The 72,089-nt window shown below is 42.4% G+C and overlaps 3 long non-coding RNA genes across 3 annotated transcripts; 2 read left to right on the forward strand and 1 right to left on the reverse strand.

The window, feature by feature from the left end:
• Positions 1 to 369: 369 nt before the first annotated feature.
• Positions 370 to 17,408, reverse strand: LOC139084817 (uncharacterized). Its single transcript, XR_011542595.1, has 6 exons — positions 17,168 to 17,408; positions 15,709 to 15,829; positions 11,211 to 12,732; positions 9,215 to 9,276; positions 8,929 to 9,077; positions 370 to 1,333 (listed from the first exon to the last, which is right to left on the reverse strand). It is a non-coding gene; the product is annotated as an uncharacterized lncRNA (long non-coding RNA).
• On the forward strand, positions 11,848 to 19,124 carry LOC139084818 (uncharacterized). Its single transcript, XR_011542597.1, has 3 exons — positions 11,848 to 12,007; positions 13,172 to 13,215; positions 15,016 to 19,124. It is a non-coding gene; the product is annotated as an uncharacterized lncRNA (long non-coding RNA).
• A 28,960-nt stretch (positions 19,125 to 48,084) lies between these two features.
• On the forward strand, positions 48,085 to 58,178 carry LOC139084816 (uncharacterized). Its single transcript, XR_011542594.1, has 3 exons — positions 48,085 to 48,473; positions 55,944 to 56,002; positions 57,896 to 58,178. It is a non-coding gene; the product is annotated as an uncharacterized lncRNA (long non-coding RNA).
• Positions 58,179 to 72,089: the final 13,911 nt, after the last annotated feature.

Genomic DNA, 72,089 nt, shown 5'->3' on the forward strand with positions numbered 1-72,089 from the left:
TAGTTCCCAAGTGTTTGTAGATTTTCCCGTTATCTTTCCGTTATTGGTTAATAGTTTGATTCCATTGTGGTCAGAGAACATCATCTTTATGATTTCAACTTTTCAAAATTTGTTGAGTTTTGTTTTATGTCCAAGATATAGTCTATCTTGGTGTCTGTTACATAGAGACTTGGAAAGAATGTATATTCTGCTGCTGGGTGGTATTCTATAAACGTCAGATAGATTCTGTTGGTTGATGGTGTTGTTGAGTTCTTTTATATCCTTGCTGATTTTCTGTCTAGTTCTTCCATCAATTGTTGAGAGAGAAAGAGGTGTTGAAGTCTCCACCTATAATCATGGATTTGTCTATTTCTCTTTTCTGTTCTATTATTTTTTGCTTTACATGTTTTGCAGCTCTGTCGTTCGGTGCGTACACATTTAGGATTGCTATGTCTTCTTGGTGGATTGACCCTTTCATCGCTACATAATGTTCCACTCTTTCTCTGGTAATTTTCTTTGTTCTGACATATACTTTATCTGATATTAATATAGGCACATTTGGTTTCTTTTGATTAGCATTTGCATGATATATCTTATTCCATCCCTCTACTTTCAATCTGACTATATCATTATATTTGAAGTGAATTTCTTGTAGATAGCATAGAGTTCGGTCCCATTTTTTAATTTGTTACATAACAGTAGATACAAATGACATGATATTAATGTTTCCACCTTCTAAACCCAAAATAGAGCCATATGACTCTGCAGGACAAGTAGGTGACCTTGGAGCATCTGCTCAGTGCATGTACTTCATTACAGCACATCTGCCAAATCTCTCTGGATTCCTCTCTTAACAAAAGAGATACCTTCCCAGGGCTTCCTAAAGTCCTCACTAAAAATGTCTTAGGTATAACCTAGTTATCATGATGTGGGTGGTTGGTCCAAGGGGACACATACCCACAACTTGAAGGAAGTTCTCAGTGTTAGACTTCAGAGAGTTGTGGTGAGGGGTGGGAAGTCAGATGCAGTCTCTGCCTCATTGTTCTTCTTGCCCTATATGCAGGTGTGGAGCCCTACTGCTTCTAAGGGTATCCCCCTGTGAATGCTCCTTGAGTGATCAAAAGTGTACTATGTGGATCCCCTTCACTCTCTCTCAATATATACCCTCTTTTCTCTCTTCCGGGCAGCAGGCTCTCCTCTCTTCTCACTCCCAAAGTTTTGGCCTGTCTTTTCTTGCTGTGCTATGGGGCTTCCCACAGCCTCTTCTTGTCTTGGAATCTTCACATTTTCAGCATGGGATGAGTCACAGCTATGTTTCTTCCACCCCATCTTACGATAGAAAGACTCACCAGCCCTGAGGTTGGAAGAAAGGACACAAGTTATTCTCATGCCAGGTAAAAGGGTATTGTCAATTTTTTTTTGATTTCCTTTTAAATTTTCACTAAAAAACAAAAACAAAAACAGACATCCTGCATGAATCGCTGTTGGAACTTATTATATTTTTTCAAGTGTGTCTGTCTTCTTCCTGAATTTTCATTCCGCCATCCAGCAATGTTCTACAGATTTAGCCTTGGGAGACGCCATGCCCGTCCTAACCTTGACTTCCCAATTCCTGTTTTGTTTCATTTGTCGCAGAAGGTAGAGGCAACAGCAATTCTGCTTCACTCCGCTTCACTCTCTGTGTTTGTTGCCTTTTCTTACCCTGCGTACTTTGGTAGGTTTTGCTAAACCACGCTAGACTTGCTTTGTTGTGTCACAACAATCTACATAGTGGCCAAGTAACAAATCTCTTGTCTCCTGAAAAGGAGTTTTAATTGTCAAGAGAGGGATGAGACTGACAACAGGAAATGAATTCCTTTAATATAGCGCTGCTGCAAAAGAGAGGGTGAGTTTAAGAGACCCACTGTGAGCCCTGAAAGAGACCTCAGAAAGCCACAGTTCTTGAATTTGTAACCTAGAGCCTGAAGTCTTGCCCTGCCCTGAAAATGTCCCATTTTGCTCGTTCCACCCACAAAGTGTAAACTCCAAATGACTGGACAAATTCTTACAATTCCAACCCTATTGAAGCTGCTGCCAGAAATGGAATTGCCCAGAGGCCCCAGAAGCAGGAAATGCAAGGATAGAAGCAGAGCGAGGCAGGAAGAGCTTCAACGTTGGCCTACTGGCTTTGCAGCCCTCAGCCCTTAGCTCCCTGGGCCTCATTCTGCTTTCAGTCTCCTTCCCTGAATCTTGAGCCACAGGGACTTGGGCCTTTGTCTTCTCTAGACCTCTGACTCCCCTGGACTTCCCCAGACATGGGGCCCGCTCCTGGCCTGAACCCAACAAACTGTAATGAACCCCTTTCAGTTGCTGGCCCACCACCCACTTCTCACTCAGAGAAGGGGCTCTGGGCGCATAAATGACACACGCCCCAGGGATATTGTGAGGCTAAAATGAATTAAAAGAGTGTTCTTAGTGGTAGATGTAGAGGTGGAGATAGTTAGTGGCGGTAGAAATAGTGGTTGATAGGACTGAGTAAAGAGTAACTGGCCACCAACCTTCAGAGGGAAAACCCTCGGGCTCTTTAAATTCATTAGCTCAGAACCAGTGGCATAGAAACAAATTCGACCTCCATGCTTGTAATGCAGGAGACTAAAGGTCCCAGGAAAGCCAGCTCTAACACACGGTCACAGCTCTGTGTCTACAGCTCTCTAGCAGTCATTAAAAATGTTTCTGCTTATTCAGCGAGGCACATTTACTGGGGATTAGGAGAACCCATAAAATGCTGTACTCTATTCAAAGTCTTCAGATAAACCCTCTGAAGCTTTGAAGTATCCTCTTGCCAAGGATTTTTCATTACCCCTTATCCCCTTGGCAAAGTGCCTCTGTGTGTGTGTGTGTGTGTGTGTCTGCATGCACCTATTTTCTTTTTTAGGGTCTTGGTTGATTTAAAGATCAACCCACACCACAGAGGTGGATGGAGAATATTTTGTTTTTGGATCACCAGATACACCATTTGTAGTTCCATCATTTTCCAAGAGCATGGTGTGCTGGGAAGGGCACTGGGCTAGGATTTAGAGACCTGGCCTCTCACGACGGTTCTGCCACCAATTGGTTACATGATCTTCGGCAAGTCACTCACCTTCCCAGGCCTCAGATTCTTCATGTATAAATTTAAGGGATAGACAGATGAACTCTAAGCTTCCTTTCTAAAAGTTACAGCTCCACCTCCAACTGACTCAGTTTTCAGCTGAAGACTCAGTCAAATGCAGTGCTTCCCCACTCCCAGCAGCACCTGGAGACCACCTTTGGGGAACGGTAGAGCATGAAAAGAAAGTGACACCAGGGTTCTTTGTCAACACGATCCGTGGAACATTAACGAGTCTTGTTTTCACATTGTGGAGGGTGTGTGTGTAAGTGTGTATGTACCTGAGTTCACAAGTTTATGTGAGCATGAACTCAGAAGACATTTTTTTTAGAACTGTTCAAACTCTTTATCAGCAGCAGAATCCTTTCTTCAATGAAATTTTATGCAGACTCGACACATATAAGAAATAAGAATAGAGCTCTGGCTGTGGAAACCCAGGACCCGTCTGTTTCTCAGTTCCTCCTTTCTCATCCACGTCTACCTGGATCTCAAAGGCTCTCCATGGAACCCAGAGCTTCTGGGCACCTGGCTGAATAAGTCACAGGGGAGCAAACCGAAGCTCAGAGAGGCAGGCTGTGGTCATGCACCAGCTAGGGGAAAGGCTGGGGCTTTTGAATGCCTATCCAGGGATCTGTGAACACATCATGTTATAGTTCTTTTTATCACCATTATCATAGTGATTAGGTACATAATTGCAAGTGTGCCAACACCTCCAAGAAGAAATTTCCAAGGATGGTGGGAGTTTTAAAAGTCAACGACAGTCAAACAGCATCTGTGTTAAGATTCAGGAAGCTCTTGATTTATTATCCTGTGGCTCAGTGCACAGATTACTCTTTTTGTGAAGACAAATACGACCTTATTCCTAAAGTGCTTTTTAAACTGAGATATTAAAAAAAAGAAGTCTTGTTTAAAAGCGCATTTCATATTTAATTAAAGAAAAGAAATGGTTCAAGAAGAGGCAAAATGAAGTCTTTTCCCTTGCTCATTTGGGAAACTGTTCATGGAAACACATCACCACTAGCAGAGTGAGCTCCTGAGATGTCACGCAGAAATGTGAGGCTCCTTGCTAGGGCCCGGTGCAATGAATGTTTCTGGAAAAATCTGCATCAGTAATCATGACTGTATAGCTCCAGGATCCAACTCTAGATTGCAAAATACTTCCCCTTTTGGACTTCAAGTCGACAATAATTCAAAGGTGCAACAACTTCGTAGGAAGTGGACCTTGAACGAGAGTGACAGGTGTCTTAATTCAGCCGGAGCTGCCCAGGAAGCTCGGCGGTGGAGCAAGTAATCATATCCTTTGGCCTTCCTCTCTCACAAAAGAAACATTTGCCTCTTGCAACCCAAGCATATTTTGTACAAAATCTTATTCCCATTTTGCTTTTAAGCGGTATTTGGCAGTTTGTCTCAGTTCTTAATGGCTTGTTCTGGTCACAAATAAACCTCCTCTGGCCACTTTATAGGCAAGCTGAATCACAGACTGTTAGAGCTGGAATTGGCCCCAGAGGTCATTGAATCCAGTCCTGTCACTTCATAGCAAAGGAGTCAGAGATAGAGAGGGGAAGGGACTTGACCAAAGTCGCATAACGAGTTCAGGGTAGAGAGGGGGCAAGAGCAGAGCTGCTGTCCTGATGTTAAGGGCTTTTCCACTGCTCCGTGCCTCTTCTTTTAAATTAGCTACAACACAGCGAGATGAGGTATTTTCTACACGATTCACTGGTGCTGTATTTGCAGTCAGACATCAGAGATCTATCAGGCACCTTCAATGCACTAGGGAAACCCCTCAAGAGGCTTACAGTCTGGAGAGGAAAACAGGTATTAAACAAATAATAAGAAATGATTACGTACACAGTCGCCAGTGTGCAAACACCTCTGTGAAGAAGAGTCAGCTGCTGTGGGAGTGTTATCTCCAGGGCTGATCGGGGCTGTTTATGTCCAGGGTCAGCTCTGATTGGTTGGCCTTGTGACTTAGCAGTTGAACTTGTTGACTCTTACCTTTGGTCATCTCCCGAAGGTCGTTGACATAATGTGTGGGTTACTTACACCATTTGACTCTGCTCCTCTTTGTTTCTCCTACCTGGAGGCAGATTACCTATCTGCCTCCAGGAAGATAGGTACTGCGAAGGAACTACAGTTCACACAAGCAATCTTATTCCCTCACATAACTGCTTTGACGAGTGGAACCATGAAGTGGACTTTCGAACTATCCGTGCGTCCCGTGTCTTTGCGCTCTCCCTGGGACAGCATGATGGATGCTGGAACCCTGATATCCCAGTCAGATAGTTCTTAAATTCCTTACAATTGTATGGAGACTAAAGCAGTAACTCCAAACTGAACACCAACCTAATTTTGAATATTAGCCCCCCCTTGTCTTCAACCCCCACCAACATGTTAGCATGCCATTCCTGTGACGACTTCTCCTGCAAATGCAGCCTCTGCAGAGTTAGAAATCCTATCATGAATCTTTCTGGAAAATGAGCTATCATGCCCAAATTCCTTGTCATTCCGGAAGTATGTAAGAAGCAACAGTTAAAGGAAATTCCTACACACTGGGCTTCACATCGAAGAGTTAATCACAGGACATTTTTCTAAATCAGGGTTTGAACTTGGGGTCTGGGTTAGCACCTGGAGGAGCTCTGAGCTTGAGCCAAGCTCCAATGCACCTCTTTCCAGCTCACTTTCCATCCCGGATTCTTCCCTTCCTCCTTCTTTCCATCGTGTTCTTGAGGTTTCCTTGAACCCCTTCCTCATTTTTCCCTACGTCCCCAAGTTTGTTCAAATTGTTTTCTTCTTCTGCAATAACTCCCTCCCAGCTTTTCCTGGCTTTCTCTAAGCCCTGCATCTTCATGGGTGGGCCTGTTGCCTCTCCTTCCACTTGCCAGTCTTTTCCTCCTCTCTCCTCCCCTTCCCCTAATCGTGAGAGCTGTACAAAAGCTGGAACCAGGCAGTAGAAGGGGTAAAGAGCAAAGTTGCTTGTCCCGGCATTTCCTTCCTCTGGCTGGGTAAGTGCCCCAGGGAGAGGGCGCTGAACTTGCCTGGCAGAGGACAATGTGTCCAAAGCAAGTTGGCTTTGAGTCAGATTCAGCTTTCGTCGGTGCTTTCTCTCCTTTGAGAAATTGGGCCAAGTTTGGCCAAGGGCCCATTCAAAGTCCAGTTCTGGAATACGCGTCTATTCCTCCTCTCCATCTACTTTCCCCAGAGAGCCCAGGAGGCCAGACAGGCTGTTCCCACATCGGGCTCTCATCAGGGTAGCTTGACATCACTTTTCCTCTCCAGGAAAAGAACTAGGGTTGAACTTTCCTTTAAGCAGATCCAATATAGATTTAGACTTAGAGAATAACATCTCTTCTTACAAACAGTTTTATCATGGAAGTGTTTTCCATAAAACATGCCTATGTTACATTTAAAATATGATTCAGTTTACAAACGTTTCTAAGCTGCTTTCAGAAATACATTCATTGCGTAAAGCAAGACACTGTAATAGCAAGCCATTGTCCAGCCAGAAGACAGAACCAGCCTTGCGTGATGTCCTTGCGCTTGTCCTGACCTTCCACCTCATACCCTCTCCATCTCTTCCTGCTATCTTCTCCTGTTCTTCTCCCATGTCTGAGGTATGGCTACAAAATGTAACCAACCCACTGGAAAAATGCAGTGCAGGCATTCAATGCATATTATTAAAATATCCTGACTTGAATTATACATCCAAATGAATATTGTCCTCTAAAGTTGTCATACTTTAATTTATTGCAATGATGCTGCTCTTACTTAAAATTCCATTTTGGAATTTATCTCCTTGAATTGCTTTGGAATTACATCCAGATCCAGCTTAGGAGCTAAAATTAAAAAACTCATAAAGAGACCTTAAAAATCATCTGGTATACCCCATGATTGTATAAACGAAGAAACTGAACCCGTAGAATTTGTGCATTTGGTTTTTTTCTTCCTACATCAAGATGTTGTTACCCCATTCTTCTGTAGACTAAACCAGAAAACAACTGCACTGTTCATCCATTAGTCATTTGATTAGTAGACTCAAATGTCTCCATTAAGCCTACAGACATTCTGATATAAGAGGTACGATTTATTAAAGATGGACTGTACCAACACCTGTACAAACAACAAAACACAGAACACTTGTTATCACAACAAAAACACACACCAGCAATATTATAATGTGCAATTCTGGAGGAGGTAAATGAACTGTGTAAATCAGAAGTGACTTGCTCAGAACCACACAGTTAAGAGGTGGCACTGGTGGAGGACTCAGGTCTCTCAGCTTTTGAAGCCTACGTACTTTTCACAACTCTGTGGTGCACTAAAGAAAGCCGAGAAACTGTTTGTTTTCAGAATGTTAGGGACTGTCAGATATTGTCATTATGAAAACCAAGAGAGCTTACAATTTTAAACAAAGCCTTTCCTGCCAACCACACACATACCCACACACGCACACAGTTTACAAGAGGTTATAGAATGTTAGAGCTAGACAGGAAATTGAAGAGAAACTTCTCTTTTTTTTGAGGGAGATTAGCCCTGAGCTAACATCTGCTGCCAATCCTCCTCTTTTTGCTGAGGAAGACTGGCCCTGAGCTAACATCCGTGCCCATCTTCCTCTATTTATATGTGGGACACCTGCCACAGCATGGCTTGATAAGTGATGTGTAGGTCCGCACCTGAGATGCAAACCGGTGAACCCTGGGCCACTGAAGTGGAACAGTGTGCACTTAACCACTGCACCACCAGGCCGCCCCAAGAAACTCTTTTTTTTTTAAGTACAGAGATTGAGGTCTAGTGAGATCTCAAACTCTGTCCTGAGCCCCACAGTAGCAAGTGGTGAGCCAGGAGTGACATCTTCCATTTCAGGCCCGGGGCTTTCTCCATCATGCCCTGTTGGGGCCTCAGCTGTGCCCTTGCGCTCCAGGGCAACAACCTAGAGGTGTGGATGCTTCGGGACACCACCTCGACCCAGGCACATCGCTGGCCCTTCTAGATGAGCTGTTCTCATGCAGTGGAAAACTTTCTCCAAGACAACTCCTTTCAACAGCACACCCTAATATGGCCTAACGTCTAAAGCTGGTAGTTTCTACATCTAGATCTTCCCATCGACATGACTGGAGCACAAGAGAACTCACTCTGAGTAACTATCATTCTGAAAAACCCTAACTACAGACATTTTCCAGCACACACACACACAAAAACAGAAGGAAAAGAACACAAAGGCTCTGAAATAGCACCTTTCTCGCCCCCTTCTTTCGTGATTTGGGCACTGACGCAGGCAGCGGGTGCCCAGTCAAAGCAGTTAGTTAAGGGCAGATCCAGAGCCTGAAGACAGCTCTTTCCAGCTCCCAGCTCACTGCTTCCTGCACTGCTGCTAAGTCGTGCCTCATGTGTCTGAGCAGAGTCTTCACTGCCGTGAGGGGAATTCCTCATGGCTGTTACTAAAGTCAAGTCCACTCTGCAAAAGCAGAAAATTGCCACTACGTCAGAGCTTCAGAGAAGATTCTGCCTCTTTTGGGGTCTGAGCGCAGCAGGAGCAGGCCTTCCATAGCCAAGCAAGGGAAAGCCATGTTTTAGGGACTGGATTGCATTACCGGCTGTCACCACTCACATTGTCTAAGGGAATTTTGGTGGCCCAGAGAGACATCAGATTTCACCCACCAAGGTCTGCTGTGGAGTTTCTCTTCTGCAAATTGAATCAATAATCTGCCGGTTGATCTGCTGTGTGTGGAGGCTTGGCTCTGTGTGTAGCCTGAGCAAGCCGCCACGAGAAACAGTAAAGAGCAGAATGGACCTCATGTGCCTTCAAGAGACATAGAGGGACTTACTCGTGTGGTGTTGTCTCCTTTTCCAGTGGACAGCCAGCTCTCTGAGGGCCAGGACCAGGCCTGAGTCATCCGTGTACCTACTGCCCAGCACAGCGTATGTGGATGGTGCACACTGACTATTCTCTGAGTGATAGGTAGGTGAATTTCACCTGTGAGACACAACAAGTGGAGAAGCAACATGAGTTACTTCGAGTTTTTGCTCTAAATATAATACTGATAACAGGTGCTACTGGAGGGCAGAGGAAAGACATGGGTAAAGATGCTTCTTGGAAGGGTGGGGACTCACCTGGGCCCAGAAAGATGGCTCAAGTTTGGTCAGTAGTAGAACAGAGGTGGCTGTATTCCAGGCTGAGAAAAATAATGGGAGCAAATGAACACAAATGGAAATTAATGGAGTGGTGGAGAAAGCTTGAACATCTCCATCTGGCTGCTGTCTTAGACAGTTTCCTTCAAATCAATGTGTTAAAAAATGAATGCTTCATATTTCCTCCCAAACCACTCCCTGTCCCAACTGGTAACTCTAGAGTCTAGCCAGAAACCCAGAGGTCATTTCTCTTTCCATCCCAACTAATCAGTCATTGAGTTGAAATGTTTCTCTCTTACAAATAGTTCTCAGTTCTATTTCCTCGTCCCCACGTGAACATTCATGGCCCTCTCTCCAACTGGCATTGCCTGTCCCTCCACCGTACTCCTCTCACTGGTCTCCCTGCCCCCAGACTGGCCCTGTCCAACCATCTGTACAACAATTTGCTTATTGAGACCTTTCCTCATTCCAAAAATGTTGTAAAAATTACTGTACCATAAGAGATAGTGTATTGTAGAAATATATATATCAGAGGTCAGGGAAATAAGGACAGAATAAGACCAGGCCAGATAAAAATTTAGGACACAAATATATACTATAAAATTCTACACAGTGGATAGTATATGAAGCATTAGTATATGTTAGATGGGGTATTTTTCTATATTTGTGTGTTTCACTATAATAATGGAACTGAGGATAATGTGCATTGAGAATATTTTGAAAAATAATCAGTTGACTCAAATTTTATTTCTTAGTCTTTTGCTGTTTAAATGATGATTTTGAAAGATTAAACTTGTACTATTGGTATTACGTAGTGTATGGACCAATAATCCCTGTAGTAAAGATTTTATATTTTAAAAAAGGCAATAACGGTCCATACACTATACAATACCATACAGCATACACTTGAACGTCAGTTCTAATCTCCTAGTGGCCAATAAAAAGAAGAGAATACATTGAGTTACTTGGTTTGCATTGTCAATAAACTTTCTAAAAACTCATGCTCTCTGTTAAGGAGAAGCAAAACATTTTTTAACAAAAAGCTATGAGAATACTGGTGCTTTTGAGGCCTTTTAAAGGAGACATTGCCTGATATAGTGGACAAGACCTCAATAACATCCTTAAAGCAAGCATGATTAAAGCACGTTTCAGGGTAACAGTGCTCTCTCTTACACAAGCTGAGGGCATAACACCAAAATGCAATTTTACAGCAGGTGTAAGCCATTCAGACTGAATCCGCAGCTCCGTCTGCAACAGCCTCTCGTGACCCAGGACCGGGGTAGGGGCAATGCAGAGCATTAGGACGATCGAATGAGTGCAAATGCTTTAGGAAACACTTTATAAATACTGGTTTGTACAACTGACTCCCCATTAAACGTTGGGCTCATGCTAAAATAAAGTTTAAAAAAATTACTATATTTCATGTAACCTAAGCTATTTTAAAATACTCACAGAAAAAAACTAGGAAAAAAATACACCAGCAGTGGGACTCTGGGTGGCAAGTGTATATGTAACTTTTTTACTTACGGTTATTTATACTTTTCCTTACATTTAACAGAATTACTTTGGCTTCTGTGTTGAGAATAGGGTAGGGGTGGGAGGGGAGACAGGCAGAAGGAGGGAGGCCATTCAAGAAGCTTCTCATTGGCCCCATTTTCAGAGACATGGGAATTGGATATGAAATAAATTTAAAAACAAGGATAACAAAGTACCATATACTTGTAATCTCAACTATTTTAAAATACGGATAGAAAAAGACTACAAGACTGTTCCAAAATGTTAATGGTTGCCTCTGCAGGAAGAGTTCATGTGTAATTTTTTTCTTATGGTTGATTATGCTTTGGTGCACTTTCCAAAGTTTCTACAATACACATGTGTTAGTTTTATGGTTTAGAAGAGTGAGGAAATTATTCTCCTCAGGAGACAATTCTGGGACTGTTATAACATAATCGGAGAGAATTAGTTTTCCAAAACTTACCGTGTTACTCCTGAAAAAAAATCCATTCGGTGACTTCCATTGCCTGTGGAATACAAGATGGATTCCTAACATGAGTTATGAGGCTCTTTATGGCCCTTGTCTACTTCACCAACTCCTCTCCGCTCGCTTTATCCTTTGGCAACACCAAATTCCCCTAGCTCTTCAAATACACTGTGCTCTTCAATGCTCCAAGCTTTCCTCATGCTGTGCTCTTTTCCTAGAACACCTCCCCCTGCCATTCTTTCTTCTTCTCTGAAAGCACACCTCACTCAACTAATGCCTTCATGATTCAGCCTCCTAGAGAAAGCCCCATTCTCTAGGGAGCCTTCTTGGACCCCCTCCAGGTTAGTTTCTATGCATAACACCTTCGTAACTCCTATCGTGTTGACTTTGAATTCTGTCTACCTGTCTGTCTCCCCCCAAGTGAACCATCTGTGTCACTCATCTTTGAGTATCCTGGCATGAGCATTGCTGAATATCACAGAGGTTTCCATAGCCTTTCTCACACAGTAGATCGTGAGGATCAAGGTCACCATTCTCCCAGGTCTGACTGATGATCAAAATCTTTTGTGATGAGAATGTGGTGGTCACGAGAGGGTCCCTTCCTGGTCCGACTGCTGTCCTCTCGTGTCCTTAGACGCTGTATGTGAACTCGCAGACTCCTGAAGCTGCTCCAGCTCCTCTATTTGGCTGAGGAGGCACGTAATGTTCAGAGGACTGATTTGCCATGGGCCCAGAGCTGGCGGGCATCTTTCGTGTCTTCAAGATCAATGCACTTTCCACCACATCAGGGATAGGTAGGTAGTTCTGTATGACCTTATAAATAATCAAGTTTGTATTTGCTCTGAATATGGCATTCAATATTAGCTTCCCTCTCACTAGCATCAAGTCTCTTTAGCATCACTGATTTCCAGTTTCATACAATATTTCCTCTGGTGGCCAAGACTGCTTTGTGGTTGCCAGAACCCATTCCCTCTTCTTCCTGGGCCCACAGTTGGGCTACATTACCCAGCCTTCCTTGCAGTTAGGTGTGACTATGTGACTGAGCTCTAGCCAATGACATGGGAGGGATCATGGGCATCACTTCCTGGCTTGGCCCATAAAAGCTCCCCAGGGATGACTCACCATTCTCCCTCTTCCTCCACCTTCCAGTGGGATGGCGACATCCAGGATGACTTGGGAAGTTACATGTTGAACACAGCAGAACCTCTCTCAGCCTAGGTACCTGAATAACTGTGTGGAGCAGAGTAGTCCTATTCCCATAGCCAATTAGACTGTGCCTGGGCAAGAAATAAACTTCTCTTGTGTCAAGCCTCAGAAATTTTAGAGTCATTAACAGCACTTAGGGTTACCTTAATTTATATACCAAGCCACACATTTTCCATGCTCTGAGCGGTGAAGGACACATAGTATGCAGTGTTTAACTTGATCTCTTTGTGAAGTGATCATCATGTAGGGTCACGGTTCGTCCAACAGAGAGAAAATGATAAATCTTCCTCATTGACACTTCTATTGTATGAACCTAGGAGGAAAATTCATTGTTATTTGCTCGGTATACACCCACTCATGACTGCAAAGATGTTTTCTTTTACTCTAGAACTGGAGTTGGCAACTTTCTTTTTAACAGGCCAGACAGTAAGTATTTTTGGCTTTGCGGGCCATGTAGTCCCTGCCATCTATTCTTTCTTTGATTGGGTTTATTATTATTATTAACAACTCTTTACAAATGTGAGAAACATTCTTACACAAGTCTTACCAAAGTAGGCTGCAGGCCAGATTTGGCCCACAGGTCATGGTTTGCCAACCTCTATTCTGTGATGACAAATAACCGTGTACTTCAATGTCCTTCCAAGCCTTTTCTAAGTAGAGAACATGCAAATGAGGCGTCTCAGGTCTACCTCCACCATCAGCCTCAGGACCCGTCAACCACAGGGTTTTTCTTCTCCTCTCTCTTTCCCCAGGGCCATAGCATAAGCCTGCAGAGAGAAGCTCATGAGGAACTTGGGTGAGTGAATGAATACACAAATGTACGTGTTCTAGAAGCTATTTTTAAGTGTACTCCAGAAGCTTGTGGGTCACAAAGGAGGCTGTTTTGGGAAGCATAAAGGATCTACTGAACTACCTCTTCCAGACAGCTCCTCAGAGTGCATGGACTGTGTGCATTACCGTCAGGAAGGATGCAAGGAACGGTGGAAAGAGAACAGGCTTCAGAGTAAAACAGACCCAAGTTTGAATCCCAGTCTCACCATTTACCAGGCGTGGGACATTGGAATGCCTTGGCTGGTGGCTTTCTGGGCCTCTATTTCCTCGTCTGAAGAAAGGGGAAAATTTAATCCACATAGTAGCTCTATCTCGAGGGGCTAAGTATTTGACATATAATAGGTGTTCAACAGATAGCAGGGGTGGTAAAAGTATTAACCCTAAGGACTCCTGCCGTATGATCAAAGAGACCCCAGAAAGGCGGCCTTTGAGCCGGATTATTACTGATCCTCACCAGGCCTGGGCTAGAGGAGTGGGTCTCAGCCAGGGATGATCTTAGCCCCCACAGGACATGTGGCAATATCTTGAGATATTTTTGATCATCGTGATTGGAAGGGCTGCTCCTGGCATCTAGTAAGTGGAGGCCAAGGATGCTGCTAGCCATCCTACAATGCATGGGACAGCCCCACCACAAAGAATATTCTAGTCTAAAAGATCATAAAAACCCTGGAATAGAGGAATGAATTCCCTCCTTTGCAGATGACAGGGAAGATTCTAGGAGTTTCTCATGGGGATCTGCAGAGTCCCTCAGACTGTCCCAGATGAGGGAGGTCCTGTCTGGAACAGCTCTGACTTTGGTCAGCCAGTAGGAAACCCAGGGACGGGTACTGACTAAGGAAGGTATGGGCTGTGAGTTTCAGAAAGGCAGAATTTTCTGGAACAGAAGTGGAGATGAAGGTCCCCATGGGGTCATCAAATTATCTGCGATAGAGAAGAGACCTGTTGCTGGAAAAAAGTGCCTCCAGGCCCGCATCATGGAGCTTGGGGGAGGCAAGGCTTGGTTGGAGGTGGTGACCAGGTTCTGCCCTGTCGTATACTTTTTCCTCCTCTTTGAGAAATGACCAATGATAAAGTTGCCCTCTGCTTTTCTCTTTGCAAGAATGGAAATGAATGTTTGATGAGCTACTCCTTAGTGCTGGATACTCCAACCTTCAGGGATGGAGTTTTCAGCCTGAGTACCTAAGCTCTCCACTCGGCCCCATATGCTCCATGAGGAGTTCCTCTTTTTTCTCCATAGGAAGAATCCTGCTGTCAGAAAATCGCTGAGCTTTGGTGATTGAGTTTTAGGACAGGTGCTCGAAGATCCCTAAAACTCCATCACCAAGATCCAACGGAACTTGATTGGAAGTTCTCTTCCAGGGTGTTAAACCTGCAAACTTTTAGCAGAGTTAAGTTTAGAATAATTCAAAGGCATCTTTCATTCATCTCCTTGAGATTAATTAAGTACTTATTAGTGCCAAGCAAGTTAGTACAGGGAGTGTAGAAAGTCAAATAAACAAACAAGCAAAAGAATGCCTTAGTTTAGAAGGGTGACAGATGAATCAACAATGACAAGTCAGGGTGATGGGTGTGGGCTGGGGAGCCTTCAGTGTGCTACCGGAACCACGGAATGGGCACCTAACTCAGGCTGAGAGTCCGGCATGACAGGAGGGTCATGGAGACTTCTCAGAGGAGACGAAGGCGGAACCACACCATTTGGTTTTCTCCCCTCTTCGGATTTATTTATTTATTTTCCTAGACTTCTCAATTTGGTTTCCTTTTTCAGGCAAATTTGTACATATCTACAACTTCCCTCAAAGGAAGTTAGAAGAACAGAAGGAATGAAGGAAGGAAGGACGGAAGGAAAGAAGAAAAGAAGGAAGGGAACCTATGGCAGGTCCTGTCAGGTCCCTGCCTATGGCTCCCACCGTTCCCTTGCATACTGGTGACCTTGATTGCATGCACCTGCCACTCTCTGCCTTGGAGCCTTTCCTGCTGGGCCTGCGTGCAGCACAAGGCTGGAAGTGCCTGGGCGCTGAAGCTCCTGAAATAAACCAATGGCAGAGAGGAGTTGGTGGATCAGTATCCCAGCTTCCTTGTCCCTAGGGCTCTGGATGCATCTACACCATCACCCAGAGGTCCCCAGGGGATTGAGCCTCAGCTGCCCACAACAGTAACCACCCATTAACACACCTTGTTTTGGCCTCCCTCCCACTCCCCTGCTGGGGCTCCCTGGGATCCCCTCCCAAACCAGCTCCTTCCACTCAAATGGATCTCAGGGTTGACTTTCAGCTGAAGATAAAGCATGTGCCGATAAAGCACACACACTCGCCTCATTCCAGGGGTTCAGCCAGGGCGTGCACCCTTGGTAAGGCTGTTCCTGCATCAACATAAAAAGTAGGTTTTTGTTCTTCAAGAAAACTCATGCAGTTGCAAATGCCTTGGAGAGTTAGGGGACTATCCTGAAACACAAACTCACTGATATGCACATGCAGGGTGGTTCTTCTGGAGACAGTGATGCTGGCGTGCAGGTCAAGGTGGCCTGGTCCCACTGCTCTGCTGACATTCACAGCCAGGGGCAGACTCAGACAGAAGCTGTCCTAGAGAGATGATTGACATGATGGGGTGTCCCAGCCGGTCCTTCCTAATCCAGCATCACAGCATATAATTCAGACATGACCGACAATGATTCTGATGTCCCCACTGGCAGACCAAAAACCATTTAAGGCTAGTTTTGGAATCCATGATATATTTGTGAGTGTGTATGGTGGGAGGCATCTCTATGTATCTAATGATGCCTTAATCAAGCTGATTTTCAAATTAGCTTGAATTCTCAGAGCTCCCAGGAGATGCAGCTTATGGAGTAGTAGATGATGGGGAAAGATCGCCCACAATTAAACGTCACACGGGATAAACGCCAAAGCAGAGGTCCCACCCTGGGAGAGTTATGAATTGACTGCACCCTTTCTCATCTCCACTCCCTCAATCATTGCTGATGGGCAGAGGGAAACCATTTTCTGCCGTCTGGTTTTTGCAAAAGTCAGGCAGTAAGCTCCCTGGGACAGGCATCTTATCTCGTGTAGTTCAAGAATGAGCACATGGCTGTGTACACTCAACAAGCCCTATTAGTACTGAATGCAATCATAAAAATAGCCCAAACGTGGATGTTTGATAACGTCCCTGCAGTCAGCCTGAGTCATTGTGTCCAAAGGGCACTGGGTTCCCCAAGCTGGTGCCTCATGTCTCACAGACGAGCACCTTGGCTGATAAGGTTGCGGGCTATTGTGAAAATCACACAGTAGTTCCCAGGATCCTGCAAAAACAGCAGTTCAATCACAACTTTTTTTTTCCTGGGTGTTTGACTTTGGCACTGAGTTCTTTTCAAATGACAACTATGCCAAACATCTTGTCTGAGCCCTTCTACTCAGCAAGTATGCGAACAAGCTCTCTGTAGCACGCCAGGGGAAGGGGGTGGGGGAGAGTCTTGGTGGAAGGTACGGGAGGCTCAGAACCCTTCTCTGCAGGCAGGAGCCAGCTCAGAGTGGCATCTGGAAGCAGGACGTGGACTGAGCAACTCCGAGTGCACAGCCCAACGTGGGCCTGCCCGGCTCAAGCAGCACTTGAGGCTCTCTGTCTCCAGGTCCCCTGGGTGACTCTCAGGGTCGGCAGTCACCCATGTTTCCTTCTGCAGGAAAAGCTCACAGACATTAGGTGCATGTATCATTGTTGGCGGATCTGGAGCTGAATTCTCCTCCAGGACCAGCTATGAAATCACTAGAGCAGAACAGGAGAAAGCCATGGGGTTGAGTGTGTATTTGTACATAAATTCATAAATGTGCATGCAGTCATGTGCACATGTGTTCAAGGGGGTACCGGGATGGTCGTGGGATGCACACAGCAGTCTATGTCAGGAGGAAAACCTTGCATGCAGGACTCACTGGGGAAGAAGCTCCCCTCCTGAGCGAGGAAATCCTTTTCCCATGCTCTGAGAAACAGCCTCCCTGGGACGGCAAGCAGGGTCCTCAGGATGCTGGGCTGCAGGAGGGCAGTGAGAGAAGCTTCCCCAAGACAAGCCATCCCAGTTCCCAGCCGTTTCTGGGACTCCAGCACTCTTTGCTGACGCTGTCCGTCTCCAACTGCAGGGAAATCATCCTTCTTTATTCCCAGAGCAAATTGTTCCTAGGAAAGAGCAAAATCTTAGGAGGAAATCACATCATCCATGAGGGGAGAGCCAGTTCCTTTGTACTATTTTTCAAGGCTGCCTTTGGAGCCAATAATCTGTCATTCCTTGAATAAACAAGCACCTTATCATATCACAAACATTTATTTAACCCTTTTCTCCTGCACGTTTACCAGCAGGGAGAAAGCAAGCGGTTAGCAGGGCAGCCGGAGCCCTGTGGCAGAAATGCCAAATTCCCTGAGCATTACACCCAATCTGTAAAGTGTCAGCCGCCCCTTCTCTCTGCCTCCATAAAACCCCGGAGCCGGTCACCCAGACGCAAGCACCACATTCCCGCCTCCCACTGGCATTCCCATCCCCCGTCCATCTCCATTAATACCCCTCACTCCTTTGCAGACAGGCCCTTAATTCCATCCAAATGGAGTCTGGACTAATTTGTTAGGTTCTTTAGGGGGCTGATGAGGGAAATGGAAGGGTGGAGGGGGACAAGCAAGAGAGTATTTACATTTCTCCTTTTCATGACAGTCCTCTTGATGGACAGAGCTGGTGAGCCCTAGCGTTTTTTAATGTGTGTGTGTGTGTGTGATTTTTTTGAAAGGCATATTCCTGGGCTCTGACATCACCAGAAAATGGAATGAGCAAAGTATGTAAATTTCTCCAAGCTCCCACAATATCCATTTTCTCTCAGTGGATGGACTTTGTTTTTCTTTTCGGGTGTTGCTCCCACACAATGGGGCCAAATCTTGTTCAGGACAAAGAAACATATAAATAGAACACGCATGTGGTATGCAAGGGAACTCTTGGAGACCAGCGACTGTTTGAAAAGGCATCTGGGGGCTGCCAGGGGGAATCGTGGGGTCTTGGCCCAAAGGGTTCGACAGACAGATGTCTGCTTGTCTCTAAGGTTACAAGTCAGAAATTTCAAAACCATTCTCATTCTTGCGGACATTCTAAGAAATATTGGAATGGGTACAAATGTAAGAAGAATGTGAAGGATCTGTGTGTGAGTGTGAGCAGCAGTATGTCTGTTGGATGTAAGACGATGATGAGCCTCATTGGCAGGCTGATCAAGCTTTGTCGAGCTGATGGAATAGGTCTTCTTCTTCCTTACCACGAAGGATGCTAAATCACACGCAGGATCTCACACTCCACCTCTTCTCAGTGGCCATCACAGACCAGCTGAAACTTTCATCAAACATGTTTTCCTGCGTGAAGCGTTTGCAATTGTTTCAGCGTCAATCATCCGCCAACCAAACCCTCCAGTCTCCTAACTGCGCACTACAGCTCCAGCCAAAAAGACTTTTATCAGCGTGAGTTTGAACAAACTAATGTGTGCAGGCCCTGAGCGGTTATTTTTGTTTCCAAGTCTGGACACAGAATCACTTGTTCAATTTCCTGCTGGGTTATATCAAGCAGTTTTAACATGTAAATCTCTGATAAGGAAACTGACTAATTTATGTAGGTTGCCATCTGAGTAGCTGTCAGTATTGCCTTTTTTTCCTGCTTCCTTTATTCTTTCTCACTCATCATCGTCATTGCCGTTACTGGTACTAGCGAGTAATCCTTATTCATTGTATATTTAGAATATGTTCCTATGCTAAAAATGTTTTAAAAACAAACAAAAAACTGCCCCCCTGAAGTTTGTGTGGGAGTTCTGTTGGCTTGGATGTCTGTTCTTCACAACCTGGATTTGAAATAAACATGCCTCTCAGACTCCTTCAAGTAATGTCCTTCACAATCAGAAGATTGTTAATCTAAATTAAAATTTAAAAACAGTAATAATCACAGGGCCGGCCCAGTGGCCTGGTGGTTAAGTTCATGTGGCCCACTTTGGCGGCCTGCGGTTCACAGGTTCAGATCCTGGGCGTGGACATACAAACCACTCATCAAGCCATGCTGTGGTGGCGTCCCACACACAAAGTAGAGGAAGCCTGGCACAGATGTCAGCTCAGGGACAATCTTCCTCACCAAAAAACCAAAACCAGTCCTAATGTCAGCTACTTCTGTTCTATTGATGATCTTTAACCAGCCTCACCCAGCTTCAGCTGAGGGAGCTTCAGCGACTCTCGGTTGAAATCAGGCTGCTTGGGCACCAGTTTCTAAAACCCACTCTGGTGACAACCTGCAGGTAAGTCAATCCCTGTGGGTTTTTCCATTCAATAGCTTGAACAAACAGGCAAATATTTTCACATAATTGTTAATTCTATGTGTGAATACATTGATGGGGAGGGGGATTGACTCACCACAAACTTGTAATTGAAGATGTGGTGCTGTTCTCACACGGGCAGTAGACCCAGCCTAAGCCAAGTCCAGGGCCGCCCGCAGACTTGTGAGGTGGGCGCAGTCTTCAGTGACTCAAAGTGAAAGCCTGCCATCCCATTGGCTGGGAACCGAAACAGAATCCATCTGTTCTGGGGCTGGGACAGCAAGCCAGGTAGGGTGCTGCTCCCTGTGTGGGTGGCTGGGGGAGAGAGGGGTGGGCGGTGGGGAGTATGCTGGGCCAGGAGGCCCAGAAGTGGCTGCCCTTCCTGCCCCTCCCTCTGCTCCCCCCGCCCCCCCGACGCCTCTCCCTGCTGCCCCCACAACTGCCTTGACCTCTCAGAAGCCCTTCACTTTAGAGATTTTTAAGACAACAAGACAATGTGAGACTAAAAGCAAACTGGCTTCAAAAATGACCATTTTTGTATCCACTGGCGATTCCATAAAGGCCTCTCCCGCCCCTCGTCTTCCCTTCCCCCACGGTGAACTTTAGTCCTTCCATCCATGGGGACTGAAGGCAAAGTATCTGGGTTTTCTTTCCCAGCCCACTTGCCAGTCTGGCTTTTCTCCTCTGTGTTTGGATGCTCTTCTTTATGGCTCCTTGCCAATGCACAGATGTAAACTATTGTCTGATTATTGAAAGAAAAGAACCAAACACACAAAACACACACGCCATCAGTGTTAATGACTGTAGAACTGTCCACTTATAGTCAAGGCTGTGGTCTGGTGCAAACCACAAGTCATTGGCCTCTGCCTCTCCGGGAACTTCTACTTTCTCCAAGGTTGGATTAAGAACAAATCTAGGCAAACACAGCAGGCTGAGAAAGGAGCACCTCTGTGCTCTTGGTGCTTTGCTGGGCATCCTCAGTGCCACCTCTTCCCCATGTCAGTTCCCTACCTCTTGGCACCCTCTACTCTCTTATATAATCTTCCCTAGTCTAGTGGCCTCATGCTTGGTCTCCCTTGCCCTCAACAAAACAGTGTAGCCATGCTGACTCCTATTAATAGCCTGTTGGAGTCGAGGGAGCACTGGGTGAGGAGTCTGGACCTGGCTTCAACCCCACGTCTGCCTACTGTTTGCATCACCCTGGGCAAATTTCTGCTCCCTTCCCAGTTTCCTTGTCTGCAAAGCAAGAGGGCTGAGCTAGATACATTCCTTCCATTTTTCCCTAAGCAAATGTTTATTTAGCTCCTACTCTGTGCTGGACACTGAGGATGGAACCAGAAACAGGACAAACAAGGTCCTTGCCTCATGGAGCGTACGGAACAGTGGGAGGAGAGAAAAGAAAGAAAGTAAAAGAAAACAAAATCTGAACATCCTTGTAGCTCCAACAACCTTTGAATGTTTGTTAATAACAGCCTATGAGTTGTCCTTCTGATCTATCAGGGATCAAAGTCTTCAGTAAAAGATGTGGGGCTCTAGGATGGAATGTCAGGCATGAGCTTCAGGGAAGAAGTGATAAGGAGGTCTCCGTGATCCTGAAGTCCCTGCCTCTGTGGACACCTGCTGCTCCTCTCCTGAAAGCCAACCCGGCCAGAGGTCCCTCTAGGTTTGCATCTCTCCCCAAGGGCCGGGTGTCTGCGGCAATCATTCCATTTTCCGCTCTAACTGGGGGAATTTTCAGAAACAGCAGGCATGTGTGACACAACCCCAGCCTCTCACTCCACCCTTCAGTGGAACTGTTATTTTTAGTCTCCTCTCTCTTTCCATAGCCTTCTACATACCTCCCTTAATGAGTCATTTCTGTCTATAGCCCCATGTACACATGACTCCTTGGATATGGGGCTGGCTTGTTTTAACAAACCAACTCACTCAACTCCATCTGTACCTGTAACACTCAGAAGACTCCACCGTGGGAAGAGCTGGGAGGCTTCCAATGCCCCCAGATATATGCTATACAAAGTGACAACTACCTGCAGGGAAGCTGAAGGACGAAGCTGCCCATGAGCGAGGGAGTTACCCAGTCATGGAGCTGAGCATAGTGTTTCCATATTTTCTTTGCTCCATGTTCATATCCACGTGACTGACACTTGACCCCAGAGTTGTCGATACAGGGAAATGCTCTCACTCAGTTTGGGACCATTTTACCCAGACACCAGGCATTGAGGTCATGTCCTGAAAAATGACACCTTGCAAGGCTGTTAGTCATTTGTACAAGATGCTGAGCTCTCAAAATAACGCATAATGAAATTGGAGTATTTCTAGAAAGTGTTGAGCATGAATCATCTATTTCTATCAGAAGTTTTAGTCTTTTTTTTTTAGTTATAGAAAAAAATACTTTTGAGTTGATATTTCAGGCAATGTGATGACAAAGATAAAAGCATTGTCACATGCATCCAGATCAGTGGTCCGTTCATGTGAGACCAAGAAGTCTGTAGAGGAACGGTATAAAGATACCCCTTCATGGGCGCTGGCCCCGTGGCCGAGTGGTTAAGTTCGCATGCTCTGCTGCAGGCGGCCCAGTGTTTCGTTGGTTAGAATCCTGGGCGCGGACATGGCACTGCTCATCAAACCACGCTGAGGCAGCATCCCACATGCCGTAACTAGAAGGACCCACAACGAAGAATATACAACTATGTACCTGGGGGCTTTGGGGAGAAAAAGGAAAAAAAAAAAAAGATACCTCTTCATGTTAAGGAGGGAGCTCCTTCTTTCATAAATCGATTCTGTAGTCACTAACTGGTATCCAGAGCGTCATCTGACAGCCATCTTCCCTTTCCTCACCATGCCTCACGCCCATGTTGTGTCTGTATTCAAGTTTGTTTGTTTTATTTCAGGTCTTCCAGGATTTCAGGCTTTCTTATGGCAGGGCGTCCTCACGCGTTATTCCTTCTGCCTGGTATCTCTCCTCGCCGCATTCTTCGCCTGGTTAACTCTTCTCTTTCTTGGTTTAAAGGTCTTTTCTCCAGGGAAGCTGTCTCAGCCCCATCAGGTGCAGGTGGATTTCCCTGTTCCTTGTTCTCATAGCATCCCATGTTTTTCCTTTGTCCCACTTATCACAAATGTATTTAAATGACTACTTGCTAAATTAATTTGCTGCACATCTGTCTACCCCAACAGATGCTGTTGGACGCCAGCCTCAGTCATTCCCTGCTGCTGCTCTGATCCCCAGCACAATGCCTCACAAATAGGAGGATTTTTCTCAATAAATGTGCTGATTTGCTAACTGTTCTTGCTCTCAACATTCACAGTCTAGTAAGAGGGCAGCTGAAAAACAATGTGGTGCACTCGCTGTTAGACAAACATGAAGACCACGCTGCAGATGCACAAAGAAAGCAACGAAAGACTCCGCCAGGAATCATGCGAGAGGAGACTTAACAGAAGTGGTAACATTTGAGCTGGGCCTTGAGGTGGGAATAGGCGTTGAGGTGAAAAAAGAAGAGAAAGGAATTTTGAGAAGATTTGGTACAAAAAAGACAAGAAGGGATGAAAGCATAGAATGAGTTCAGGGAAAGCACACAGTCAATTGCGTTAGAATAGAACATGACTGTAGGGGATGCAGGCAATGGTGGAGGACTTGTATTTTCTGCTAGGGACTTTATATCTTAAACAAACAAGAATAGAACTTGGAATACATGAAAATTAAATAATCAGTTTGTGTTCTAGAACGTTTTCTCTGGTGACAAAGTGAAAGACAGACTGGAGTAGGGAGTGGATGAAAACTATTTAGGGGGTTGTTACAGTAGTCCAGGCAAGAGATGGTGAGGCCAGGTGGCTGGAATGGTGAGAAGGAGGGTCATGAAAGAGACGGTGGGAGCCCAGCCATGCAGGCTTGGTGTGATTAGATATGGCGAGTGAGGGCAAGGCGCTCACCAACTATGACTGGGGATCCCAGCATGGGTGCTGGGTAACTGACAATGATGTGGTAACTGTGACAAGATCACGGGAGGAGTAGGGTGAGGACTGGGAGCAAGATGAGGGAGGGAGCTCATTTGCTTTTGGATAAGCTGCGTTTGGCATGTTTCTTTCTCGGCCTGGAGGAAATGTCAAGAGCAGTGTTTCTCAATCTTCTTTTCATTATCAACCCTTAAGGAGCCTTTTGAGATATTTGTTTCCTAATCATCCTGCCCACATGAAATTTTAATCCCACAGCTATACTGTAAATCTCTTTACATACTGTATCTGGATCTATACTTCAGACATCAAAAGAGTAGGATTTTTTGCTCCCCAAGAACCCATTTTTGTCCCCTGAGAATGGCCAGGAGGAGAGGGAGGGAGGTGGGCTGAACTATTCCGTGTACAGGGAGTGAGGAAGGCTTCATGCGAAGGAGCATCTGCAATGGGCTTTGGAGATTGGGTTAAAAATAGTTTTTCAATTTAGATTTCTATTGAGATTTAATTGACCTATAACACTGTGTAAGTTCAAGGTGTACACCATGTTGATTTGATACACTTATGTATTGTAGTATGATTACTACCATGGTGTTAGCTAACACCTCCATCATGTCACGTAATTAGCATTTCTCTTTTTTTTGGTGAGAGCACAAGATCCACTCTCTCAGCAACTTTCAAGTATGTCATACAGTATTATCGGCTATAATCACCAGGCTGTGCATTAGATCCCCAGAACTGATTTATCTTATAACTGGAACTTTGTGCCCTTGACCAACACTGCCCCTTTTCCCCGCCCCCAGCCCCTGGTAACCACCATTCCACTCTCTGTTTGTATGAGTTTGGATTTCTTAGATTCCACATGTCAGTGAGATCATACAGTATTTCTCTTTCTGTGTCTGACCTATCTCACTCACATAGAGAAGATGCAGTGTATATACATATACACACACATGTGCACTCCCACACACACACACAACAGCCTATTATTCAGCCATGAGAAAGAAAGAAATCCTGCCATTCGTGACAACGTGGATGGATCTTGAGGGTGTTACACTAAAAACAGTTTTTCAGTTGAGGTGAAATTCACAGGAAGAAGTTGGTTTGGAGTGACAGATATGGGAGCAATCCAAACGACAATGAAACCCCAGGAGCTGGTGAGAGTGCCAGGAGAACGGGCCCACAAAAGGAAGAGAGAGAATGGAGGGCACAGCTCTTGAGGCCTCCAGAACTCCACGTCAGCAAGACAGCAAGGGCCCCCCGGAGGAAACGGGCTTCGAGATGACAGGTCACACGGTGCAGCGAGGAGCGCGTGAGAGAGAGGGCCAGGGGATGGCCGCGCGCTTCTGGAGAGGCCAGACAGAAGAGTGGGAAAAGTGCGCGTAAACTTGGCAAATCCAAGCCCGTTAATGACCCTCTAGGGCGTGGTTTGAGCAGAAATGTGAGTAGAAGAATAAAATAAAGGTGAATACATATGCTAGGAAGTTTCAAACATGCCTTCAAAGATTTTACAGGAAGAAATGGACAAAGTGACGTAGCTGTGTTTGGAGTTACAGAGTCGGGGGGCGGGGTTGATTCTTCTGATGATTTCTATACTTTCTCTGTCTTTTGATATCAAGCTGACAACTCTCTACTGTTGTTAGTGATTCTACCTTCAGGAGCTACTCTCTCCTAATTTCCTGTGAACCTGGAGACCTGAACTGTCTCCTAGAACCGTTTGTAAAATTAGTCAGTGAGCTGGAAGGGATCCTCTGAAGGGCCCTCCTTGTGAAAGGGGTCTGAGAGGTAGTGCACGTGTGCCAGGTAATGGGGATGTGAGATGGGAAAAGAGAGAGAAAAAAACAAAGAACCAAACATTTGGCAGGAGGCTAATAAGTTCCCCATAGATAAGATAAGGATTTAAGTTGTTTCCAAGCTTTTGTTTTTACAATGTGGTAATGAGTATTCCTGTGCGCTCCATTTCTGTATTTGTGACTATATCTGAAAGATAAGTCCCTAGAAGGAAAGTTGCTGGGTCAAAGGTCATGTGATTTAAAATCTTGACGCATGGAACCAAATGCTGTCTAAGAAGATCATACCAAGCTGTACTCTCAGCAGGGAAATGTAAGAGAATCCACTTCCTTGTGTCCTTGCCAACTCAACGCACCATGTTTCCATTGCTCCCAATCTGATAGTGGAAGAGTAGTATTACCTTTTAGTTTAAATTTGCATCTCTTTTTATGGATGGAATTGAGTCTCTTTCATAGGTTAGAAGCCAGTTTAAGTTTTGTTTTTGGTGAAATGTTTTAGAGCTTTTGTCCATTTTATATTCGGTTAATCGTACAGTGATTTGTAGAAGTTCTTTATACATTAAGGGAAATTTGTCTTTATTTAGTAATATGAGCTGCACACGTTTTTCCCAATTTGTTATTTTTTGTCCATTTATGACATTATTGTGCAAGATACACTTTAAACATTTTTTGGTAGTAAGAGTTACCAATATATCATTTTATGGTTTCTCAGTTTTTTCTTATACATAGAAAAGCCTTTACTACTCTGATTTTACTTTTAAAATATATTCCATTTTTTATTCTAGCATTTTTCTGGGGCTTTTTTCCTCCTGAATGTTGGGTCCCTCTAGAATTTAATTGTAATAATGTGTGAGGTTGGAATCCAAGTATATATTTTTTCCCAGAGGCTTATACATGTCAGTATCAGTTATTGAATAGGTCATCTTTTCCCTACTGATTTGAGCTGCTGACTTTTTTCATATACTAAATTCCCAGATATCTTCCATTTATTTCTGGACTTTTTATTCTGTTACATAGGTCTACCTATTACTCACGTACCAATACGATGAAGTATTAATTGATAGCACATTACCTGCATTTTAACATCTGGTAGGGCTAGTCTTACTCATTAATCATCGCACCCCACCCCACCCCAACTCTGGCTACTTTTAAGATCTTCTCTTTGTCTACAATATCTATAGTTTCCTTGTGATATGTCTTGATGTGAATTTCTTTTAATTTACATTCACTGTTAATTTTTCACCAATCCACCACCCTATTCTTTTCTTTTCTCACCTTCTGAAATACCATTTACACTTTTGAAAGAGAAGAATTTCTTTGAGAAGAGACCTTCTGTCTCTATCTTCCAAGTCTTTTAATCTCTCTTGTATCTTCCATTTCTCTGCCTCTCTGCACTACAATTCTGAATAATTTATTCACACTGCCTTCAGTTCTCTAATTCTCTTTTCTGCTGTCTAATCTGCTGCCACACCCATCCATTGACTTTAATTTCTGTTACTGTGTTTTTCATTTCTAGAAGTTCTGTTTGGTCTGTCTCAAACCTGCTATGTCACTTTTAATTGTTCCCTATTCCTTACAGATATTTTAAAGCTTATCTTTCATTGATTTTAAACAAAATTAGTGTAGCGGTTTATACTCTGTGTCTGATCATTCAAATACCTGAAGTTGTGTCATTCCCTTCTGCTGTCTGTTTTTGCTGGCATTAACTAATGGGGTCTTGTTTTCTAGGGTGTTTGGTAGTCTTAACTGCAATGCTTATTGCCCAAGAAAAATAATTTGTACAAAATCCCTGCGGCCTAGGATGAAAGCATCTGCCTCCAGAGATGAATAGAGTTTGCTCCTTCCAGGTGTTTGGGAACACTGTGGTTTGGTGTCACACTAAACTAGATTCATGGCTTGAAGTTTCTTGGCTGACTCCAGTGACATGCCTTTGGGCTATAAGTATGCGCACATGGTGGCCAGTGGTTCAATGGTGACACCCCATCAGGGACAGATTTTTTTTCCTTTCCCTGCTTTGCTTAGTGTCAAGGCAACTCTCCCTATGGTTCCCTGAGGTAGGGTAAAGGGGAGCAGGTTTACCTCCGGTTCACCTTTGGGAGTCCCAACTTAATGTGGGGTGAGAGTCTCCTATGAGACCCTCTGTCCTGCCTTGGGTGAGTCCTGGCCTTTGGGTTCTGTCTTCTTCATCCTGAGACTCTATTAAAACCATAGCCAACTCAATTTAACCTGATCAGCATGGCAAAAGTTAATCACTTGACAGCTCCTTGTTATTTGTCGGCTTTTAAGAAGAATTTTACTTAATATTTTATCCAGTTTTTCATTGTCTTCAGTGGAAGGGTTCATCTAAATAATTGAGCCCACTGTCACCAGAAATGGAATAATGCCTGTTGATTTTTCTTTAATCCATTTTGAGTTGATTTTTGTGCATGGCGTAAGGGAATGGTCTACTTTCATTCTTTTGCATGTGGCGTCCAGTTTTCCCAACATCATTTATTGAAGAGACTCTCCTTTCTCCATCATATGCTCTTGGCTCCCTTGTCGAATATTAGCTGTCCATCAATGTGTGGGTTTATTTCTGGGCTCTCGATTCTGTTCCATTGATCTGTGTGTCTGTTTTTATGCCAGTAACATGCTGTTTTGGTTACTATGGCTTTGTAGTATATTTTGACATCAGGGAGTGTGATACCTCCAGCTTTGTTCTTTTTCCTCAGGAATCCTTTGGCTATTTGGGATCTTTTGTTGTTCCATATAAATTTTAGGATTCTTTGCTCTATTTCTGAGAAAAATGTTGTTGAAACTTTGATAGGGATTGTGTTGAATCTATAGATTGCTTTAGGAAGTATGGACATTTTAATTATGTTAATTCTTCCAATCCAAGAGCACGGAATATCTTTCCATTTCTTTGTGTCTTCTTCAATTTCTTTCAACAATGTTTTATAGTTTTTGGTGTACAGATCTTTCACCTCTTTGGTTAAGTTTATTCCTAGGTATTTTACTCTTTTTGTTGCAATTGTAAATGGGATTGTATTCTTAATTTCTCTTTCTGCTACGTCGTTGTTAGTGTATAGAAATGCAACCGATTTTTTGTACGTTGATTTTGTATCCCGCGACTTGACTGTATTCCTTTATTGTTTCTAAAAGATTTTTAGTGGATTCTTTAGGGTTTTCTATATACAAAATCATGTCATCTGCAAAGAGTGACAGTTTCACTTCTTCTTTTCCAATGTGGATCCCTTTTATTTCTTTTTCTTGCCTGATTGCTCTGTCTAGGACTTCCAATACTGTGTTAAATAAGAGTGGTGACAATGGGCATCCTTGTCTGGTTCCTGTTCTTAGAGGGATAGCTTTCAGTTTTTCTCCATTGAGAATTATATTTGCTGTGGGTTTGTCATATATGGCCTTTATTATGTTGAGGTATTTTCCTTCTATACCCATTTTATTCAGAGTTTTTATCATAAATGGATGCTGTATCTTGTCAGATGCTTTCTCTGTATCTATTGAGATGATCATGTGATTTTTATTCTTCATTTTGTTAATGTGGTGTATCACATTGATAGATTTGCGGATGTCGAACCATCTCTGCATCCCTGGAATGAAACCCACTTGATCATGATGTATGATCTTTTTAATGTATTGTTGTATTCGATTTGCTAGTATTTTGTTGAGAATTTTTGCATCAATGTTCATCAGTGATATTGGCCTGTAATTTTCTTTTTTGTGTTGTCCTTGTCTGGTTTTGGTATCAGGATAATGTTGGCTTTGTAGAATGAGTTAGGAAGCCTCCCCTCCTCTTCAATTTTTTGGAAGAGTTTGAGAAGGATAGGTAGTAAGTCTTCTTTGAATGTTTGGTAGAATTCACCAGGGAAGCCATCTGGTCCTGGACTTTTATTTTTTGGGAGGTTTATGATTGCTGTTTCCATCTCCTCAGTGGTCATCAGTCTATTCAAATTTTCTACTTCTCCTTGGTCCAGTTTTGGAAGGTTGTATGTTTCTAAGAATTTATCCATTTCTTCTAGATTATCCAATTTGTTGGCATATAGCTTTTCACAGTATTCTCTTATTATCTTTTGTATTTCTGAGGTATCTGTTGTAATCTCTCCTCTTTCATTTCTGATTTTATTTATTTGAGCCTTCTCTCTTTTTTTCTTGGTGAGTCTAGCTAAGGGTTCTCAATTTTTTTACCTTTTCAAAGAACCAGCTCTTGGTTTCATTAATTTTTTCTGTTGTTTTCTTAGTCTCTATATCGTTTATTTCTGCTCTGATTTTTATTGTTTCCTTCCTCCTGCTGATTTTGGGCTTTGTTTGTTCTTCTTTTTCCAGTACATTTAGATGTGCTTTTAGGTTGTCTATTTAGGATTGTTCTTCTTTGTTGAGGTAGGTCTTAATTGCTATAAATTTCCCTCTTAGAACCGCTTTTGCTGTATCCCACAGATTTTGGCATGTCGTATTTTCATTTTCATTTGTCTTCAGGAATTTTTTGTTTTCTCCTTTGATTTCTTCATTGACCCAATCATTGTTCAATAGCATTTTGTTTAATCTCCACATTTTCATGGGTTTTCTGATTTTCTTCCTGTAGTTGTTTTCTAGTTTCATACGTTTGTGGTCAGAAAAGATACATGGTATTATTTCGATCTTCTTAAATTTATTGAGACTTGTTTTGCGGCCTAATATGTGATCAATCCTGGAGAATGTTCATGCGCATTTGAAAAGAAGGTGTATTCTGTGGTTTTTGGATGGAATGTTCTGTACATGTCTACTAAGTCCATCTGGTCTAATGTGTCCTTCAAGGTCAGTGTTTCCTTATTGATCTTCTGTTTGGATGATCTATCCATTGGTGTAAGTGGAGTGTTAAAGTCCCCTACTATTATTATGTTACCGTCTATTTCTCCTTTTATGTCTGTTAATAGTTGCTTTATATATTTAGGTGCTCTTATGTTGGGTGCATAGATATTTACAAGTGTTATATTTTCTTGTTGGATTGTTCCCTTTATCATTATGTAGTGCCCGTCTTTGTCTCTTGTTACAGTTTTTGTTTTAAAGTCTATTTTGTCTAAGTATTACTACCCTCTCTTTCTTTTCTTTGCCATTTGCATGGAATATCTTTTTCCATCCTTTCACTTTCAGTTTTGAGTGCCTTTAGGTCTGAAATGTGTCTCTTGTATGCAGCATATACATGGGTTTTGTTTTTTTATCCACTTGGCCACCCTATGGCATTTGATTGGAGCATTTAGTCCATTGATGTTTAGTATTTATTGCCATTTTGTTACATTTTTTTTTTCTGGGTGTTTTAGTAGTTCTCTGTTCCTTTCTTTTTCTCTTGCTCTCTTCCCTTGTGGTTTGATGGCTATCTTTAGTAATATGTTTGATTTATTTTGTCTTACTTTATTTCTTGCTAATAATGGGTTTCTGATTTGTGATTACCATGAGGATCCTATTTAATATTCTACGTATATAACAGTCTATATCGAGTCCATAGACTCTTTAGATTGACCTCTTTCTAAAAGCTCTACTTTTTCACTCCCCTCCTCCCACATTTTATGTTTTTGAAATCATAGTCTCTTATTTAGTGTGTGTCTATCCATTACCCTCTTATCATTGAAATAGGTGATTTTAGTTCATTTGTCTTTTAACCTTCATATTGTCTTCACAGGTAGTTGATCTGCTACCTTTACTATATTTTTACCCTTACAAGTGATTTTATTGCCTGGTTATTTTTGTTGTTGTTTTGTTTTGTTGATAATTTTTTAAATCTCTATTTGTGGTCATTGCTTTCCCAGTTAAATAAGTCCCTTCAGCATTTCTTGTAGAACTGGTTTCTTGGAGATAAACTCCTTTAATTTTTGCTTGTTTAGGAAGCTCTTTATCTCTCCTTCCATTCTGAATGACAACCTTGATGGACAGAGTATTCTTGGCTGTAGGTTTTTTCCTTTTAGCACTTTAAATATGTTGTGCCATTCTCTTCTGGCCTGTAGGGTCTCAGCTGAGAAGTCTGCAGATAGCCTGATGGGCTTCCCTTTGTATGTCACTTGTGGCCTTTCTCTTGCTGCTTTTAGGATTCTCTCTTTATCTTTAATTTTGGACATTTTAATTATAATATGTCTTGGTGTGGGCCTCTTTGGGCTTATCTTGTTTGGAGCTCTCTGTGCTTCCTGAACTTGGATGTCTGTTTCCTTCCTCAGGTTAGGAAAATTTTCATCTATTATTTCTTCAAGTAAATTTTCTGCCCCTTTGTCTCTCTCTTCTCCTTCTGGGACACCTATAATCTGAATGTTAGCACACTTGATATTGTCCCAGAGTTCCCTCATACTGTTCTCAATCTGTCTAATCCTTTTTTCTCTTTTCTGTTCTGCTTGGGTGGTTCCCTCTAGTCTTTCGTCTAGCTCGCTGATCCATTCTTCTGCATCCTCTACACTGCTATTGAGTCCCTCTAGTGAATTTCTCATTTCCAGTATTGTATTCTTCATTTCTGATTGTTTTTTTTAATATCTGCCAGTTCTTTGCTGATGATCTCACTGTGTTCATCCAGTCTTCTCCCAATATCTATGAGCATCCTCATGATATTTTGTTTCAACTCTTTGTTGAGCAGGTTGCTTGTTTCTGTTTCATTTAGTCCTTTTTCTTGGGTTTTGTCTTGTTCCCTTGCTTGGAAAGTATTCCTTTGTCTCCTCATTATGCCTCTTTCTCTGTGCTTTTTTCTATGTATTAGGTGAGTCGGCTATGTCCCTGAGCTTGGAGAAGTGGCCTTATGTAAGAGATGCCTTATGAAGTCCAGCAGTGTTCTTTCCTCTTGTCACCAGTCAGAAGGTCCAGGAGTGACTCCTTTGTGGGCTACTTGTGTCCTTCTGCTGTGGCAGGGTTGCTGTTACTGCACGTACCCAGGGAGTCTAGTCTTTCCTTTCCTGGCCAGCTGTTTGTGAATCCAGTTTGGGGAGCCTCAGCACTGTTGGCTACAAAGTCTATCAGCACACTCCTCTTGCAGTTTTCCTCCTAATTGGGTTGGTACCTAGTGTAGCTGGTTGCTAGGCTCAGGGGCTTACCGTTGTGATAGGCATCAGGCCTACAAGGCTGTTGTCAGTTCTCTTAGGAGTGCAGCTGAGTGGGGCTGTGTAGGCACGAGCACTCAATTGTTTCAGGCTTTGGAGGGTGGGGCTGATACTTTTCATGGTTGTTTGTGAAGCACAGGTCTTCTGCTGCTGATAAGCCTCACCCCCCACAGGACCACACACACTGTCAGCACAGTCCTGGTCTGTGCAAACTTCTCAACCCCCTGGAGCGTACCCCGATGCCACACTGCAGAGGCCCCCACTGCTCCACCAATGCCCCCCACACTTCACCTGGTCCTCACACAGGCCCTGCCCCACAGAGGCAGACACCCTTGCCTGCCTGTAGAGGATCAAGGCACCCAGTCAATGCAGGCTGAAAAGTAGCCTAAGGGCTTGCTGTTAGGTGGGGCCAGTCCCTAGGGCCGGCTGCCTGCCCTGGCTGAACTGAGTTAAATCTGTGCTCTAGTGGGCATGGCAGACCCCTGGGCTAACAGGCCAAGGGATGAACCTCAATGGCACCTAGCCTTCTGGGGTCTGTGTCAGCATGCCTGGACCAGTTCAGAACAATGGCTCCCACCAATGTCTCAGTCTCTGGAGAGGTCCCTCCTCTCATGGAGATGCCCCCAGAGGCCATGGGACTGTCAGCCTTCTCTCTGGTGATTGTAGGTTGCTGCAGTGAGTGAATTTGTGTGTGGGCCCTTTAAGGCCCAGGTCTTTTTGGCTTTCGGCTCATAGCTTTTCTGGGGGTGTCTCTGCTGCAGTCAATAGCCAGCAAAGCCACACAGTAAGACACCCCGCCTTGGTTGGGCTGAGTCTGAAGGATGCTTATAGCAGCATCGCCCTTGCTCCGGACCTCACTCCTCCAGGGAGGGCTGCGTACCTTAGGGTGGCTCCCGCCTGGCCAGCTGAGAAGCTCTGCTGCTCCCAAAGGTGGCTATTTTCCTCTCCAGCAGGAATTTCTGCCTCTTCCACCTCAGTCAGGACTGTCCCTTATTGCGGGGGTTCTTTTCATCCAGTTTTCAGTTTTCAATCCGGGGTAATTTTTCCAAAAATAGTTGTAACCTGGTTGTGTTCGTGGGAGGAGATGAGTTCAGAGTCTGCTTATGCCGCCATCTTGTTGAGATCTCCTCATTTGGTTATATTAACACAAATATTAAACTTTTAAATTTCCCTCAGAGTTCTGCCTCAGCTCTATCATATAGGTTCTAGTATATGCTAACTTAATTATTTTCATCTTTCAGATATTATTCAAATCTATCCCTGATGGCAGAGTTGTACAAGAAAGAGTATTTTAGTATTTCCAGGTAGAAGAATTTTTCCCTGATTTTATTATTAATTTCTAAATGAATGGCTTTGTGACCAGAGAAGCTCTTCTGCACTCATTCTGAAATTTATTCAAGTTTTTTTGTGGCCTTGTATATAGGGTTAATTTTTTTTTACAATTCCAAGAGAACTTTGGAAAGTATATCTTCAAGGTTTAGAGTTCTGTTTATCAATTAAATTTACTTTATCAGTTACATTATTTGATGTCAGTTTGCACTAAAATGTACAATGAAAGAGAATTAAAGTCTCATACGTGGGATTTAAAATGTTCTCAGTTTTTATATACTTAAAATGTTTGTCTTTTGCTTTCTGACTTGAAAACGGTTTGGCTAGGTATAAAATTCTTTGGTCGTGTGTTGAAGACATTGTTCAAATCTCTTTTCACTCTTCTGAGTATTGCCATGGTGAAACCTAAGACCAGCCTGAGTTTTCTCAAGTCTCTTTATAGGACTTGATCTTGCTATCAGAAAGCTGAAAGGATTATTTTGTATCTTTAAAGTCTACTAACTTTTCTAGGATATCTCAATGTTGATTATTCTGTTTTAATTTTTCTTGCAACAGAGTAGCCTATTTCAATTTGAACAGGCCAGTATTTTATATATGGAAAGTGTTAAATTTTTGTTTATTAAAATATTCCTCTTTCACACTTTCTGTTTTCTTTTTGAGGTATATTTTATTTGTTACCTGCCCTTCATATCTGTTGCCTGCCTGTTAATCCTTTATTGACTTTTGTTTATTTCCGTTTAATTTCATTCATTTTCCTCCTTCCTGTCCTCTGAGTACTTGGCATGTTTCCAGCAGAATTGATGTCCTTTCTGCTGCCTCCATTGTGGTCTTTATTTCTAGATCGTCTTCTTTGCTAAGTTCTGCCAGTTCTTGTTTCATCTGTTGTCTTTTTTTTTCAGGTGTACAACATCGTGATTTGACAAGTATTTACTTTATGAAATGGTCACCCCAGTAAGACTAGTAACCATCTGTCATTATATAAAGTTATTACAATATTGTTGACTATTCCCTGTGCTGTACATACATCTCCATGCTTATTGATTTTATGACTGGGTGTTTGTACCCCTTTCCCCTAGCCTGTTTCTCCCTTCATACCACCCTCTTCCCCTCTGGCAACCACCAATTTCTTCTCTGTATCCTTGAGTCTGTTTCCTGTTTTTTTGTTTGGTTTGTTCATTTGTTTTGTTTTGATTTTTTATATTCTACATATAAGGGAAATCATACAGTATTCTTCTTTCTCTGTTTGGCTTATTTCACTTAGTATATTCCCTCTAGATCCATCCACATTGTCACAAATGGGAGGATTTCATTCTTTTGTATGGCTAAATAATATTCCATTGTATATGTATACCACATCTTCTTTATCCATTTAACTACTGATGGACACTTAGTTGCTTCCATATCTTGGCTATTGTAAAAAATGCTGCAATGAACATGGGATGCATATATCTTTTTGAATTAATGTTTTCATTTTCTTCAGACAAATACCCAGAAGTGATATTTCTGGATTATATGGTAATCCTATTTTTAATTTTTTGAGGAATCTCTATACTGTTTCCCATCGTGGTTGCACCAATTTACATTCCAATCAACAGTACACACGAGGGTTCCCTTTTATCCACATGCTTGCCAACAGTTGTTGTTTGTTGTCTTTTTGATGATGGCCATTCTGACATGTATGAGGTGATATCTCATTGTGGTTTTGATTTGTATTTCTCTGATGATTAGTGATGTTGAGCGTCTTTTCATGTACCTGTTGGCCATCTGTATGTCTTCTCTGGAAAAATGCCTATTCAGGTCCTCTGCCCACTTTTTAATCAGATTTTTTTGTTATTGAGTTGTATGGGTTCTTTATGTATTTTGGATATTAACCGCTTATCAGATATATCATTTGCAAATATCTTCTCCTATTCAGTAAGTTTTGTTGGTGGTTTTCTTCGCTGTGCAAAAGCTTTTTAGTTTGACGTAGTTTCATTTATTTATTTTTGCTTTTGTTGCCCTTGCCTGAAGAGACAGATCCAAAAAATAAAAAATGTTGCTAAGACCAACGTCAAAGAGATCACTACCCATGTTTTCTACTAGGAGTTTTATGACTTCAGGTCTTACATTTAACTTTTAATCCATTTTGAGTTTCTTTTTATATATGGTATGTGAAAGTGGTCAATTTTCATTCTTTTGCATTTTCCTCTCAAACACCTGTTGTCTTGCTAAATATTTCCAGAACTATTGGATATCTGGGGTTTTTGCTGAGCTTCTATTTTTAAAAGATGATTACCTCACCCTGTTGTTTATTTTTAAATTCATAACAGTATGTTGGGTCACACATTGCATCTGTTTTGTGACGATATTTTTCTGGTGAGTCTTTTTCAACTCTAATTTGTTTGTTTTTATGGTTTCTTTCATCCATTTTTCATGTATGGGTACTGTGCTGGTTACTTTTTGATTACTCATCTTTAAGTGAGGTGAGGCTTTCTGAATCAGCTATTTGCTATAAATTTATGTGGAGTGAGGGCCAGAGCTATATTCTAAGCTGGCAGGAATTCTCCTTAAACGCAAGGTTTTATACATGAGAGACAACTTTTAGTTTCTCCTGCAGAGATGAGCAGAGATGAACACAAGGAAACCTCTCTCCTCCCCCTGACTCAGCAACACACTAACTAATGAACTTTTTAATTGTTACTGAGTATCTAAGTCAACAGATTGCTCAGTTTTCTGGAATTCTGATCATGTGACAGATCACGTGACACTTCCCTTTAGAATAGTGATGCTCCAAATAAAAGACTACAGTTGATCTGCAAGTGTCACCATCATCACCACTGTCATTGCATTCTCTAGCTTTAACCTCCTTCTTCAATCTGAGTTAAAGACTAAGACGTGGAATATAAGAAAGCATGAAGAAGCTTCCAGAATGGGATAACTTCTGTGAAAAGCAGGATCCTGTTGGAATGGTCACCAACACATCTGAAGGTGTAAGTTTTCTATTTAAGACAAGAAGTTACCATTGTCTTTTAAAAAATAAAGATCTTATCACATTTCAATTACATCATCCAAGAAAATAGATCGTCCTGGAAAATAAAAGTTGCTAGCCTCTGCTAAAGCTGGGATTTTCAGGAACAAAAGCAGGAGCACAGGTCAAGTGGGATTTCCAGGGCCCTATCTTAGCAAGACAGGTGGAAGCAACAAACCACAGGTCGTCATTGGAAGAAGTGTGTGAGGTTTATGAAGTTTTATTTGATGTAGTACATGTTCAAATATTTATAACACTATATACTTATTTCTATAGATACATATGTATGTATCTCCTGTTTGTTTTCATCAGAGAGATTCAGAGGACAGCCCTCCAAATAAAGAGTCTTGTGCTTGTTTAATGAAACATCAAAGAAGCACCTGGAGAGACCACAGGATCATGGTAATTACAATGTGCTAAGCATGCGATATCTTACTCATTCTTTTTTTTTTAATTTATACATTAAATAGAATTTATATTTTATTTTAATCTGTGTAAATATTTTTTACTTTATTTTTTATTTTGTTTTATTTTGATAAAAACACTTCTCATGAGAATTACCCTCTTAACAAATTTTTAACTGACCCATACATTATTGGTGACTATAGGTACTAATTGTCAGGGAAATACAAATTTAAAAAATGAGACATAACCTCACATCTGTCCAGATGGCTATTTAAAAAACAAAAGACAACAAGTATAGAAAAATTAGAACCTTTGCACACTGTTGGTGGGAATTTAAACTGGGAAAGCCACTAGGAAAACAGTTCAGGTTCCTCAAAAACCTGAAAATAGAACTACCAGGTGATCCAGCAATCTCACTTCTGGGTGTTCTCCAAAAGAATTGAAATCAGGATCGCAACGAGATATTAGCACTGCCATGTTCATTGCAGCACTATACACAAGAGCCTGGATATAAAAACAACCTAAATGTCCATCAACAGATGAATGGATAAAGAAAATGTATATACATACAATGGAATACTATACAGCCTTTAAAAAGAATGAAATTCTGCAATATGCAATGACTTGGATGAAACTTGAGGATATTATGCCAAGCAAAATAAGCCAGTCACAGAAAGGCAAATACTGCATGATTCCTCTTAGTCGTCTTTATAACAACTCTGCCTAGCATGTATGATTATCCAACATTTTGCGGAGGTAGTATTCTGCAAAGGTTTGGAGAGGGTAAGAAACTTTCCAGAAACTTGCCAGGAAGTAAGGACCAAAGCTAGGACTCAATCACAGGTCCCCAAAGCCTTTTCTATGTCACACGCCCCCAGCACAAGCTGGTGCTACTGAGGACAGGCAAGTGGGCAGAGCTTGCATGGAGCCAGCCCTGGTCCTGAGAAGGGGCCCAGGTCTCAAGGGGAGACTTGCCCATGAAACTCAGGGTGCTGGGAGCTCCATACCTCCCTCCTCCAGCCTGCAGTTTTGCGTCGCCACCAGACAGCTGTTTGAAATACTACAGCTCCAATCCCCATGACCCTCTTGGATTTCTTCCACCATCCCCACAGCCTCACAGTCCCGGGATGGGGGAAATTGTGCTTTAGAGGGATGTTATGAATATTAAAGGACAAGTGATTATAAATCTTTTGGCAAACAGACAGTCCTATAGAAATGTGAAATGACCGTATGTTCCCATTTAACTTCATTTATAGCATTTGGATGAAACTAAGACATTTTGCCTCTTGTTTCAGACTTATACTATTCAGTGTTTGTAAAGAAATCATTAGCCACCTCTTACGTAAGGCATAAGGGAAGTTCTCTTCATCTTCATGCCATCTGCTCTGGAGGGTTTTTTTGTTTTGTTTTGGGTTTTTTTGGGGGGGAGGGGGGTCTGCTCTAAATGCCCTGTAATTGGTGGCTGAGTCTGTTACAAATAATCTCTTAATGATGTGACTTACTCAAGTCAAAAGACTTCATCAATTCACCATCTCTCCAAGGGCATTAAAAATCTAGGTTCTGTACAATTAGCCTTCATCTTGGATGATAACATTTAACACAATTCCTTTCCACATGTTTCCATTTTGTTATGCAACAACACCATCCTCCCACCCCCAAATTAGTGTGTGTATCTCCAAAGTCCAATTACCCACATAAACTTGGGACGTGTTATCTGGACAAATGATATCCATAAATGTTCCAAGAAACTTTAACCTTAATAACTTCATAATAATTAATAGTGCTAAATTAATCTAGAGAGCCTTTCACTAGCGTTGCCAAAAAGGAATACTATTTAATTGCTTTGAGGGCCTTTTCTCTGCTCTCATCCCACACTTCTGTGGGAGATTCCAAAGAACTCAGACACAGAGGAAAGGTGGACAGTCATAGGAGAAGGCAATGAGGTGAGGTCTCTGGGATCTACAGGCTGGACAATCAACCCTCTACTTCCCTGGGCTGGAGTCCCTCCCTCTCTCTTTTTCCTAGAACTGAGGTACTTCTGTTTCTTCTCTCTCCTCAGTGGAGTGTTAACGACCACTTTCCACTGTTCTAGAATGCCCTTACATTGCAATCATCCTCCCTCAGGAAGTCTCTGTGGAGGCCATCAGCTAGGCCAGCGTCTTCCGCGGCCTCGTCTCCCCCTCACGGATGCGATCTTCACAGGCTCTCTCCACTCAGGGCCCAAGGCCCTCTCCAGCTGAGTTCCGTCCTTCAGGCCCCCAGTACAAAGCATCTGGGCATCTGAGGCTCAGAAATGCCTCACCAGACTCTTCTCCCACATCTTTAGTAAACTAAGTTAGTACCAAGATGTTTTAAAGCAATCGAGTCTTCATTTACACCCTTTAAATATTTGTAGACAGTCATCATGCCCTCAGTCAAGCAACACGCTAACCCCGTTCTGCCCTCTCTCAGAAAACGCACGTGAGCAGTGTTCCTGCTGGCTCAGAAGGTGTGTGATGGCACCAGACAGACTCTGACTCCCTGCCACCAGAAACAGAGTAAATTCATCTCTACCCTGCGCACGGAGAAGCTGTTCCTCCTCGTAGGAGTTCACAGTGAGCCTCCGAGCAGTGGGGATAGCACCCCGTGGCAATCAGTGTCGACGGGTCTGGAGCAGGCCTTACACCGCTGAGATGGCTTCTCTTCCTTTCGTCTCTAAACTGCTTCTCCCCCCAGATTTCTTTTTGCTCTTATCCTTTGGCAAAAAGTGTGCATCTACCCTTCGTAGCAAACTGAGCAGATTCCACTGTATGTTCTTCAGGGGCAGTGAGTATACTAGCAATTCCTCTGTGTGTGTGTGTGTGTGTGTGTGTGTGTGAGAGAGAGAGAGAGAGAGAGACAAGTAAGCGAATGAATAATTAAGTTAGTAAATGAATAGAAGTTGCAAAAGGGAATCATCAGGAAGTAGGAGATAGCATAATTTAAAAAGAAGGAATAAGAAAATCTGGTTACATTTCCACGTTTACTGTTGATGTTGCCATTAGTGCCACCGAGTCAGCTCTGACTCCTAGCGCCCCTGTACACAGCAGAGGGAACCCTGCCCTGTCTTTCTGCGCCACCCTCTTCCCTCCCAGGGCTATATTACAGAGTGCTCCACTGCTGTTCATAGGGTTTTCATGGCCAATTTTTTCAGCACTGTGTGGCCAGGTCCTTCTTCCTATCCTGTCTTAGTCTAGAAGCTCCACTGACACCTGTCCACCATGGGTGACCCTGCTGGTATTTGAAATGCCAGTGGCATAGCTTTCAGCATCACAGCAACGCGCAGCCACCACAGTGTGACAACCGACAGACAGGTGGTATGGTTCCCTGATCAGGAAACAAACCAGGGCCACAGCGGTGAGAGGGTTGAATCTTAACCACAAGATCACCAGAGCTGGACAGGGCTCAGTTTTCTCTTCTGTATGAGGCAGGTCAAACAGCCATAATACTCACCTTGCAAGATTCATAATAGAACAATATCATAAAGGGCTTGCCACTGTGCCTGGCACAGAAGGTGCTTAACAAAGCTTCTAATTATCTCTGGATGACATCCTAATAACTGCTAAAGTGACGAAATGTCCTATTTTTGTTAAATATATGATATGTGTTCCGTAGATCTATTCTTTCATATCTCCTAATACTCATCTTCTATCTTTTAATCCTTAATGTTTATTTTACTGAAGTAATTCCAGGACTCTTTTCAGAATTAGGACTCAGAGCTCCACATTCTCCAGAAGCGATAAAGGCCATGTCACTTAATCCCTTTGCTGGGTCTTGACCAGCCTTGGGAGGGCAGCTTCAAAGACCGAAGTGGTGCAGGGCCCTGGCCCGACTGGATCCCGTCCCCTTATGTTTCCATGCTTCCCCGCTTTTGATGATGCTACTGCGCTGGGAGCAGGAACTGAAGGCGGGTGCTCTGACACTCAGAGACACATCTCTCAACACAAGAAGTAGGAGAAAGGCAAGTGAGCATTTTTCAAATTCTAAAGGGTATCATTTGAATGGTCTCTCTTCCAGAATTTCTTATCTGAGGTTGAAAAAAGATTCTTGGAATCCTTTCTGCCAATAAAACTTGGAAGCTTTGCAAGAACCCCAACAGGGCAGGCCTCTTAGACGTGGTGCCGCCATGTTGCCCGTAAATGCAGTCTGGTTCCACCCTGTTAGTCCCGTCAAAGCAAAACCGCACAACTGGGATTATCCTGGACACTGTCACAACTGACAAATTGGATCAAGAATAGAAAAGGGAGCCAGGAGTGAGTTTGCTGTGAGTGAAAAAGTAGGAAGCAGCAGCGCAATTTAGCTGAGAGATCTGGGGACTGGGGGCTTCATATGATTCAGAAGTAATGAATTCCCAAATTAACAGCCGTTGGCCGGGGAGACCTCAAAATAAAATGCTGTTCTTATTTAGGGTTCAATCGTCTTAGCAGGAACTGGAGATGTGTGCACAAGATGCACTGCTCAGCGTGTCTGGGAGCCCCAGAGCTGCCGCAAGAGGATAGGCAGCCCACGGATGGAGAAATGGTATGTGCCAGGTCCCACGGACAGCTTTACAGGAACTCTCTCATTTAATCCTCACAGGACCCCATGAGTAAGGTACTACGGCTATTATCTTACTTTACAGAAAGGCAAACTGAATGCAGGGATATTAAGTAACTTGACGAAGATTATACAGGGTTGGGATTCACACTCCAGCATGCACTGGGACCATACTCCTAACGACTGTGCAATCTGGCCTCCTTAGCAACTGGGAAAGTGGGCACAGCAATGTGTTGGAGATGAGCTTGGGTGACAGTCACCTCTGCCCTGTCCTAGGCCCAACACACATCAGGGTTGCTGCCAGTGCACTTCCTGCTTCAGCACAGCGGGTGGAAATGTGGGTGTTCCAGCGTGTTCGTGGGGAAGAAGAGAGAGGGTTGGTGAGGGATGGAACACGGACTGGTGAGGTGTGCCTGTAGCACACAGACAGGCGTCCACGCACACCCACTCACCTGTCTGCGGGAAGTCCCAGGAAAGTCGGCAGGATGGTCCTGCCTCTCCTTACACACCTCTTTCCTGTTTACCGAGTTCACGCTGCCCGATTCCTTGGTTAACACGCTCTTACTGTCCCCTTGCCAGACTCATCCACCTTACCCCCTCAGTCCTGACCACCCAGTTAGAACATATTCCTTACTATTATCTGCATATCCAGATTTCCACTTGTAACTTGGAGCTTCAGTTCTCCTCGTTCTTTGAAAGCCGCAGACACGGAGGCTTGCTGTTTACTTATCGCAACCTTATGCTCAGAATCCTGGCTGAAATGGAAAGGACTGAAATTAAGACACAGTAGGAAAAAAACTTAATGCTGAATAAAAGTAGCACTCCTTGAAAAAAAATTTCATGAGCTTTAGTGTCATTCTGGCTTCGAGAAACTTCTTCCCATGAAACTCGTATATTTTCTGAGCTTAACACTTCAGTCATTATGATCGCTTTACGTTTCTACCTCTTCCAACTGGGTTTTTGCAACTCGGAGATCAAGTTTGTTGCGTAACAACATTAACAGCTAATAAATTAGGCTCCTCCTTGCCATTTTCCTGAGCAGGGCTGGCGGAATCAAGGCCTCACGGAATTTGAGGGGAATTTATCCTGAGACATATCCTCTACTTGGGCCGTGAGGTCAGGATTCCACGCCAGAGCTGTGCTACTCCTAATGAGGGGAGGGTCTGAGATTCACCATGGTGTGGATCCATGAGCTCTTCTCTGAAACCCTTGGAACCAACGTGGGTCAGAATTTTGTAGATTTCAGAGAACAAATGTGTATATACTGTATATTATACAACATTTCCCATTGGGGTCTGGAGCGGCACCCTCTAGTCAAACACATTAATATTTCTGTAGCTAAATATAGGCATATTCACACTAAGTGGGGTAAATGTAAAATATAAATAGTCTGCCATCAGTTCAGGCTAGCTTTGGCTATCAAATGACTTTACATCAGACCAGTCTTTTTTGCCAAATGAGTTACCAAAACGCTTTTGGTTTTCATCTTTTTGGATTGGAGATTTTAAGGAGAAGAGACCGTGGGCCTGTAAATGCAAGTAGCTGCCATTTATGGAGCATTCGTCTGCTCTTTGAATTCCCGCGAGAACCAGCGCCCACGCACGGTAAGTGCTGTTCTTAGCTTCGGGTTACAGATAAGGGAACTTCCAAGGGGAGAGTAAGAAAACGGCCTGAGGTCTCAGGGCTGGTAAGAGGGGTCCAGCGTGGAGCATCCAAACCAAGGCGAGGCCACTGTGATCTTCACCCTGAGAGAAAGTCACTGGCTTGGCAGACTGTCCCTTAAGACACAGCCATCTGCATCTTGCCTGTCTGACAAGCAGGGCTCACTGGTACTTGGCGCTCTCAGCCAGGTTCTTAGGGCCGTCAGGCCGATGCTGAGCCCCTGCTATTTACGCAGGGCCTCTCTAGTTTTCTTGCTAAAGATTTTAAAAATAGTTGAGTGCCCCAGACATTCTTGAAGCAGTCATTTCCTTCCCTTCTCGTTTATTAATGGGCTTATTTCTTTCTCCTCCCAGAGCTGCTCTGAGGCACTTGTGGAAGGCCTGTTTATTGCCTTTGGCTGACATTACCTTTCTCCTTCTCCACCCCCAACCTTATCTCCTCCCTGCCAGCAGGACTGCCTTTGCGCCTTTCCTCCTTTGGGCTTCCCTCTCCTGCTCTGATTTTCCTGGGGGGAGCTTTCCACGCTGGGGCTTTTGAGCGCTGGCCTGTTAAATTGCACGTGCTCCTGGCCTCCTAATTTTGCCAGGGCCTGGCGACAGCCGTGGTGAGGTCACACTCTGGATTGAAAATGTTTAAGCTCTGTGTGAAAGAGCCTGTCGTCTCAAATGTTCTCTCGCATTTCATCTTTTCTCAGGGCGCACGCTGGGACACACACCCTTCGCAGGCTGGCCTGGGGCTGGGGCCATTCTTATTCAAGACCCAGTGCTGGGTCCCATGCCACAAGGCAGCTCCGCACTGGTTTGTGAGGATTGTGGTTGTGGTCACTCAACACCAAGGGAACGTGCAGCAGATGTGGCTTCTGCTCTCTAACCTTCCCTGAAGGAGCTCCCAGTTTTCAGGCAACACTGGCCAAAAGTGGAGCTGGGGCCAGCCTCAGTGGCCTAGCGGTTAGGGTCAGCATGCTCTACTTTGGTGGCCCAGGTTTGGTTCCCAGGCACAGACCTACGCCACCCTGTTGGCAGCCATGCTGTGCTGGTGGCCCACATACTAAAAAATAGAGGAAGATTGGCACAGATATTAGCTCAGGGTGACTCTTCCTCAGCAAAAAAAAAAAAAGGTGGAGCCGATATGAACTGACTATCAGTTCACTACTTATCCCTTGGATGACCTCCCAAGCAAGCTTTTATTTAACCTCTTTTTCCTTCATGTTCTCACCTATAAAACGAGAGTCATGAGAATACCACTCCAATTCTGGCACTAATTCCAGTGTGTGGGTTCTTTTCACACCACCAAGCAATTCTCCAATACCAGCTGAGTGTCCTACAGTTCAACTCAATTCTGACACTATCCACCTGGAGATAACATCAGATCCCAAAGGTTAAGGGCTCAGTCCCACAAGACTACCCCCCACCCCACTTCAGATGCCAATTGCAAGTGCAGGTGGTCACCTGTGCTTCTGACCGACAGCTATAGATGGGAGGTTCCCACTGCCCCCTCCTTGGGTTCAATTAATCCACCAGAGAAGCTCACAGAACTCAGAGAGACATTCACTTACGTTTACCAGATTATTACAAAAGGGTATAACTCAGGCACAGCCAGATGGAAGAGATGCTTAGAGCAAGGTATGTGGGAAGGGGTGGAGCTCCCACATTCTCTGAGCATACCACTCTCCCCAAACTTCCACTCGTTCACTGACCCAGAAGCTCTCTGAACCCTGTCTTTTTTGGATATTTATGGAGGCTCCATTATGGAGGGTTGACTGACTAAATCATTGGCCAGTGGTGATTGAACTCATGCTCCAATCTCTTGCCCCTTCTCGGAAGTCAGGGGGTGGAAGGAAAAGTTCCAAACTCTAATCACACAGTTGGTTCCTCTGGTGACCAATCCCCTTCCTTAGATTACCTAGGGTCTTCCCGAATGTCAACTTATTAACATAATGAAAGACACTCTCCCACTCTTGTCACTTAGGAAATCCCAAGTGTTTTGGGAGCTCTGTGCCAGGAACACGGACAAAGACCAAGTGCGCAGTTCCTACTATGATCACAGTATCACAGCCACCTAACCCATTGAGTTGTTACAAGGAGTAAGTTAATTAAATGAGCAAATGTGAGCGGAGCCTCTGCACTCTGTCAGCTCTCTGCACACAGAACACCCACCCCAACTCTCCTGTGCTCCAATGGGAGGTTCTAACGGCACCAAGGCTTCAAATGCTAGTGTTAAGATTGTCATCTCCCACTAGTTTCTCCACCATCGCTATTGCTGCCCTGCTGTCTTCCTCATCTCACAGAATATTGGATGCCATTCGTTTCAGAGCTGACAGGAACATCAGTTATCATTTGATTGCTTCATTTTACAGATAAGGTGCCCTGAGCGGGACTAACCTGTGGGTGGGGCTGGGACTAGAACCCAAGGGTAGGGTTTCTCAGCCGGTGCTCTGCGGTAGGGTGACCAACCAGCCTGATTTTCGAGGGACTGTTTCACTCTTAGCACCAAAAGTTCCGCTTCTCCAAAAACCCTTCAGCCCCGTTGGTCCCTCTAAGCTTCTGGTAGGAATAAGCCTTGTTGCTTTATTAATCAGAACAGTGGGTTTTCTCTCTTCACAGTTTTTCACAGGGGGTAAAACCTTCAGATGCCAATCCTGCATATAAGCAATATTTTAAGCCACTGACACCTAAAATTTCATAAAACAAGCATTTCCTGTTAGCCGTGCTGCTTTTTGATACTCATTTCATGTCATGTCTCATTAGATTATTTTAAATCTATTGAGTAATCTGTGGCTGGCTGTTCAGAGGCAGGAAATACACTTCCAAGTCGACTGAGAATGAGTCCAGTGCTGTTAATAAAGAAATTTCACAAAGTTCTAACTAACTTTGGAGAGTAGCTTACAATCCATCAGACTTGATCCTCTATGTTTGAAAAATTTTGGCCTCTGGAAGATGTTATGAGGAACTTTGGTTGCAGAGCACAGCAATGGAGCGTTAGTGCTGTGCAAACTAAAACATCAAATGACGTTATTCGTCCAAATATCTCACCACAGTGGTTGTTTCCTTTGGAAGGGAGTGGATAAACCCAAGGCTTTTCTTGGCCTGAAATGTGCAGGTACTCAAGAAAAGTGATTATTGCTCCCACAGGTTCAGTTTAGAACAAATGTCTATTGCGTGCTTGCCATATTCTTGTCACAGGTGTTGGCTATTCAAGTAAATTGTATTAAATAAGACAGAAAATGGCTGCTGTCTTCATGGAGCTCTAGTCTAATAGGAAAGAGAAAATTATATAATTACACAAGTATGGATGGAATTATAACTGTGGTAAGCGCTAGGAAGCAGAGAGGTGGATGCTCTGGGACCCTTTGACTGGGCACCAAATCTAATCTGAGGAAGTGACATATAAGCTGAAAGCTGAAAGTTAACTGGGCTCAGACATGGGTAAAGAGCATTCCAGGTGGGAAGACTAGCATGAGCAAAGGCCCTGAGGTGGGGAAAGGGTTTAGCATATATTAAGATACTGAAAGAAAGCCAATGGGCCATTGACTTGATAAGCACAGGAATAATATTTTAATTCCTAGAACTGAAGACATCTTTGCAGACTCTACAAGCAATCAGAACCTCTTTAGTAGCTCCATTGGTACCACACCCTTGCACTAAGAGCTTCCAGTCAGTTCCAGGGATGTCATAGCATTATCATTCCTGAAGGAGACCTTGACATCAGTCGACTTCCTCAAGCTGCAACTGGGACTCAGAATGTGGACAAGGCTTGCCAAAATGCACACAGCCTGTTAGAGGCAGAGTGGGAACTGCAAGTGCGGTCCTGGATTCTAAGTTCAAAATCCTTTCTACAACATCCTTATTACCCCTCCATCTTTTTTCCCCCCCTAAGGAAGATTGTCCCTGAGCTAACATCTGTTGCCAGTCTTCCTCTATTTCGTATGTGGGTCACCACCACAGCATGGCTGCTGCCTAGTGGTATAGGTCCGCACCTGGGAACTGAACCCAGTCTGCTGAAGCAGAGTGTGCCAAACTTAAAAACTAGGCCATCTTAAGATGAATTTTTCCTCTGAAGTCTCCCACTCCCAGAGCCCTTTGGAGTTTGCCAACCAAAAGACCACTCCTCTTCCCCGCCTCTCTTGATGTTGCCAGCACCAGTCCCATCAGAGCCTGTTAGGGGTGCTCTTCCTTCACTGCCTGAACTGTTGCCCCTCACACTTGTTGGCAAAACCCTAGCACCTACAGAGGAATTTGTGGGTGTCTCCAATGGGAGTCTCAAAAGAAGTTCTTGTGTAATCACCACCCTTGGTTCTCCCTCCTGTCTAGCATTTGAAGGCCACCGTTCATCTTGTCAACAGTAACCATTGTGGGAGTTATCATAAACCTGGCTGCTTTGAAAATCACTCATAGCTTCACCATCCTCTGTCTCTACTTCTCATGAGAGCCTAGTGTCAGTGTTCATCCTCACCTTGTTGCCACGAGTCACCAAACCAACCAGATAGTTATGACACAGTATGTCAAGATGAACGCTTGTCATTCACCATTGCAGAATAGGTGGCAGGAAAACCCCACAGATCCTCGGACCTAGGACACTAGGGAAACTGAATATCAGATTTTTTTTTTCAATGAACATAAAGAAAGAACAATCATTTCTTTTATCTTGAAATATCCCTGCAAGGAAACCCTGGTACATGTTGTCCCTCTGGGAGAGACAGATGGAGGCCACTGCAGTCTCCTGGTTGGAAAGGGGCCGCCTGCCAAGGTTTCTCAGGAATATGTGTCACTTTGTGGTATCCCTATTTTCCTCCCCAATAAAATAATAATTTGGCAGACTTTGAGATGAAGATAGTAAATCAATACCAGATTGCAAAAGTTGCAAAAATGTTCTACCAATTCATCAAGCAGCGTCTAAGACCTTGAGAGCTGCCCAGGGGAAGGAGCGCCCTGCCCTGGAGCGCTCTTGGATTTAAGTCAGTGAGGATCCGACATTCTTGTCAAGTGATGAGAAGCCACAGAGAACAAGATTTGCTTCTAATCTTCAGGCTGGTTATGCAGGTGCAACAGAAGTGAGAGGGACTCTTCTGCAAAGCTGTGCTTTTGAAATCGCTCTTTCAGCAGTCATTCCATATTGCCGTGCTGGGTCTGGAGAGGCAGAACCATATTAGAATTCCACGAAAAACCTTTCGGATAGAATTCAGGGTGAGTAGCTTATCGTCACTACTATATTCTTAATAAGCTGTTAGCTAGGGATCATTTCTAAGTGTAGGACCAATTTGCCTTTAAACCATCAATATAAACATGTTGGTGCTCATAGAACATGGCCCCTTACTGAAAAGAGAGAATGCCTCTTTGCAAGGCTGAATTTAATTCCCAAAATGGGACAAAACTGTGAACCTGAAAAACTGCTATTAATGAATGGGGTACATCCTAATTTTGAGGAATTTTGGAATCATATTTGTAGAAGAGTCAGAAGAGATTCTTCTTGTAGTGACGTGAATACCTAGGAGGTTAATTAACCTAAGTAATTGTAAAGCCTCTTGGGGGAAAAGCAACAAAGATCTACTGTTGGAAGGGAAATTAATCAGGCCATATCTGCACGGGATTGTCAGTGGCCACAGAAACCTGTCTTGAGAATTGACTGCATCTCAGACCCTGGGCTATCTGGCATGAGGGCACACCCACCCAGAAACGTCCAGCAGACTCCTGTGCTGCCAGACGGGGAGAGAAGTTTTCCAGGACTGACATTTCTGCAGTGATTGTCATTTATTTTCTTCACTGTCGTGATCTGTCTCTCTCCCCCATACTTCTCACCTTCAGGAAAATTTTAGAAGTTGCTGGTTCCCTCATAGATTCTGCAAATATAAAGTTGTCCTCTAAAATATGTTGAAGAAAAGGAAATTTTAAAGCACATTAATTCTTTCATGAATGGCATTTATTCGTTTGAGTTCTGTTGTAACTTCCAAACATGGCCAGAAAAGAAAATGATCTACTGAACGGGGTGGCCTGAGGCTTCTCTGCTCTCCGAGAACAATGATTGAGGATCCCGGCATCAGGTGTTCCACGGTTAGAACCACACAATTTGGGGATTGCCTAGTCCACCCACTACCTTTTGAGTTCAAAACCATTCCTTCAAGCCAGTGAGAATTTTCATGTTCTAGTAACAACTCTACAAGAATCCCTCTCATGATGGGATTTCCTGGGAAACTGAGTGTTGATTGGTTTATATTTACTGCTGTAGTTTTTTTCATTGCATGTCATGTTTTGGGGTGTTGGTTTTTGTATTTTCTTGGCCAAACCCCAAAAATCAATGTCATCTCAGGAAAATAATAAAATCCACCATTGAAAACTTCCTCCCTGTCTTTCTAGTCTCTTCTACACCCAAATATCCAGCTTCACCAAACTGCTTATCATATCCGATCAAGCTTGGCGCGATTTGCCCTTGCTCTGTAGTTTCCCTCTGCCTAAAACACCATCCCCACCTCCATCGCCACCCTGCTCACTTCTCCATCCCCCAGTTCCTGCGGCACGGCCATTTCCTCCATTGCCTGTCCTCACAGCTGGAAAGAATCGGTCTTTTGCTGTTGCTTTCAATGTGCATTTTCATGACGACTAGTGGAATGGAACGTTTCCATTGTCACTTGTAACCTTTCTTCTGTGACACACTTGTTCACGTCCTCTGCGCGGTTTACTGTTGAGAATTTGTCCACAGGAATATTTATAAAATTTCTGTGTGTACTAAAGATATTGATCCTTTCCCTGCTATGAAAGTTGCAATTATCCTCGAGTTTTTTGTTGGACTTTCATTGTTGTTTACAGTATTTTTGAAATGCGTTCATTTTTGTGTCATCTTTTTAAAAATGTGTGGCTTCTGCTGTTGATGGCCTTCCCATTCACTTAAATTTTCTTTTAAAATTTTTATGGTTCACTTTTTTTTTTTTTTTAAAGATTTTATTTTTTTCCTTTTTCTCCCCAACGCCCCCCGGGACATAGTTGTGTATTCTTCGTTGTGGGTCCTTCTAGTTGTGGCATGTGGGACGCTGCCTCAGCGTGGTCTGATGAGCAGTGCCATGTCCGCGCCCAGGATTCGAACCAACGAAACACTGGGCCACCTGCAGTGGAGCGCGCGAACTTAACCACTCGGCCACGGGGCCAGCCCCTATGGTTCACTTTTTTACGTGTAAATGCTAACTCATCTGGAACTTGTTTTGGTGCATGATTTGAGAAAAAGATTAAATCGACTGCCTGCCAAATTGATAGCCGAGTATCCCATCAAAATTTATTGAATAAACAATTTTTTCAAACTTTAAAATTACTTTTTCAAGTACCTCCTGGAATTTCTTGAAATTTCAATCTACTTTTATTTGTATTAAGTTAAATATATGTGCTACACTATTCAGATATATACATAATGTATAATATATATAATATATAATAAATATGTATTTAAGCTTTCTTTTTTCATGAATATTATCTCATTTGTTCTCCACATTCAGCAAGTGAAGATTTTTATCACAACTTTTTAGATGAATTAACTGAGCCCAAGAAAATTAAAATTACCTCTTGCCTAAGATCACACAGTCGGTATTTTCAGAGCCAAAATTCAAACACAGGTCATTCTGGTGCTAAGGCATATGAGCTTATAAATTATTTTCTTTTATATAAATATTTGAAAACATTTTATGATTCTAGAGAATTACAGAGTTCTATATATGATTGAGTCATGAGGAAACAGATTTGTCATGACAAGTACTATTCTAATACCAGTAAGGTATTTAAGTGATCTTTCAATTAATAAAATACAGAATCATCTCAAAATGCAACATACAAAAATGCATACCAATATATTTTGGTTCTGACTTTTGGTGAAATAACAAAGTACTGGAATAGTCATTAGAGTTAGTTTTTAACACAAAGCCAAGACAAATAAAACAGCTCAGATGACCATCTAAAGCCATGTGATTTTAGCTTGGTGGGTATTCATTTGGGTAAGGATACCAAAAGGAGAGGAAAACACATTTACTGCACAAATATTTAATAATCTAGTTGGTGGCAGGCCTTCTGCTAGGTATCGTGTTGGCCAGGATGTGGACAAATTAAAGCCCTTGTACACTGTCACACAAGGCAATGCAAAGTGGTGCAACCACTATGGAAAATGGTATGGTGGTTTCTCAAAAAGTTAAAAATAGAACTACCTTGTGATCCAGCAATCCCACTTCTGGGTATTTATCTAAAAGAATATGGGACTATAAGATATCCCATATTCATGGATTGGAAGACTTAATATTGTTAAAATGTCCAGACTATCCAAAGCAATCTATAGGTTTAATGCAATTATTATCAAATGATTCTATGGGATGATTCTATGATTCTATGGGAAACAAAAACAAACATAGTATCTGTCCTCATAGCATTTATAGTCAAGTGGAGGACGTACAGTAATCAAATATCATATAACTAATGTAAAATTCAACTGTAATATGAGCTATAAAGGAAAGGTACACAGTTCTCTAAGATTATATAATAGGGAAATTTGACTGGGAAGGTCAAGGAAAGTTTCTCTGAGGACATGACGATTGACATCTGAAGGAGCAGGCTACAAAGAAGAGAGGAAACTGTCTTCCAGGCAGAGGGAAAAGTCATGTGCAAAGGTGAGGTAGGAAAGGAGTACAAGTTTCTGGGGAAGACGTCAGTAGCTGGAGTACAGAGTGTGTTGCAAGTTGAACTTGGAAAGGAAGTCTACGTAAGGTCCTGTTGTACATTTGAGAATTTGGGTGTTTAACCTAGGAATGATAGGAAGCCACTGAAAAATTTTAAGCAGACTCTCACATGATGAGATTTGCTTTTCAAAAAGTTTACTTTGATAGAAGATGGAGAAAAATCAGAAGTGGCATGAGCAGGTATGGTGAGATACCCATGAGGCTATTGCAATGGTCCCGGAGAGAGGTGATGGCAGCTTGAACTCAGTGGGGAGCTGGGAGGAGAGTGACAGACTTAGTAAAGGACTAAACATAAAGATGAGGTAGATGGAGGTATCAAAGACAACGCTGGTGTTTCTTCTTTCTAAAATATTTAGAAGTTGGTGTCAGGCACTGAGATAGAGCGCATGGGGGAAGTCCCACTCTGTGGGGAAGATCTCAAGTTTGTTTAGTAGAGTTCGAAACACCTTTGCTGAGTTCAAAGTGTCTGAGACATTCTAGAAGAAACTTCAAGCAGGTGAACTGAACTTTAGTGAATGTGTTCCTTTTTGTTCTAACTGCTATTACTGATATTGTAGAAAGCTATTAAACAGGGACATTGCAACAGGCCAACTTTCTGAATTTCCTTGTTAGTTTTAATTGTTTTTCAGATGTTTTTCTTTGATTTGCAATAGATGCTATATTTACAAATAATAAGTTTTACCTCCTCAGTTATAACATTTACTATCCTCAGATCTCTTTCTTGTATTATTACCTAGGCTCAAACCTCTAAAATAGACTTAAATAAGGATTATTCTATTTGTCATCCTTGTTTTATTTCTGACTTTAATGAAAATGCTTCTAGTTCAGTATGCCCCAAACTTGCTCTGCTAAATACTAATTTTATAAGAAATGCTAATGATTCAGAGAAAAATAACAATAGGTACTAATATTTTCTCTTCCAAAATGTGTTTTAATATAATCATATAATAAATATGTTAATATAATGTATATTAAATATATATTTATACGAATTATTAAGTAATAGGTAATTATGCAATGATTTGCCTTCAATAAAGTAAAATTGTCTCTGTTTGCAGATGACATGATATTGTATATAGAAAACCCTGAAGACCCCACACCAAAACAAAAATAAAAACAAAAAAACCTGCTCAGACTAATAAATGAATTCAGGAAAGTCTCAGGAAACAAAATCAACATACAAAAATCAGTTGTGTTTCTATACACTAATAACAAACACTTTGAAAAGGAAGTTAGGAAAATAATGCCATTTAAAGTAGGATCAAAAAGAATAAAACAGTTAGGAATAAACTTAACTAAGGAAGTGAAAGGCACACACTGAAAACTATAAAACATTGATGAAAGAAATTAAAGGCATGAAAAAATGAAAAGAAACCCCATATTCACGGATTGGAAGACTTAATATTGTTAAAATGTCCAGACTATTCAAAGCAATCTATAGGTTTAATGCAATCATTACCAAAATCCCAGTGAGAGGGGGCCAGCCCTGTGGTGTGGTAAAGTTTGGTGCACTCTGCTTTAGCAGTCTGGGTTCACAGGTTTGGATCCCAGACACAGACCTACACTACTCATCAGCTATCCTGTGGTGATGACCCACATATGAAGTGGAGGAGGACTGGCACAGATGTTAGCTCAGGGCTAATCTTCCTCAGCAAAAAAAAAGCACAAAAAAACCCACAAAAATCCCAATGACAATTTTTACAGAAATAGAAAAACAATTTTATAATTCATATGCAATCAAAATAGACCACAAATAGCCAAATCAATCCTGAGAAAGAAAAACAAAGCTGGAAGCATCACACTTTCTGATTTCAAATTACAAAGCTACACTTATCAAAACTGTGTAGTACTGTCATAAAGACAGACATATATGCCAGTGGTACAAATAAAGAGCTCAGAAATAAATCCATGCATATGTGATCAACTGATCTTCAACAAGGGTGTCAAGAATACACAATGGGGAAAGGACAGTCTCTTCAACAAATGGTGTTGGGAAAACTGGATATGCAAGAGAATGAAATTGGACTCTTATCTTGAACCACACACAAAAATCAACTCAAAATGGATTAAAGACTTAAATGTAAGACCTGAAACTGTAAAACTTCTAGAAGAAAATGTAGGGGAAAAGTTTCGTGACATTGATCTTGGTAATTTCTTGAATATGACACCAAAAGCACAGGCAACAAAAGCAAAAATAGACACATGGGACTACATTGAACTAAAAAAACCTTCTGTACAACAAAGGAAGCAATCAATAGAGTGAAAAGGCAACCTGTGGAATGGGAGAAAATATCTGATAAGAGGCTAATTTCCAGAATAAGGAGCTCCAACAACTAGGTACCAAAGAAACTAATAACCCAATTAAAAAATGGGCAAAGGACTTGAATAGATATTTCTCCAAAGAAAACATACAAATAGCCAACAGATATATGAATAGATGCACCAATCATCAGGGAAATGCAAATCAAAATACAGGGGCCGGCCCAGTAGCACAGTGGTTAAGTTGGCACATTCTGCTTCAGGGGCCCGTGGTTCACTGGTTTGGGTCCCAGGTGCGGACCTACGCACCGCTTGTCAAGCCATGCTGTCCCACATATAAATGGCAAAGATGTTAGCTCAGGGCCAGTCTTCCTCAGAAAAAAGAGGAGGATTGACAGAAGATGTTAGCTCAGGGCTAATCTTCCTCAAAACAAAGAAAAAAAGAAATCAAAATGCAATGAGATATCATCTCACACCTGTCAGGATAGCTATTGCCAAAAAGACAAAAGACAGCAAGTGTTGGCCAGGATGTGGAGAAATTGGAGCCCTTGTACACTGTTGTACAAGGCAATGCAAAATGGTGCAGCCACTATGGAAAGTGGTATAGAGGTTCCTCAAAAAGTTAAAAATAGAACTACCTTAAGATCTAGTAACCCTACTTCTGGGTATTTATCTAAAAGAATTGAAATCCAGGGGCTGGCCCGGTGGCACAACGGTTAAGTGTGCACGTTCCGCTTTGGCAGCTCAGGGTTCGCTGGTTTGGATCCTGGGAGTGGACATGGCACGGAGTGGCAAGCCATGCTGTGGTAGGCGTCCCACATATAAAGTAGAGGAAGATGGGCATGGATGTTAGCTCAGGGCCAGGCTTCCTCAGCAAAAAAGAGGAGGACTGGCAGTAGTTAGCTCAGGGCTAATCTTCCTCAAAAAAAAAAAAAGAATTGAAATCCAGATCCTGAAGAGATATTAGCCCTCCTATGTTCACTGCGGCACTCTTCGCAATAGCCAAGGTGTAGAAACAACCTAAATGTCCATGGACAGACGAATGGATTTAAGAAACATGGAATATACATACAGTGGAATGTTATTCAACCTTAAAAATGAAGGAAATCCTACACACGTGACATCATGGATGAACCTTGAAGATATTATGCTAAGTGAAATAAGCCAGTCACAGAAGGACAAATACTGCATGATTCCACTTACGTGAGAAATCTAAAATAGTCTAACTCATAGAAGAAAAGCATAGAACGGCAGTTGTCAGGGGCTTTGGGGAAGGGGAAATGGAAAGTCATTGTTCAATGGGTAGAAAGTTTGTCATGCAATATGAAAAAATTCTAGAGATTTGCTGTACAACATTGTGCCTATAGGTAACAATACTGTATTTCATGCTTAAAAATCTGTTAAGTGGTTAAATTTCGTGTTAAGTATTCTCTTACCACAATAAAATAAAATGAAATAATTTAAAACTCTATGGATATCTGAGAACCCTAGTAAGTTGCATGAGAGGGCATCAAATGCCTAAATAATCTTTAATCTTTACTCTTGATACACAAGCCTCATTTATTATCTTGTGGTCTATTTAATAGTCACTGATCTATGTTAAAAACATTTATGTATATTATTATTATTGTTTATTAAATAAGTTGTTTTGTTTTGTTTTGTTTGTTTTCTCGTTTTCCTGGAGCACATATAGAGTAGCGGTGGAGTTTGGTTGGACAAATGACTTTCCTGTCCTCTGCGTCCTCATCCATGGTTAGTATGGTGTCTACCAGAAGTTTCAAGCATTAAATTAAACTATATTTGTAAGACATTTAGCCCAGTGTTTGAGACTTAACAATTAACAAATATTAGCTATTATTCTCTTTACACAATGAAGTTCAACATGACTCAAAGAAGGAAGTCAGCTGTAAAAGAAAAGCAGTCTCATGGGTTTCAAATCATCTTAATCACACAGGCCCAGAGGCAGCATACTTCAAACACAAGGTTATCTGTCTCACCCTGTAGTTTCTAAAGATACAAATGAAAACTCTTCAAGAAGAAACAATACCCAATTTGAACAAGTAGATATCAGGTAGTAAGAAAGGTACAATGAAGTTATTTGCCCTTTGGGTTTCCTTCCACTGTACATAGAGATACGCTGGACGTGTGGTGTGTATTGTGAGATAGAACATTCTCTAACATCTCCATTAGACCCCACTGGGCCTCAGAAGATTTTGGAAGAAAATCTTGCTGTTGGTGATCTTCCTCCTTCTACTACTCATGGTATCTGTGAAAAAAGGGATTCTCATGTAATACTGCAATAAAAACAAAATATAGGAGTAGAGGATGCAATCCAGCAGCAATAGCTTCCATATTTACTGGATGTGAGCTAAACAGACACAAAAGCAATGCTTTTGTATTTTAATCATTTTGGTCTTATTAAATAGCATAAAATCTAAAATAAAAGACGTCAATTTATTTTGATATATTTTTTGCTTAGTTAACAACTAAAATTTGTTTCCCCTAGCTGTCTTGCTTATTTCAGTTCTGTTTCAATGTTTTAAAATGCATATGTCAACTTTTTTATAATTTCTTGCAAAAGCTATGTATTTGTATATGCATAAATATATACACATATATCTTTTGAATTTGTTGAATGAGCTAGAATGCATAGGGTATAAGAAAGGGCGATCTTACTCTTTCTCACCGCTGGCCCTTCAAGTCTGTTCTTTGACTTGTTTTTCCCCACTCCTGGCTTAAATATCAAGCATGTTCATAGTTTATCTGGTCTTTTTCAGATAATGAAAGTTCAATCCTGTAAAATAATTGCACATCTCCAATTTGTCATCTGAGTAAAAATATCTCCCTTTCTCCCGTGACTTGGAAGTCTGCAGTGGAGGGGCGAGAGCTTTAATGCCCATATCTGGCTCCACTCCACTCTCTCATCTACTTGCAAGTTGCTATGTTAAACCCCTCCAGGCTTGGGCATGAGCTAGGAGTTTGGGGGAAGGTAGGAGAAGAGAGGACAGCCAAGAGACAGAAACGTCTTAATTGGCTTGTCCATTTGTAACCTGGAGTAGATGCCCTCTGCATCTGGTAGACTCCTTAGGATGATGCATTCTTTCTTGGTGTCCTCCTGTGAGTTCTTCAGGGCTCCTTCCTCTGCAACCCACCACGACTATTGCTGGGACCTCTCACCTATGCATCCTTCCCTCTAACTGCTAATGGCCAGCACCAGGATTTCTAAAGGTTTCTCTCTTCTTTGGAGTCAGCTTGTCCAGCGTCCGCTTCAAGATGATACACTTCAGCCCCATTCCATTTGGCCCATGAGGAACTCATATGTTCTTTGCCTTGCTCAGCTCAAGAAGTCAGGCTTTTTCCAATGCAGTATCTTCCCTTGGCTTTGCAATCTTGGAGCTCCTGACCAGTCACAGCCTCTTCCCTTTAAACTTCTCAGGGGTCAATCAGATATCAGTTCTTGTCTCTCTCTAACCAGGGAATCCATGTCAAGCTTTTCAAATGGTACTCTGCAAACTTTGTTTCTTGACTTGTAGACCCCTCCTCCCTTCCTCCATGGGAAAGATACACGGCTCACTAGCCATTTCCAAAACATAGTCAACATAGCCCTCTTCACTTACGATGAATTGTTTGTCTTCTCTTTTACAGCCTAGAGGGGAATGATGGCCTAATGCTGGCAGAGGATTCCATAGTTTCTTAACTCATCCTGCTAACACAGTCTAGCACCTTCCAAGGAGTACAGGATGTGGAGATATTTAACAACTATTGTACTTGTTCTCAGATTTGGGGGCCTCAGCTGAAACTCTGAATCAACAGGAAAAGTCACATCTTAACATAGTATTATGTATATGTCATAGGCTCTTACTAGTAGTTCTTCGGTGTATTATGATTTAAATCATGTTCCTTGACAAAATAAATTAGGAAAACACTGCTCTATTGTTTTGCTTTTAAGTATGATGTAAGCTATTGGTTTGGGATAACTTTTTAATCTTGTTAAGGGAGTATTCTATATGCAATTTATTTAACTTTTTATCAGAAATGGATATTAAATTTTGTTAAATGCCTTTGACATTTGTCAAGATGAACATAAAGTTTGTCTCTTTTGACCCATTGATGTGATCAATGATATTTTTAGATTTCCCAATATTGAATCATTCATGGTTTCCTAGAGCATTATTCTTTTAATATAACGCTAAATTAGATTTGCTAGTGTTTTTTCTCTGTATTCATAAGTGAGCTTGGTCGAAAACATTTTGTTCCATCTTTGTCAGATTTCAGTATATGCTAGATTTTTAAAGAAAATTCAAATCACTCCATATTCTATTCAAGTCATAGTCCTCTTTTAAAAAAACTTTGCAAATATTACAATATTTGCAAATATTGAAGTATAATATATGTATACAAAAGTACACATATCAATTAATTTTCAAAAAATAACCACACCTGAGTAACCAACACCCAGATCAAGAAACACCAACATCAGCACTCCAGCATCTCTCCTCACTTTCCCTTCCACTAAGGTAACCTTAGAGTAAGAGTAACTCTCCCTTCCACCTAAGGGTAACTATTATCCTGACTTTCAACAGCATAGACTAAATTTTATCTGTCTTTATACATTATCTAAATGGAGTCATCATATGTACTCTTTTGTGTTGATCTTGTTTAAGTCACTGTTATAAGATTCAGCCATAGTATTGTGTGAGGTTGCATACAGTTTATTCTCACTGAAGCATAATATTCCATTGTATGCATATGACAAAAATTACTTACCCATTCTGCTGTTGTTAGGCATTTAGGTTATTTTCAGTTTGAGGTCGTTACAAATACTGCTTCTATAAACAGTCCAGTGCACGTCATTTTTTGAATATATGCACATATCTCTGTTGGGTATATACTTAGGAGCAGAATTGCTGGGTCATAGGGAATGCGTATGGGTTGTTTGGCATCTTATTATTATTTTGTAGGAGTTCTTTATATATTCAGAATGCAAAGGAAAAGAATACAAAAAGATATATCATGCAAACAGCAACCATAAGAAAGCTGGAGTGGCTATACTAATACCACACAAAATAGGCTTTAGAACAAAAATTGTTACTAGAGACAAAGAAGATTTTATTATGATAAAAGAGTCAATTCATCGAGAAGATATAACAATTATAAGTATATATGCACCTAACAACAGAGCCCAAAAATAAACAAAGCAAAAACTGACAGACTTGAAAGGAGAAACAGACAATTCAAAAGTAATAATTGGAGACTTCTATACATCACTCTCAATAATAGAACAACTAGAAAGAAGATCAACAAGGAATATAAGACGTTAATATAGGATTAAATCTTCATGGTTTGAGGTTATGCAAAGCCTTCTTATATATGACACCAAGAACACAAGTGACAAAAGAAAAACTAGGTGAATTAGATTCTATCAAAATTAAAAATTTTGGTGACTCAATGGAGACCATTGAGAAAGTGAAAAGACAACCCACAGAATAGGAGGAAAAATTTGCAAATCACGTATCTGATAAGGGGACTTGTATCTAGAATAAATAAATAGCTCTTAAAACTCAATAATAACAAAAAAAAGACCCAATTTAAAAACGGCCAATGGATATGAATAGACATTTCTTCAAAGAAGATATACAAATAGTCAATAAGCACATGAAAAGATGACCAACATAATTAGTCATTAGGGAGATGCAAATCAAAACCACAATGAGATAACACTTCACACTCACGAGGATGGCTGTACAAAAAGATAATAACAAGTGTTGACAAGGATGTGGAAAAATTGCAACCCTTGTATATTGCTAGTGGTGATGAAAAATGCAGCAGTCTCTTTGGAGAGCAGTCTGGCAGTTCCTCAGAAGATTAAACATAGAATTATCTTATGACCCAGCGATTCCACTCATAGCTGTACACCCGAGACAGATGAAAACATATGTGCACACAAAAACTTGTACACAAATGTTCACAGCAGCATTATTCATAGCAGTAAAACATGGAAACTACCCAAATGTCTATCACTTAATGAATGGATAAATAAAATGTGGTATATCCATATAATGGAATGTTATTCAACAAAAAGGAATGAAGTATTGATACAAGCTACCCCATCGATGAACCTTGAAAACATTATGCCCAGTAAAAAAAAGCCAGTCACAAAAAACCACATATTGTATGATTATCTGAAAGGTCCAGATCAGGCAAATCCATAGAGATGGAGAGTGGTGGCCTGGGGCTTGGGGATTTGGGGACAGAGGATTGGGGAGTGATTGCTAATCAGTATGAGATTTATTTTATGGGTAATAAAATATTCTGAAATTAATTGTTGTGGTGGTTGCACAACTCTGAATACACTAAAAACTATTGAATTGTACACTTAAATGGGTGAATTAGATGATATATGAATTACTTTTCAATAAAGCTGTTAAAAAAAGAACAATTTTCACCTTGAACCATTCATGCTTACATTCTTTAAAGTATTATCATTCTTTAATATGTTCCATCATGCTCAGAATACACTGCTAAGAGGTCAATAAATGCTAAACAATGGAGTAAAAACTTCAGTCGGACTAGACTGACTGAAGAGATAGGATACTTTCAGATCTCTCCTGTACATACAGATTTAGACTAGCCCATGGGATTTTGATCTGATGAAGAACAGAACCCTTCCTGGGTTAGATGAGAAAAGGAAGCACCCCAAACAACAAGACAACCAAGCCACAAGCCAGCGCGCTCCTATCTGCATAGCTGATAAGGACCATCTGATGCAATGAGGCCATTTTCTCCACAAAGTCACAATATTTATTTTAACACCACTGAATATGGAGTGTGTGTATATATCTATTTAGTGATAAAGCATTACTCTAATATGTGCACAGGGTCTGAACAAGATCAATTCATCAGGGTAATCATGCAAGCCTATGTATGAGAGAGGTTGTTTATACAGGGGGTTGATAGAGTACTGTGATATAAGCCATAGAGAACCGCTGTCTAACGCTCATAATACATAATATATATTTCACAATACAAGCATTATATAAATAATTAATAGCGTGGACTAGTGATAGTACTGATATGAATAAGAGAGATAGTATGCAAGAAGTTCTGCTGGAATCCTCCGCTCTTAACGGTAGGATAGAAATGCACAGCCTGGCCGAGCACATCACACCTTGTAGGGGCATTCTTTATCAAGCATCGCCTTGTAGGATGGCTGATTTCCCTCCTCAATGACTGCTATTCCTGCAGATACAATTTTGAGGCATTTTATTTGTAAGTTAAAAAAAATGTTTCTACCATCTATTTGTACGAAAGTCAGCATGGAAGGAAATTGCCCTGTGAAACCGCACAATAAAATACAACTGTGTGAACTGCTTAGAGGCCAGCATTTTTCTCAGAAATGTCTTATTCAGAAACAGACTAAGCTTAACTGGCAAGATATTGGCTAGCCTATATGTAATTTATCTTTCAACCATTACTCAGTGCTTCCCCAAACTCCCCACTGTCTACCTAGAGAAGAGCACTGTGCTGATATTTAGCTCATGTCCCCAAGGATCTCTCCTTTCCCTAATGCATATGTATTAATTCCCATTAACCTCATTTAGAGCGAGGAGCAACGTGGGTATGAGGAGGCCAGATGGAGGCGAGTGTCTGTTATGGTTATGAGAACTCTTCCCATTATCATTCAGCCTTTATTTGCTCAATCAATTTACATTGTGAGTAACTCATTTTTGAGGACTGGTTCATTTTCCTCTGGGACTGCTGGCAAAGACGTGAATTCCCTCACTCCCTTTCCTGGAGCTAGAATTTATAATAGCTGTGAAAGACACTGAAAAAACGGAACTCTCCAAATGAATGCAGACATTTGCAGACAGAAAGTGCACTGGAAGAGCATTTGTGAAAGGGCAGTTGCTAGCGATGGCCCAGTGAGTTTCTCGCACAGAGAGGCTAGGCCCATGAATCATGTCTGCTCCTTGTCCGTCAACACCCTAGAGACTGGGCATTCCCCTGCTCTACCCTCACCCACTTAAAGCTTCATGGAAACTGAAGGAAAACCAAACAGGTATTTATAAGTCTTTCCGAGTCCTGTGATTCACTGGTGCCATCAATCCACTTCTCAAGTCTCAATCCTCCAGAGTAATGAAGAGATAGGAGTCAACTGATGGTCAACTCTCAGGCTGACACAGAGGGGTATAGGGACTGCTGACCTCACACTCTGAATTTCTTTAGGTCCTCAGGAGCCACAGTTCTAAGACTCTAGAATTTGCAGTCACAATATAGGTCCTTTACGTGAGACAGGGTCAGAAAGGCTCTGTCTAAAATTTGAGGGAGCTTCCAATCTCTGAGCGGTTTGCTCTTCAGTAAAATCACTGTGTCCTGCTTCCGTGAAAAGTAATATCACAGTCCTTTGAAAAGGAAAAAACTCTAGTTTTAATTTAAGGGATGAATCAAAGAACGTTAAGGTGTATTTTAAAGTTAAGAAATCAAGAAGAAAGGAGTGGCCAACTGGGTCAAAGGGTGCTGAGAGCTGAGGCAGATGAGGGTGGAAAAGTGTGAGATTTGCATGATTTCTCCCACCCATGAGGTAATAGAATTAGGATGAAACCCTGAACAGTGGCTTTATGGGTCCATCTTGAGCTGGGGGTCTTCTAGGCTGGGACAATGGAGAGAAGGAAAAGGATTCAAGGCTGCTTTTAAAGATGGACCATACAAATCAAGCCAGAAAAGGAAGCATGTGAGTGCACGAGGGCCTGACTGATGATGAGAAAGTTAGGGAGGTAGTGAATTGCCACCCGTAGATATATTTAATCTTCACAATAATCCCACAGGGTAACTGGGGTTTAGAGAGATTAATTAACTCGCCCAAAGTCACACAGCTAACAAGAAGCGGATACGAGACTTAAACTTGCTTTGCCTGACTCCACATGTGCCTCCACAGCCACTAATGTGCACTGTCCACAGACATGGTCAGTAACTTCCCTTCTGCCTCTGGGTAAAGGGCCAACTCTGACCAGCTGCAACGGGAGCCAGCAGGAGAGATGTCAATCCTGGACCGGGCAGAGCTGATCCACTGAGAGATTCAAGGTCCCTCTGGGGTGTCCTGATTCTGCTGTGGGCCATGATCAGCTCACTCACAGCAGGTTTACAGAACGTCAAGTAACAGGATGATTTGTAAGGTCCACATTTTATATCAAGCTTTTCTTTTATCTTTCAATATTACATACCTTCAGTCACTTTTAACAATAATTTTTAGATCCGGAAAACTATAAATATATATATGCTTTGGGTTTATAACATGCTCAAAGCCCCATAATGTATTCCAGATTTAAAAAAAACAAAATAGAGACACTTGAAGTCAAGCCAGAACCGTTGTATTTGCATAAAAAGTCTCCCACTTGCTTGATGAATGATTGTAAATTATCAAGTTATTCAACATCATCTGTGTGTGTGTTTTCCAGTTACCAATATCATAGTGACTCAGGTATTTAGCCAATCCTAGATCGTTTCAATGGCAATAGAAGGTCACTTTCCCATCGCTTTAGATATTTAAACTAAGATTTGCAATGACTTTTTTTTTTGGTTACATGCTTCTTTAGTCTTTGAGACTCCTCCCACGCAAAGTGCTACAGGAGAGTCCTGTTGCTCTATGTAATTATAATGCCTAGGCTTATAGAAGCTCAGACTTGGAACCAAATCCGAAGCCAGGTGGTATCCCTCTGGTGGAGGAAGCCTTGAGGCAGGACTCCTGACTGGCAGTCTCATGCCCTTCCAGTCAGTTCTAGCAACTACTGCGGAGGCCCGTTCCATCTTTTAACTGCTCTGATTATAGCTCACAGGAAGGAAACTGGCCTCCAGGATGGAGAACACAGGGTCTCCCTAAAGCTAAGTGTCCCCCCGACAGGTCACTTCAGGAAGCAAATGCACCTAAATTATTAACTAAAGATGTAACATTATTTTCTCTATTCCCAATCCCCCTCTAGAAAATTTCTAGACTTGAAGCTAACACCAGAAAGAGGGGAGAGAATGCCAGAGGAGCTGTCTTGCTGACCATGTCAGACTGTGGATATGACGTGTACTCTGAGGCCAGTGTGGACAGGAACACCAGATTCTCCCTTGTTTGCTCTTTATCTTTACTTACTGCACGTTTTTCTACCATGGACTTTTTTATTATTGTAAATTGTGGCTGAGATAATAGTTAGTTTTTCAAAGTGCAAAGGCTAAACCTACTGATAAACTTCAGCGGCTACCAGCGGATAAACGCCCCCCCAAACTGCCAAAACAATCATGATCTCACTTCCTGCGTGGCGCACTGGATGCCTCGCCAGAAACTCAGAAAGCCCAGCAGGCAAGGCTCTGGCACCCGCCAAAGGCAGGGATCATGAGTCACCCAGCACTTCTTCAGCCAGTTCTAAGGAAGAATTACACGGAGAGAGTTCCTTCAGCCCATCTCCCCTATCACTGCTTCTCTCTCAGGAGACTTGGCCATCATCAAGGCTTCGCTTGTACCAGTAACATTCACTCTGGGCTTTTTAAAAAGCCAGGGCCAAACACTGAACAACTCAGACATTCATCTCCTTCCCAGCTAATAGGTATTCAGGTGTGGTATAAAAACCTCCATTTGTAGCATATCTTGGTCAAAAGAGCATCCATTTAATTTGTAATACTGATTAGAGTTTTGTAAGGTGGATATTTAAGGGTTCCTGAAAGCAAAGGCTTGGGAGCTTTTGAAGATCTTGAAAAGAACAATAATATTTGTGTGGTTCTTAAAGTTCTAATAGTCCTGAAACAGATAAAACTGAGTTTCACTGCCCTGTGGGGACCTTGAATGGCTTTGGGGAAGGGACACAAATATTGTTTGAAGGGTACAGGTACCAAGCCCAAATTGGTCCTAAAGATTCAGAATTAATACGGCCTAGGCCTCTATGTCTAGTCATTCCGAACACTGTGGAGAGGGCTAAGCCGGAGGAAGGTGCAGGGTCCCAGGAAAGCCCAGAAGAGAGCATTCTGTCCGGCCTGCATCTGGAAAAGGGCATCAGCGAAAGTTTCTAATGACAGGTACCATAATGGAGCCTTGGAGGAGAAGGAGGAATTTATGAATCAGCCTATCATATGGCAGAATAAAAGGAAAATAGGAATTGAAATTAGAAAGCCTATGTTTGAGACTTGATTCTTTCATTATTACCTATGTAACCTTCAGAGAGAAAATAACTTCAAGTTTCTAAAACTATTTCCCTTGTATAAAATGGAGATAATACCCATCTTGTAGTTTTGTTAAAAGGACAAATGAGAAAATTTATCCTTTTATTTCTATTCTATTTCTATTCCAGGCAAAGGGAGCAGCACGTGCTGAGTCCTGGGGATGAGGAGGCTGGTACAATCCTCAGAACTGAAAATGTCACGGTCCCTTCGTCCTAAACAGACCTGCTTCCACTTTTACCATTTCAGAAATAGGGATTTCTTACAGTTACTGTGGACATTTGCCATGGGAGAGTTTTCCTTCTTCTGAAAACCTGTTATTGAAGGTTATTGCCTCTTCAGTGGGTAGGATCTTAGGATCAGAAAAATATCTAGTTGCTTACTTTGCCTGGAACAAGGAGGCAAAGAGAGACAAGGCCATGGATGAGGAGAAGCTGCAGCACTAAATGGGAAACATTATCCAGGGGGTTCGGCTGGTTTGGAAAAGAAGTCAGACAGGATAGAGTTTACACATGTGGAGAAGAAAGACAAGCTGAAGGCTTGGTGGTCTTACAGAGACAGAAGATCACAAGCGGTGCAAGCACGTGGAGTGAGAGTGCTGACAGGACCTGGAGGCAGACAGAAAGTGGGTTGTTTGTGTGATTTCTTATATGGGGGAGTTCTGAGGGATGCAAGGAACAAGCATAGGCAAAAGGGCAGATGGCTGAAATGGAGCCCGAGTGAAGGCCACTGGACAAAGAGGTCAAGAAAATGATTGGCTGGAGAGTGGGACCAGTCTGTGAGTTGGACTTTGAAGTTCTTCAAGAAGATGACAGGACACAGTGGAGAGGGTAGACGCCAAAATATTCGCAAATCTTCTCCTGGGTTTCCAACATGGATGAAAGGTGCCACTGTCTACCCAGTTATCCAAGATAGCAACTCGAGCTTCATCCTCAACTCCTCTCTCTCCTTCACCCCTCCATCTAATCAAGGAGCCCAGTCATGGGGGCTATTTTACCAGAGCTTCAGACCTCTAGCCAAAGGAGAAGCCACACAGAGTGCTGGTTATGAGCTTGCTCCGTGCAGCCGGGCAGACCACGAGCAGTCTTCCCTTTCCTCTTCTAGCTGTATCAACCTGGAAGTGACCTACCCACTAGGCTCCATTGTCCTTGTTTGTAACAGAGGATAGTAATAGTGTCTGCCTCAGAGGATTGCTGTAGTGAATTATGAGATCATACACACATGGTGCAGTGCCTGGCACACAGTAAGTGCTCAATAAATGCTAGTTCTTGATGTGGTAGTATTGGTGGTGCTTTAGAATGCTGTTCCAAACATGGAAAACCCCAGAATTCTTTGGTTTGAGAGAGGAAGAATACATTTCCTGGGTAAAAATTGAAGTATATTGGGAGTATAGTACAGGATGTAATATAGAGAATGACAGGAATTGAGGACTGAACAGGCAGAGAGGAGTTTAGAGAGTTCACTGAAGGTGGGAACTGATGCTGGTCAAGACGAGAAACCTGATAGGTGAGAAGCAGAAAGGTGGCCTGAGGTAGAGGGAGGACTGAATTCTTGTGTCTTCTGGAGACCCTGCCAAGGAAGGGTTTAGGAATGGAGAGGGCTGGCAGACCGCCGCCACTGTCAGCCTGGACAAGCAGAGGGGTCGGAGGGGAGGTGGAACCAAGGTGGTCTTCCAGGTTGCCTCCAAGACCAGCTCAGGTTGAGTCGTCCTGGGAAACGTGCAACGCTAAGCGCAGATGCCAGCGCCCAAGAAGCATCCCAGTCACAGCGAGATGAACGGGCTCTGCAGACTGAGGTCACCAGGATTCTCAGTGTCTACAAGCGCTCACGGGGGTCTGACAGCCCAAATTTCAACTCCGTATTGTAAATTTCCCCACGAGTTAACATTTCGAAAATTGGAATGTGTCTTCTTGTGATGGTTTTCTTTTCCCCCAAAACGCTGTGTATTAAATCTATGTTGCTACTATCAACAGCATGTTAGACTCGAGAGAATACAAAATGTTTCACAACAGTATTAGTTGGTTAAATGAAATGTGTTAGTTAAACTTCTTCTATAACTTTGTGGTATTTGACCTGTAAGTCACATACTCTGAAGAATGTGAGGAAAAATAAATATTCTGACCAGCAATATCCATTGCAGCTAATTACTAGGGAGATTCATGTTCAGATCAATTGATTGGAGGATTATGCACAGTTAGGAAATTGCTCACTGGAGGGGATAACAGCTGAGGCCCCCACTGCCTGGCCAGTTGCAGTGGACATCTTCCTCCTCACAGCCCAGCGCCGCCTTTCCAGTAAGTCCTTCTGAATATCTGCAAGTTTAATGCACAAAAGCTTTCCTCATTCATCCTGAAGCCTTGACAAATGTGCCTTTGCTTACTGGGACTTCCAAAAGAAAAGGTTAAATGAAATCTGAATGGAATACAAATAGTTCTTCCTCTCAAGGATTTCATTCTTTGAGAGCTCGTGCCAGAAAAATGAACTTCCTTCACAACCACTAGGGAGCCCCCATTGGTGTTTGGTGTTCTAACGGCTGGAGCCATCCCCCAGGTTCCCTCTATCACTCCATGTGATTGCATATATATTTAATCAGTTTCCACCATGTTCCTGGAAAGGCATTTAACTGGCTGCCGACAGACTCCTCCTCTTGCTCCCGTCCATCCATGAAGTCAGTTGGCAGAGCCCTTGTTTCAGCCACAGGGGCTCGGCAGTCCTCTCCTTGTAGTCTCTTCTAGCGAGCCAAGCATCCCATTATGAGAACTGCTGTCTTCAAACTTACCTGGCTGAAATCACCCACCCCCTCGTCACGTACAGGCTGACCAAGTCAAATATTTAGAAAGAAAAAAAAATCATACGGGCTAGCTTCATTCAGGAAAAAGAAGACCCTGGGTAGAAATGAATTAAAACACAATGAATTGTGGCTGACTCTGCAAATGGAATTGTGGGGCAGCAGAGAGAAGCAGCCCTACAGAGAAGGAAAATCAATTTTCATTAACGATTTTGAATGTGTTATTGGCCTGGGGTTAATTATTTATTCGTGCGAGGGTTTAGATTTATCTCACAGATAGACCAGGTTACTTGCAAGGGTTTTAGTGAGCATTCCTATGTGTCCAACACTTTTCTACATACTTAACATAGATCATATCATTTAATTCCCAAGACATCTCATGGTGAGGTCTTATTACTACATCTTCACTTTACAAGCGAGGAAATGGAGGTTTAGAAAGTTTAAGGCAACTTGCCAATATCACACTGATGTAGAACCAGGATTTGAACCCAGACAGTCTGGCTCCAAAGCTTGCATGCCTAATCTCTGAGCTTCCTACATATCCAGCGTCAATCTGGACTTGAAAGTTTAAACTTCAGAGCAATATTTTTCGAACTAACACCCTGTTTTTGAAAAAACAGAAATGTCCTTCTATCCTCAAAGAGACTGATTTTGATTACTCCTCTGCATGTATGAAATCAATAAGCATCTTCTTTCGTTTTTCATTTATAAAACTGCATCATGAAATCAACTTGCCTACTGTCTCCCCATCCCTGAAATTCTGGTATGCTTGTTCTGGGGGCATGCTCTTCTGGAGTGCGAATTACTCTTCCAGAACATTCACGGAGATACTTACTGATTGAGATGCCAAAGGAATTCTGGTCCTGATGGAATTCTGGTCCCTGTGACCTGTCCTGGCTGTCTAAGTACTACTGAAGTAAAGTTAGATCTTTGCTCAGCCTTCCACTTGACTTTAGCTGAATGGTCTGGCCTTGGGGTCAAAGACCTCCTGGAGCTGATGTTCGATTGTGTAAGGGAGGGCAAGGCACTAATCCTCTCACTTGTTCAGTGGAGAAAAGACGTGATATTTAACATCTCGAAAGGATAAATGGGGCCAATTATGGGTCAACTACTATTTGGAAATAGAGTTTTTGTTTCTCAGAAGACCATTCTCAAGGGATAGAAAATACGTTTCTATTTGCTCCAAGAAGACAGGTGAGACTGAAAGAGTACTTTGGCTTGCTCCTTCTTGCTCTTTTTGCAGAATTATTTCCTCAGGGCAAGGAGAACATTGCTAACAGTCAGCACTTGTGTGGAATTAAATCATAAACAGGATAGATAAGACATGCAGCATCAGATTGGCCAGTTTCCCCAACTCAGTAGTGGAAGCACCACGTGGACCCACAGGACTGACCCCTGCCTTGAGATCAGCGATTTATCTGTGTCCCAGTTAAAGATCATTCATAATTACCATCCAGGCTCAAATGCTAAATGGGGCAATAAGTATTAATATCACGGCTGCCTCTCAGCCTGCACAGACGGAGATTAGCACAGCCCGCTCTCAGCAGAGGCAGAGATTATGGCCCTGAAGTCACACATCAGAACCCCAGTGTCATCATTTCTCCCCTGGAGGCCTGTGGATGGCCGTTACCTGTGCACGGCTTTGAGAGGAGCCTGTGTGCTGACATGAGAACTTGGCCAATTTTTCAAAATTCTGCCAGTGTTTGAGGACCAAGTTCTTGCTTCTGACGATACTGTACAACATATGATGTTATTGTTTCATTCATCCCTGTTTGTACTATGTGGAAGTCAGCAACATGGAGAATTAAATGAGTTATATGTAACAGCGCTTCCAACACTGCTTGGCACATACATACTCATAAGTACCATGTAAGTATTAGCTGATGTTGTCGGCATCCCTGTTGTTGTTGTCGTTAGGTGAAGGACCTGGAAGGCAACATAAGACTATCCATCAAACATCCCTGAGGGGTGTCTGTCAGTGGAGGCTATTCCATCTTCTCTCCGGGATATTGGGTGTTGTCAGGAGGCACCCACTATTTCCTTCAACTCTCTCCTAAGGTAAGCAGTGGCATCATGGATACTTTAGAAGAATGATATTTATCAAGTTTTGGCCATTTAAGGGAAAAATTTGCTGACATTCCCCTTTTCCCTATGATGAAACGCAGTCTGGCTAGCTACCTCCTTGGTCCGTCTGGCTAATTGTCAGGGAATCATGGGAATTTCCGCAGTTGGCTTTGTGGAAGTGTTCCAGCTTTAACGTTTATCAAACTATCCCACAGGAAGAAGACTGACAGACTGGTTGTATTAGCATGAGCTTTGAAGGCCCCTCACCTGGATACAAGTTCAGGCTTTTTGCTCTGGCCAAATGAGTGACCTTGGGCAAATTGCTTAACCTCTTCAAGCCTCCGTTTTACCTTCAGTTTATCCATAAAACATGAAGAGAATAACAATTTATAGGATTGTGGTGTGATTCAGGAATAATATGTGTAATACACATAGGACACTAATTTTTCAAATAACTGGTGCTCAGTAAATGGTAGGGGTTGTTATAATCTTTTTGTGGTGTTTATGCCATGAAATAAGGCTTATGTCAAGTTTCTGAAAATGCTGCATTCAAAATTCTACACACACGCATTATCACAACCAGGTTAAAATATGCATAGGAAAAAAGTCAAAAGGAAAAATATCAATGGATTAAAGACTTGAATGTAAGACCTGAAACCAAGAAACTTCTAGAAGAAAACAGACAGTACACTCTTCAACATCAGTATAAGCAGTATATTTTCAAGTACCATGTCTGACCAGGCAAGGGAAACAATGGAAAAAATAAACAAATGGGACTACATCAAACTAAAAAGCCTCTGAACAGCAAAGGAAATCATCAACAAAATGAAAAGACAACCTAACAATTGGGAGAAGATATTTGCAAACCATGTATCTGATAAGGGGTTAATATCCACAATATATAAAGAACTCACACATCTCAATAATAAAAAACCAAACAACTCAATTAAAACATGGGCAAAAGATCTGAACGGACACTTCTGCAAAGAAGATATACAGATGGCCAACAGGCACATGAAAAGATGTTCAACATCATTAAGTATCAGAGAAATGCAAATCAAAACTACAATGATATCGGGGGCTGGCCCCCTGGCCGAGTGGTTAAGTTCGTGCGCTCCGCTGCAGGCGGACCAGTGTTTCGTTGGTTCGAATCCTGGGCGCGGACATGGCACTGCTCATCAAACCACGCTGAGGCGGCATCCCACATGCCACAACTAGAAGGACCCACAACGAAGAATATACAACTATGTACCGGGGGGCTTTGGGGAGAAAAAGGAAAAAAATAAAATCTTTAAAAAAGAAAAAAACTACAATGATATCCCCTCATTCCATCAGAATGGCTATAATTAATAAGATAGGAAACAAGAAGTGTTGGAGAGGATGTGGAGAGAAGGGAATCTTCATACACAGCTGGTGGGAGTGCAAACTGGTGCAGCCACTAAGGAAAACAGTATGGAGATTCCTTAAAAAATTAAGAATAGAACTACTAACTACCATATGATCTAGCTATTCCACTGCTGGGTATTTATCCAAAGAACGTGAAATCACAAATGCGTAAGGATACATGCCCCCTTATGTTCATTGCAGCATTATTCACAATAACCAAGACTTGTAAGCAACCTAGGTGCCCATCAGGGACAAATGGATAAAGAAGATGTGGTATGTATACATAATTGAATACTACTCAGCCATAAAAAATGATGAAATCTGGCCATTTGTGACAACATGGATGGACCTTGGGGGTATTATGCTAAGTGAAATAAGTCAGAGGGACAAAGTCAAGTATCGTATGAT

The sequence above is a fragment of the Equus przewalskii genome, chromosome 7 (genome assembly GCF_037783145.1).
Source record: "Equus przewalskii isolate Varuska chromosome 7, EquPr2, whole genome shotgun sequence".
Taxonomy (NCBI): Eukaryota; Metazoa; Chordata; class Mammalia; order Perissodactyla; family Equidae; genus Equus; species Equus przewalskii.